The 71617-nt window shown below is 41.5% G+C and overlaps 2 protein-coding genes across 3 annotated transcripts; both read left to right on the top strand.

Moving 5' to 3' along the window:
- Positions 1 to 379: 379 nt before the first annotated feature.
- Positions 380 to 7160, top strand: Mycl (MYCL proto-oncogene, bHLH transcription factor). The gene is made up of 3 exons (XM_074080470.1): positions 380 to 743; positions 1124 to 1619; positions 4516 to 7160. Exons 1-3 carry the CDS (start codon positions 636 to 638, stop codon positions 5112 to 5114), a joined length of 1203 nt encoding a protein of 400 aa, XP_073936571.1. The 5' UTR covers positions 380 to 635; the 3' UTR covers positions 5115 to 7160.
- Positions 7161 to 17907: 10747 nt separating this feature from the next.
- Trit1 (tRNA isopentenyltransferase 1) lies at positions 17908 to 60386 on the top strand. 2 transcript variants are annotated; one of them, XM_020171665.2, is made up of 11 exons: positions 17908 to 18095; positions 43477 to 43617; positions 46826 to 46924; positions 47644 to 47789; positions 49744 to 49886; positions 51679 to 51790; positions 52165 to 52277; positions 52519 to 52596; positions 55490 to 55599; positions 55912 to 56029; positions 59057 to 60386. In XM_020171665.2, exons 1-11 carry the CDS (start codon positions 17922 to 17924, stop codon positions 59203 to 59205), a joined length of 1383 nt encoding a protein of 460 aa, XP_020027254.2. In that variant the 5' UTR covers positions 17908 to 17921; the 3' UTR covers positions 59206 to 60386. The 2 variants fall into 2 exon arrangements, with proteins under 2 accessions (XP_020027254.2, XP_020027255.2); XM_020171666.2 differs by lacking the exon at positions 52519 to 52596.
- The last annotated feature ends 11231 nt before the right edge of the window (positions 60387 to 71617 follow it).

Genomic DNA, 71617 nt, shown 5'->3' on the forward strand with positions numbered 1-71617 from the left:
CTTTATCCCTTTGCTTCACTGCTTTTCGGGTTTGGGCCACTGAGCTCAAGAAATGGCCAACGGTTGATGAAGTGAAGCCGGGGCGGGCTCCAGTTCAGGGTTGAGGGCCGCCAGGTGGCGCGGTGGAGGTGCAGTTCCCTAAGTCCCAGCCCCGGGGCAGATGCACCTGAACCCAACGGGACACGCTGGGGGAGGTAGGCTCGCAGAGTGGGTGGGGAGTAGCCCCGCGCCAGGAGCGCGGCTTCAGTTGGGCCAGCTGAGGATCTCTGGCGCCTCTCTAAAGAGTCACGCCTCTGCCAGGCGACCGCGGGTTTACATGAGCTCCCCTCCTGTTCTGCGCTCCCCAGCGGGCAATTTATTTGGGGGGGTGCTACAAGGGATAGACTAGAGGCGAAGAGCACAGCCAGGAGGTGTGACCCGCCCCACCTGTCGACTGCTGAGAGGGGGCGGAACGAGGGTGGGGCTTGTCCCATAGGGCCCACCCCCGGGTCCCCAAGCCCAGGGCGCGCGACGAGATATAAGGCAGCCGGGAAACAATGCGCCTGCAGCTCGCGCTCCCGCGCCGATCCTGGGAGCGACCGGACCGACGTGCGCGAGCAAGACAGGGGCCGCGCGCGCGGAGGGCGCGTTCGTGAATGCGGGCCGCGCGCTCGGTGGCGCGCATGTGTGTGTGTGCGGGCTGCCGGGCTGCCCCGAGCCGGCGGGGAGCCGGTCCGCTCCAGGTGGTGGGCGGCGGGAGCGAGGTGAGGCTGCGGGTGGCCCGCGCACGGGCTTGGGTCCCGGGGCGGGGGGAGTGTGGGGATGGGGGGCGAGCAGGCTGTAGGCTGCCGTATGAGCACACTGCGCCCCCGCCAGGCCCAGCCGGGCCCCGGGAGCTGCGCTCCGGGCGGTGCTGGCAAAGTTTGCTTTGAACTCGCTCCCTGCAGCTTGGTCCGCGCACTGTGAGCGGCTTCCCTAGGCGCTCTGACCCTGGGCCAGGCTTCCTGGGACCGGAGGGCAGGGCGCGGGCTGCAAGCTGGTAGGATTGGGGAGGGACAAGAGCCCGACGGCGCCGAGGGATTCGGAGTCGCCTCTTCCCTCGGCTGGCCACCCCAGTCATCACGTCCCCGCTTCCGTCCCGCAGGGAGCGGACATGGACTTCGATTCGTACCAGCACTATTTCTACGACTATGACTGCGGGGAGGATTTCTACCGCTCCACGGCGCCCAGCGAGGACATCTGGAAGAAATTTGAGCTGGTGCCGTCGCCCCCCACGTCGCCGCCCTGGGGCTCAGGTCCTGGCGCCGGAGACCCAGCCCCTGGGGTTGGTCCCCCAGAGCCGTGGCCCGGAGGAGATGAGGCGGAACCTCGGGGCCACTCGAAAGTTTGGGGCAGGAACTACGCTTCCATCATCCGCCGTGACTGCATGTGGAGCGGCTTCTCCGCTCGGGAACGGCTCGAGAGAGCGGTGAGCGACCGGCTCGCTCCTGGCGCGCCCCGGGGGAATCCGCCCAAAGCGCCCGCCACCCCAGACTGCACTCCCAGCCTGGAAGTCGGCAATTCGGTGCCTCCCACCCCCTGTCAGCTGGGTGAACCCAAGACCCAGGCCTGCTCGGGGTCCGAGAGCCCAAGCGACTCGGGTAAGGACCGCCCCGGACCACCTAAGAGGGGGGCACCCTCACGGGTGGCCAAAGCTGTAACGCAGTCTAAGGTCAGGCACTGGGTCTTCTCAAGCCTTTCCGTCATCTCCCCGTTTTCTGGCGGAAGCTGCCAGTGTCGCCCCTAGCCGTGTCTGTCTGGCACGTGGGCGTGTTGGTAAACAGTTTGGAGAAGTGGGGAGGGAGCCAGCGTCCCTCTGATGATGATTGGAGCCCCAGGGGACAAGGGAGACTTGGTGAGGGTTGGCGCTTAGAGAGGACAATACTCCAGTTGGACTGTAGGGGATTTCTGTCCTTGGGAGGTTGGAAGGGGTCTCTTAACAGTCACTCCAAGCTTGAAGCTTTTTTGTTGCTGCCTTTTTCACCGGGAAACTCACACTCCCCTGGGGAGAAGAGAAGCTTAGGAGCCTTTTGTGCAAAGCCAAAGCCTTCATCCTGTAAAAAACCTAGGTCTCCTGCCTACTTTACTTTAAAATGCCAATAATTCTCTCCCCTTGCAAACCCTGCCTACTCCTTACCACTTGGACATTCTCATCATCACCTGTGAGACAGGTAGGGGAGGAATAAATGCTTCCTTTTAACAAATATAAAAACTGAGGCTTACAGATAGGAAATCACTAGGCATGAGCCCCAGCTTCCTGCCATCTAGCCAGTTTCTTTTTCCAGCCCTTCACCCAAATCAGACACCTCTTTCTTGATGTTTACAGAATCTTCCTGGTAGCCTATCTGAGAAGGGCAACACCTCAAGTGCTGCTTTAGACGTAGGTAGAAGGTGTCTTAGCTCCCTTCTAATACATCTGTGGGCTTCAGCTGCTCCCATGCATTCAACAAATGTCCAGTGGCCCCTACTTTGTGCCAACCTCTGGGCAAGGTATTGGGGTCATAGTCACAGAGCTCCAGGTTTCCTCCCCCATCCTTGACCCAAGTGCAGACCTCACCAAGGACAGACCGGAGCATCAAGTGCTACCAGACTGTGTTGTTCTTACCTCAACCTCTTAGACCTCTACACCCATGAAAAGTTCTGGAGACAATGCTCTTGTAGGTTGCAGACTTGAGGCTATCAGCATATAAATCAGGACAGAGAAAACTCACTGTAGTTTTAAAGAATAACTTACATGAGCATTTGAGAGGGAACTAGGGAATGGGGCTTGGAAGTTGTCATATAATGGGGAAAATTAGGATAACAAAAATTAAAAGTCACTTTTTTCGATTATCTGTGTTAAGGTTGTTTTTAACTTACTTTCTCTGTACAAGAGTTTGTGTTTGTTCAATGGCTGGGAAAGGAATCTTGAGATCAAGAAACCAATAAAGATGTGTCTACAAAGGCTGGTCAAATTGTAGAGTAGAAAGAACATTGTTTTGGAAGTTTGTAAGTTTAGTTTTAGATCCAGAACATTACAGAGGTGATTTGGGGATGCAGCTGATCTGGTCCTCAGTTTCTCTCTCTGCAAATGAGGGAACTAAATTTGATTGTCTTGCTGAGACATTTCTTTATCTGGGCAGAGGCAGACAGTATTCTCTGAAGAGAATGGTGTCTTAAATGATTTCTTCCTTAGATAGAGCCTTACTGGCTATGAAATTGAATGCTGAAAATTAAAGGCTTGGGATATAAGGAAGGCTCCTGAATTATTTTTTGACCTGCCCTTTAACCTGAACCTGTTTTTGGTCTCCTGGTTTACTCTCTGGCCACATGGCCTAGAACAAAATGCAACAGATTGCAAACAATGGTGTGGGGGGGTGGAGAGTGTGACTGACAGCCGAGCTCAGCCAGTAGGGGCTAGGGACTGGGTAAAACAGCATTCCAAATACAGCTTTAGCCAGCCAATCACAGGCTTTGGGGCCAGGAGGGTTTGAATGGTCAGGTTTTATTAATGGAGAAATAATGCGATTGTCCACACAATGGAAACCTTCCTGACAAAGGGGCTTAAGCTTCCTGATATGCAAAAGAGGCTGAGAACCAGCTCCTCTGTTGTCAGGCCAGAATGCATGAAGGTGGCCTTCTCTATGGGGGCTGCAAAATTATGGAGTCAGAAGGGTTTTTCTCTAATTGCTTCTTCCCTGATTGGGTTATTCTAATACATTCAAGCCAGGGAATGGTAGAGATACAAGCAGGTCTCTCCTGGTCCCTGATGTTTTGGCTCTTGTGTCAGGGTTATTCTCGTGCTCCTCAGTCTCTGTCTGTGTTGCAGGTAACTTGGGAATGGTCGCTTATACCTTTGTGAAGTTCCCGCAGCTTGCAGCTGTAAGATTCAGCTGTGATTTCAAATCCAACCCTCTTCTGGTCCAGGGAAGGGGGTGGAGCAGGCGAACTATAAATGATGGATGACTTTAGAAACCCATTGAACCCAGGAGCAAAAATGCTCCTAAGGGAAACCCTTCGGCCTCCCCTCTGTGGGTGAGGAAGGCTGGTTGTTGCCCTCCCTTCTCTGCATCTTCAGCTGAAAGGATGGCAGAATAGAGAGGTGGGGGAATAATAGGATTTATAACTTGTGAAAAGTAACAATTCCCAAGTGCAGGCTGTGCTGGGCAGGAACAAAGGGCAGTTCCGCCCACACACCCCTCATTTACAATTCTGATGGGGCATGAAAGAGCCCGACTGGGGAAGATCTTTATAGCTAAACTTTGTCCCAGACCGATAGCTCTTTCTCTCCATCCTCTCAGTGGGGGAGGGGAGAGCCTGTGCAAACTGGGGGCCGTTGGCTTGGGTCTGCCTTTTGTTCTTATCTAGGCCTTGCTGTGCAAAAGGAAGTCGGAGAATATCTTCCTTCTGGGTTGTATCTCCTCTTCACTCTGCCATTACTCTAGTGCAAATGAATCAGCTGTAGGGTTTATGGATGTGTTTCTCTCATGGATATGTTTCTTCATCTCTCTTGGACAGAGGGTGAAGAAATAGATGTTGTGACGGTGGAGAAGAGACAGTCTCTGGGTATACGGAAGCCAGTCACCATCACCGTGCGAGCAGATCCTCTGGACCCCTGCATGAAACACTTCCACATCTCCATTCATCAGCAACAGCACAACTATGCGGCCCGTTTTCCTCCAGAAAGTTGTTCCCAAGAGGAGGCTCCAGAGACAGGTCCCCAGGAAGAGACTCTGGATAGAGACACTCCCCAGGGGAAGGAGGACAAGGAGGGTGAAGAGCTCGTGAGTGCCCCACCAGTAGAAAGTGAGGCTTCCCAGTCCTGCCACCCCAAACCTGTCAGTTCTGATTCTGAGGATGTGACCAAGAGGAAGAACCATAACTTCTTAGAGCGCAAAAGGCGGAACGACCTCCGGTCACGGTTCTTGGCCCTGCGGGACCAGGTACCCACCCTGGCCAGCTGCTCTAAGGCCCCCAAAGTAGTGATCCTAAGCAAGGCTTTGGAATACTTGCAAGCCCTGGTGGGGGCTGAGAAGAGGATGGCTACGGAGAAAAGGCAGCTGCGGTGCCGGCAGCAACAATTGCAGAAAAGAATTGCGTACCTCAGTGGCTACTAACTGACCAAAAAGCAAGACACAAGTTTATTTTTTAACCTCCCTTTCCCCTTTAGTAATTTGCACATTTTGGTTATAGCAGGATGGTCGGAACTGTAGATCCCAGAATGCATGGCAGCCAGTGCACACACAATAAGGCCTTGCATTCTTGGAAATCTTGAAACCCAGCTTTCTTTCCTCCCTGACTCATGGGAGTGTTGTGTCCTCTGTGGCGCCTCTGGCTTCTCAGCAGGCAGCTGACTGAGGAGCCTTGGGGTCTGCCTAGCTCACTAGCTGTGAAGAAAAGGCTGACAGATGCTATGCAACAGGTGGTGGACGTTGTCAGGGGCTCCAGCCTGCATGAAATCTCACACTCTGCAGGAGCTTTAGGCTAGGAAAGGATGCTCCCACTGGTATCTCTGGGGGTGATGCGAGGACAGCTGATCCTGGACGCTCTCCCTGAAGCTCCTTTTTCCTGGAGACACACAAGCTGTCCTGGGTTGAAGACAAGCTCACAGACTTGATCAACATGGACCATTTCCTTACTGTCAGACACTTTACAGTAGATGAGGAGTGGAAAACGTATATATATATATATATATGTGTGTGTATATATATATGTGTGTGTATATATATATATATGTGTGTATGTATATATATGTACATACACACATATATATTATGATGTTAGGTAGCCCCCCTACCTGCTCCTCAATGCTGCGACCTTGAGAACATTTAAAGACCTTGGCCTCTAGATTCTTTGTCTCAGAGCCCTGAACTCTCTCCTCTGAGGGAGAGACCTTTCTGTTCTCACAAGGGACTTTCTGTTTCTTTGTTTCATTCTGCTTTTGTTATGCAATTGGCTCTACAGCCCCCTTTCCCACAGGTCAGAAATATTTCCATATGACACAGGGAAATGGGTTCTAGCCTGGGGCCTGGGGAAGGCTCGGAGTCCTGACTCTTGAACTTGTTCCCTGCCCAGGTATTTTCCAATGGCCATTTGAGGCCCGTTTCGGATTTTTTTCCTCAAGGCAGGTGTAAGACACCTCAGAAGGAAGCCCTGTACCACTTCCTCTTTCCCACCTGCCTGTTATCTCAGTCCTTGAATGTTTGAAGTTCTACTGGAACCATGCAAACTTGTCCTTCTCCTGTGACTCCCAGGGAGCTTGCCAGCTTTGCAGCCACCAGCATGACTCTCTGCCCTCCTGACATGAGTCAGCACTCTTTTTCAGAACCTGGGCCTTAGTAAGGTTCTGGGGAGAGCTGTTGGGACTCAGTCAATGCTCCAGGAAGGTGGACTTGCTTCCTGGTGGGTTGTAAAGGCACCTCCAGGAACTCTGCTTAGCCGTCCATGATAGATTTCACCCCAGCTGGACTCTGCAGCTTCAAGGGGAATCCAGGTGCAGTCTCCAATCTGGGAAAGCCACCCAATCTAGCAAGTTTCATGTGGGCAACCTCAGGAACCCCTAACGCTGGCCTGGAAGAAGTACAGCCCTTCCAGAACTGTGCCCAGGACAGCAGGTCCTGCTGGTTCTGAGTTGGGAAGTAGGGGAGGGTCTGGGCAGTAAGCACTATTTGTGGCTCTGAAAAACCAGCTGCTACTTCCTAACCTACTGTCCATAGTGGTCTCTTTCTGAGGTTGCTTCCTAGCCTCAGAGAATTAGGCAGTGGTAATTTCAAAAATAGCTGCTTTTCTGGAGCAGGGTTTTCAGGAGCCAGCTGACTTTTGGAACTGTCTTAGGAGGATGAGTGAGAAACAGGTTACTGATTGATGCCTCACCTGAATAGTTTGTGTTTTATAAGCTGCTGCTGGGTATTATGCTGGGGGAGTCTTTTTTTTTTTTTTCTTTTTTTTTTATACCGTATTTTTGTATGCCTTTTGCAAAGTGGTGTTAACTGTTTTTGTACGAGGAAAAAAAGAAAAAAACCTCTTGGGCAATTCTGTTGCAAGGGTCTGATTTATTTTGAAAGGCAATATACCTGAAATTTTGTATTTAGTTGTGATTATTGCCTGCCTGATTTTAAACTGTTGCCTTCTGGGACATCTTCTAATAAAAAATTTCTCAACTATGTCAGAGTGGGGGTGTATGCCATCCCAGTCCTCTGGAACCAAGGAAAACTATTTTAGGGTAGCCACAAGTGATCCGATGGCTGCCTTTCTCTAATATTGTTGTTAACCTGGTCATTCCACTCTGGGTTCCTGAAATGCCATTTCAGACATGTCTAAACAATGTTGGCTCAGTGCTCGGAGAAAAATTCTCCTGTGAATTTCGAAGAGTGCTGAATGTGTGCTTTAGAAGGCTTGAAAGCCCAGTTCCACTTCTGTGACCTTTTCTGAGCCTTAGTTTCCTTAGCTGTAAAATGGGGATAAATGTTATTTCCCTAGGTTTTTTGCAGGGATTAAATGAAGCAGTGGAGTTTGAACTGCTTTCTAAACTTTATTATAAAGACCTTTATTCTTTATGATGACTGATTTTAGTGGTATGATGATCTTTTGCAAGGTGTCTTATTAAAAATTCTCTCAGAAGCAGGGTGCCTGTGGCTTATGCCTGTAATCCTAACTACTAAGAAGCAGAAATCAGGAAGACTGCAGTTCAAAGCAAGCCCAGGCCAATAGTTCGTGAGACCCTATCTTGAAAATATCCAACATAAAAAAGGGCTGGCAGAGTGGTTCAAGTGGTAGAGCGCTTACTTAGTAAGGGCAAAGCCCTGAGTTCTAAAGGTCTAACCCCAGTACTGCAAAAAAAAAAAAAAAAGGAAAAAATAATTCTTCCAGAATTTTTTGCTATAATGTTCCATTTTCTTTCTTTCTTAATGAAAGTAAAATTAAAGCTTTCTTTCCTGGCCATAATTTTCCCATGTACTTGCTGTAAACGAAAGGTGGGAGAGTTTCCTAAACACTCTGCTCATTCTTTCACATTATGCTATTCCAACTGTATGCCGGGGCTCCAGATGAGGAAACTGTGGCTGCATAGGTAAACAGAACTACCCGTGGTCACACAACTAGTAAGTGAGTGAGTGATTTGAAACCAGTTCTGCCTATCTTCAGAGCTGGAGGTCTTAACCACTATGTCATAATGATCAGTTTGCTTGATTAGCATGGGGTGTGTGGAAAAAGTAAACATGGGATTCCACCACTTAAGCTGTTTATAAGAACTGTCTGTCTTTGGGGCCATTGGGTCTGCCACTAATTGGGATGAGGTAGACCAAATGTTCCATGACAATCCAGCCCGCCACTCTGCAGCATTTAGGTACTGGGTTAGCTAATCTTGCTCCTGAGAGGCCCCCACTGAGACTGAAAAGTTGCCGTTCAGAAAGGCCAGGAGCATCACGGTGAAGAAAGGCTGCTTGGCCCCTCCACTAATTCTTACAGCTGGGGTCCGGGTTGGTATTGCCTTCCTGAACTAATGGAGCCTTAGTAGGGGCCAAAAAGCTACTCTTAATTTGTCACCTCAACCAGGTGACCCTCTTGTGCCCTCACCACAACCTGGCAAGCAAGCAGTATCTGCCATATGGTACTTGTACCCACAGAATTTTCTTGCTCAAAGTCACATAGTAAAATCAGAATACCAAGTTCAATCTCTTGTCAGGTAAATGTTCCACTTGACTCCCCCACTGCTCCTAGATCACAAACCCAGAACCTAAGTAGATGTTTGATAAAAAACAGACGTGGTTTACTATAATACTTTTCTTAAAACTCCCAATTTCTATCTTTTTTTGGGGAAGAGGGTATGTCAGAAACTGAACTCAGGGCCTCATGCATGCTAAGCAAGTGCTCTACTACTGAACTATATACCCTGTCCTACTTTTTTGAGGACATTTGTCAAGAGACTAATGTAGGATTTTTCTCCCTTTCCTGGACCTTGAAAGGATTCAAGAGCATTCTATAAAATGATAGGGACCTATAGGTCCAGGCACTAAAGCTAGCAGTTTTGCCTATCTTATACTTATAATAACCTGGACAGCAGGGGGTGGTGTCAGCCCCATTTTACAGATAAGCACACTAGAGCCCAGACATTGAAGCCATTTGTCTAAGCCCACATGGTTGGTACCAGCTGCTGGCCTCCAAGCTGCAGCGTCTTTGAGTCAACTCTGTTGAGAAATGAATGGGAATAAAGCCATCCCCTGTGGGGGGAGGGAGGGTGTTTCTGGAATGTGAAGTATTTTAAGCTCTTTCTCAGCTCATTTCTACAGACTCCTACCTCTGTCTTTGTCTGAAAATAGCCAGTTTATTCCTGGATTTCAGAGAACAATTACTACAAATGAGGTTTGCCTCTGTACAGTACACCTAAGGGGACTACACACCCAACTCGGCATGCAGACAATAAGGGGCAGCAGAGAAGCCATACTTGATATAAGAAACCAAGGTCATCTTCTGTTAGACTATAAAAGGTTAAGGCATGTACTTAATTCCTGCCTCTAATAGCAGTTATTTTGGAGCAACTGAGACAAGTGTGCTTGAATTGGTCTAAAGTGCTCCTTAAGTCTTCACTTTAGAAGGAAGAGAAGGGAGGATGAGAATGTCTTTATTGATCTGGAAAGCAATAGGAGTAAGTTACAGAGATGTTCCTTTCTAAGGATAGATAACCAGTTGGAAGATGATTAGTGATTGGGTGACTGGGGAAGGGAAAAGAAAGGTGTCAAAATGTGTTACCTAAAGTTCCTTATTGTGTGGCCATTTCTACTGTAAACTCAGTAGGCAGCTTTTGCTAATGTCTGTTTATTTAGAACTGCTGTCCCGCCAGAGGGATCAACTCTATTAATGTTACCTTTCTCTTGGCAAGGAAATGTAAATATGTTTATAAAGTCTCTAATCAGATGTGTTATTAAACGATTAGGCTCAGTGCCAGGGGCCAGTAGGTGCCCCATAAATATTAGATTGCCTTTAAACTTGTGGGAAACAGTATGGCTAAGAGGTCACCCACACCCAGCAGATCTCAGTTCCAAATCTTGGTTCTGCATTTTTCTAGCTCTGTGACTTTGGGCAAGTGATTAACCTCATTCGACTCCCACTTTCCTAATCTCTAGAACATGTATGAATAATAGTACCTGCTTCATTGGGTTGTCGTGAGCAGTAGTACCTGCTCAGTAAATGATCAGTATTATTTCAACCTGTAACAAGCCACACCTGGAATACAGAGAGTTGAAAGGTGATGAACAGAAGGAATAGGTAAAATAAGAAATCTTCCCAGAAGGAGTACAAAAAAACTGGGGTGCATACATGAACACCTCAAGGGGCTGTGAATTATCAGGGAAAGAGAATCAGGGTTTGAAGAGACCAAGATAGGCACAGGAGGAAGGGAAAGGGAAGGCAAAGACTCGAGCCTCTGATTGGTCCCCAAATCCATGGCCTATGGTGGGCAGAGACTGTGAGTCTATAAATCTGTTGCATATACACACCCTGCATTGCTCCTCATTAGGCACTATGGTGCCTTTGTGTGTGTGTGTGTGTGTGTGTGTGTGTGTGTTACTGGGGTTTGAACTCAGGGCCTCATGCTTGCTAGGCAGGTGCTCTACCACTTGAGACACTCTACCAGCCCTTTTTTTTGTGTTGTGTATTTTTGAGATAGGGCCTTGCTTTTTGCCAGGGCTGGCCTCAAACTGCAATCCTCCTGATCTCTGCCTCCTGAGTAACTAGGATTGCAGGTATGAGATTTCTAAGGGGATCCTTGAAAAGCAAATATCCTCTTATGTCTTCAAAATAGGGAAGTCAGAACTGGGAATGTAGCTCAACAATAGAGCATTTGACTGTTGTGTGCAAAGCCCCAGCCCCCTCTCCCCCACATAGAGAGAGAGGAAAAAAAAAAAAAATAGGGAAGAGGGAAGTTAGGAGAAGGAACTGATTGTGGTTTGGAGCACAATGAGATCGAAATTGAGGTGATGGGGCCATCCAAAAATGAAGCACCCAACAGAGAGTTCGAAATGTGACATCAAAGCTTTAAAAAGTAATTTGAATGGAAGACACAAGTTTGAGGCTCATCAAGATATAAAGATGAGACAGGTGTGATGGCTTGTGCTGGGGAGGCGGAGGTAGAAGGACATTTGTTTGAGGCTGACCCTGGCAAAAGTGCGAGACCCTACCTTAAAAACAAACTAAAAGCCAGACACTGGTGATCCACACCTGTAATCCCATCTACTTGAGAGACTGAGATTAGGAGAATCACAGTTTGAGGTTCGCCTGGGCAGATAGTTCACAAGACTGCATCTCCAAAATAACCAGAGCAAAATGGGCTGGAGGTATGGCTCAAGTGGTAGAGCACCTGCTTTGCAAGCATAAAGCCCTGAGTTCAAACCCCCTCCCCCAACAAAACAAAACAAAAACCCCTAAGAAAGTTAAAAGACTGGCTGGAGGTGTGGCTCCAAGATTAGAGCATTTGCCTAGCAAACTACAAGCCCTGATTTCAATTAACAGTACCTCAAAGGACAAAAAAAAAAAAAAAAAAAAAAAAAAGAAGGAGGAGGAGGAGGGAGAAGGGAGGGGGGACCGGGAGGATAAAGATGAGTAAGGCCCAGAATGCCAAGCCAAGAGAAAGACAGCTGTCAGAGAAGTGGAGGAGAGGTGAGAAAGACCTATGAGATTATAACTGGATAGTCCCTCTGATACCTCAGCCTCTTTTTCCCTTTTGAATCTCTGCCACCCTGATTTTGCAGCCTTTGAGGATCCCCTGTTGATAAACCTCTCTTATGGGGCTGATCAGGCTGGAAGTGAACTCCCTCTGAAAACATTCAGTGTGTTCTGGAGCAAACACTGTGACTCAACTTTAGTGTGAGGCCCTGAGTTCAAACCCCAGTACCACCACAAATTCAATAATAAAGGGAGTTCTCTCTTTTTCCTCTCACTTAGTTTGAGCAATTATTATTATTTGAATTGGCCAATCACCAATGGAAACAATAGTGGAAGCACTGTGATTTCTCATAGGTATTGTACTGGGGAAAATACTGCCCAAATCTGCCCTGACCAAAATTCCTGTGCTTCCAGAACCTGTGAATATGACCTTGTTTGGAAATAGGGTCTTTGCAGATGTAATCAAGTTGAAATGAAGATATACTGGATTAAGGTGTTCCCTAAACCAATGACTAATGCTCCACTGAGAGGGTCCTCCAGACAGACATACAAAAAGGGAAAATGTGACAAAGGCAGAGTTTGGGGTTATGTTGTCACAAACCAAAGAATATCAATTGCTGGCAATTATCAAAAGCAATAAGACACAAAGGAGGATTCTTCCCTATAAGGAACATGGGGTCATGGCCCTGCCATCAGTTTGATTTCAGACACCTGGCCTGTAGAACTACAAGAAAATTAATTTCTGTTGTTTTAAACCATCTAGTTTATGGCAGTTTGTGATAGAAGCCCTGGGAATCAAATATAGGCACCAAGCTCATTATGAAACATCCCCTTCAGGGAATTTTATTTTTTCCTTTGGGGTACCTAATTAAAATAAGGATTGAGCTACAAGGGTATCTTGGGTTGTAGCAAAAGACCGGTGTTTATTTTTGACCCAATTTGCTTCTTTTACCTTGGAAATAGATGCTTCAGACCTCCACTGGCTCTCTTTTCTGCCCTGAATACCACCGCATCCTCTAGAATTCCCTCTGCAATGTTCAAGCCTGATGGATGATCTGCTCTCAATGGTCCTTGCATTCCAAGGGCCTCACCTTTTGCCTTCTTCTGTGCTTCTTTCTTTTTCCAAAAATTGAAAAAAGTTTTATGCAGAAAATGGGAACTATAGTAAGCCTGCCTTATTTGTGGATTTGTTACAGGCGGTTTTGACCAAGTGCAGTCTAAATAGATAAATTAAAAGAAAAATTAAAAACAAACATTTTAAATTCCCACGTGCACATCACACAGCTCAGTTGATGTGAAGAAGCTTTCAGTCAGTCCTACGTCAACCTCAGTTATGTTTAAATCGTTGTGTGATCTGCTGAGTGTTTCCCTGCCTTTCATTTTGTGAAAATATGCCCTCCCAAAAGCAAATGGTGCCCAAAAAGCCAGGTAAAAGTGGATGTACTGAAGTGATTTAAAATGAAACTTTTAGATTTGTTGGAAGGCAGCATGTCTTTAGTGGAAGTTGGGCAGTGTTATGTAGAAAATGACTTAAGCATCCATAGTACAGCTCTGAACTCTATGCATTCTGAGCGCCTGCTGGTTTTCCTCAACAAGGGTCTCCTTGGAAGCATATATCACAGATACCAAGGGTCTACTGTAACATAACAAACACTCATGGAGTTGTCACCCAGATTTTCCTCTGCCTTCCTACACCCCACTTTATCTCTTTTTCTGCTGGCTTCCTATGCCCATTCTACCCCATGTACTGCTTTCAGTTTCCTAAAGGTGAGGTATAGGTGCAGAGGAACCCAGTCTGATCTCCACCTGCCTCTAATGTTGCAACGCACACTGAAAGTGAAAATTAGGTGGATGACTGAAATTTCAGGGCAAGCAAGGAATTATTACTCTCCAAGCAATTTGAGTATTCCTAGTACCTCACTCCTGCATTTTGGTAGTTCTGAGGTTTGAACTCAGGGCCTCATGCTTGCTAGGCAGGCACTCTATCCCTTGAGCCACTCCACCAGCCACTCATTCCTGCATTTTGGATAAGCTCTTCCATACTGAACCTCTCTTGGCATTTTTGCCTTAAAAACCAGGATTTCTGGACATGGTGGTATACATCTGTAATCCCAGTACATGGAAGGCTGAGGCAGGAAAATCAAAAGTTTAATTCCAACCTGAGTTACATAGCTAGACCCTGTCTCAAAGGCAAGCAAGCAAACAAACAAAAAAGGATTCTGGACTGGGAATTAAGCTCAGAGGAAAAGTGTTTCCCTGGTATGTGTAAAGCCTTGGGTTTGAACCTCAGCTCCTCAAAACAACAGCAACAACAAAACTCCAACAAAGCCCAAGGATTTCTTTGCCTTTAATAATCTAGTCTGTAGTGCACAGTATGTAGGAGGTGGGCTTCTGCAGTTTTCTCCTGAATATATACAGACAATTTAAGTGAGAGACTCTACCCTCCCTTTCAGAATGGAGTGAGCTACTTCCTATCTGGTCTCATAGAAGACAGAGACAGGTCAATGCCAATACCTGGACATGAGTACAAAAGCTTTCCTGATTCCCTCATACCTTCTTTTGTCTCCTTATTACCCTGTAAAGCTCCCCAGTAGGGGGGTTTATGTTGTTGTTTTTGTTTTAGAAATACTTATTAACTCCTGGTTGTAGACTTAAATTTCCTACTTTTCCTTTGAATTTAATATCTCTGATTAGAATTTCAAGTTACAGAGTATCTTTTTTTTTTCCCCCCCAGAATATCTTTCAGGGACTATTTTCAGTTTAAATTAGAGTTCAGAAGATCATTAGGGAGACAAGTGAAACTACAAAGAAAATAACATAAGGTATACAAAAAATATGTTCTCATTTTCTCTTGGTAGGACTAATAGAAATGCAATGAATGGGTATAGTACTATGTTTTTCTCACTTCTCATTTGTTTTGGACCATAGGCTCCATTCTGATTTAGGAATCCTTCCTGCTCAGCATTTCAGTGATAATTCTCCCCATGGTCTACAGGATCCCTGTTCTTGTTTCTATAGCAACAGTCCTGTGTTGCTTGGCTAGAAGCAATTTTCTGCTACTGTGGTGAAGCCCTATTTTTTTCATTCCTTTCTTTGCAGTTGCCTTGGTAACCAGCCTCTTCCTTTCCTGGTCTCTTAGTGGTAAATTACATACACACACACACACACACACACACACACCTTTTTTCTCTCTCTAGTAACAGTCACCTGGTCATGACTTGGACAATGCTATTCCATCTGTGAGTGAACATACTCTTTTCATCGTCAGACTGTCATCCCTTTTGCTTTATTTGCATCATTTCTCTGGCCTGCCAGCTTTCTCGTGGTTGTCATGGTAACCATACCCTCTGAAAGTCTCCAGGCAAAGGCTCTACAGTTAACAACCATCATGTGAGAGTGTCTGCCAATATATGGCCACACGTCTCCATTTTAAACCCAGCCCCAGGCGGGTACCAGGAATTAGAGAGAACAGGGCTTTTCATCAAAGCAACTGGGTTGAGGAAAGGAGGTACCAGGGACCAAGAACTGGGAACTGGTGTTTTCCAAGCAATATATGTGGCTACAAGGTTCAGGCTGAGTCTTCAAGAGTGGCCATTATGCCTAAGGAAATTGAGCTGATTGAGAAATGGATTGGCAGTCATTATTGGCAGGCCTATAATATGCTGTAAACTTCTAGAGGTAGAGGTCATTCCTTTGGTATAAGGAATCCTAATCTTTTTTTCTTTTTTTTTAAATATGGCTAAGGATCAAACTCAGGGTCTCATGGATACCAGTCAAACATTCTACCACTGAGCTATCTTCCCAGAACTCTTAAGTTGTCTAGAATGGGTATTTAGGCATTTTTACATATTACTGAAAATTTCTCTGCCCTTAGGCTGCTGCTTTTGCCTCTTGAGGGAGGCAGATGGGATGTTATGATTATAGTAATACAAAGTGCCCTGCAAATGGTGCTTGTTATGCGCCAGGGCATTGTAGCAAGCACTTTCCAGACATGATTTTAGTTTCTCTTTATGGCAATCCTGAGAGTAAGATAAAGATAAGAACACTGAGGTTAAGAGGTGAATTTAGGATGGGGATGTAGCTCAATGGTAGAGTACTTGTCTTGCATTCACAAAGCCCTGAGTTCAATCCCCAGCAACATACACAAAAAGGTGAATTTAGGGACTTGGGGTATAGCTTAGTGATAGAGTCCATGCTTAGTATTCAAGAGGTCCTGGGTTCAGTCCCCAGTATATCCTCCCACCCCCCTAAAAGGGAAGTTAGAAGTCACACAGTTGATAAGTCAGAGAGCTGGGAACTGAACCCAAGTTCATCTGATTCTAAAGCCTTTTTTTTTTTTGAAACAGGGTCACACTATATCGCACAGGTTGGCCTGGAACTCATGTAGCCCAGGTCAACTCATGAAAACTGCCTCAGCCTCTGGAGTGTGTGCCACCACACCTGATTTGCGGTTTTTTTTTTTTTTTTGCAGTGGGTGCTGAGGCTTGAACTCAGGGCCTATACCTTGAGTCACTCCACCAGTCCTTTTTTTGTGATGGGTTTTTTCGAGATAGGATCTCATGAACTATTTGTCCGGGGTTGGCTTTGAACCTTGATCCTCCTGATCTCTGCCTCCTGAGTAGCTAGGATTACAGGTGTGAGTCACAGGTCCCTGGCTCTGATTTGCCTCTTTTTTTTTGTTTTGGTGTTGGGGATTGAACCCAGGGCCTTGTGCATACTAGGCAAAGGCTCTACCACTGAGCTACAACCCCAGGCCACAAAGCCATTTCTGAAAGGGATGTGTGGAATTCTAAGAGGTCCTTAAACCACTTTTGCTGAAAAGCACTGACTCCTTACTTAGGTCCATGAATTAACTAAAAACGGGAGAAAAGCTTGGCATCTCCGTCTCCATTTTGTCCCTGTTGTCCTTTGCTCTGAGCTATTCTCTTCTGCAGCCACCTGGAATCAAGGAAGAACAAGAATGATCGATAACATCTTTATGACAAGGGACTGAAACTACTACCCCTAAGGATCAGAGAGTCTTGCAGGACACACCACCCCTCCAAATGAGGGCAATTACCCATAATGACAAGGCTGCACCCTGGAGCAGGAGTAATCATGTCTTGGGAACTAGATTGCTCCCCTCAAGTGATGACAACAATAACAGCTTCTCCAGAACCTGAAGAATAAGGACTGAGAGAATGGCCCCACTCCATCACTGGAACACATTTGTGTCTAGGACTGTTTTGACTATGCATACCTTTTGTCCCCTGCCCCTAATTATTTGTCTTTTTAAAACTAAAGCTCATGTCTGTAGCCTGAAGATGGCTGAAGATGGGCTAAATGCTTTCTTTGGCTTTTCCCATGGCATATTCTGGGGCATGGAATAAATCTCCTTTCTCTGCCCTTCACCGTGTCTCTATTTGGCATAAGAGGCAAGTGGCCAGATCTGACATGTGGAAGCCCAGGAGTTTGAGCCTAGAGTCCAAAACTCTGGTTTTAGCTTCTCCTAAATTTTGGTCCTCTCTGGTCTTAATTTTTCCTATTTTCACTTAAATCTAAGAGTTGTTACTACTTTATCCTTTCTGGCTTCCTTCCATTTTCTCTTCTAATTGTTGTTTACTGGCTTATTTTTCTGTTTTCATCGTATCTCTTGGATCCTTTGGTCAAGGGGATGGAAAGTTTTGTCCTGCCTTCTGATTGCATCTGAGGTTGCACTGTGGAATGAAAACATCAGAGCAGCAGCCCTTGCCTGAGCACTGGGCAGGTCTGAGTCTGGAGAATGAAACTCCTTGGAGCTCACTACCTCCAGCGCTAAATAGGACGGTCATTCTTCTTTTCATTTAATAATTATTGGGATGGGGGTTGTCTGTTTGCTGCCAGGTATTGTGCTAGGCACTGGAGATACAACAATGACCTAGTCCAAATTTGTCCTTTGTTTTTTGTAGAACTAATAGCTTGGAGCAGAAGTCAGACAATAAACAAGAAGTCGGTATGCAAGTTTATATTGTAATTAGTGCCATCAAGGAAAATAACTGGGGACCTTGAAAGAAAGGATAATGACAGATCTAGTTTAGATAGGTCTGGCCCCTTTTAAAAGAGCAGGTAGTTGAAGTTCTGATACCAGCTAATTCAAGGCACCACGTCCCGAGCCTCCTAAGCTTGGAACCTTTGTCCCGCAGCACGCTCCTTCTGAGCACCCTCCCCTCAGAGTCAGAGATCTGCGCCAGCGCAATGACTGTTGCCATGGGGACAGCTGCCTTGGCGCATGCGCAGATGCCATCAAGATGGCGGCGGCTGCGGCTGCACGAGCGGTGTCTGTCGGCCCTGGGCTCAAGGGTCTGCAAAGGACACTGCCTCTTGTAGTGATTCTCGGGGCCACGGGCACTGGCAAGTCCACCCTGGCGTTGCAGCTGGGCCAGCGGCTCGGTGGCGAGATCGTCAGCGCTGACTCCATGCAGGTATGGCAGTGCTTCTGGTCCGTGTTTGCGAATCCCGGAAGGTCGTGCAGGCCTCTGGGGGAATGGACACGCTGTCGCGTGGTGGTCGTAGTGAGTGAACCCTGGGACTTTTGGGGGCGGACGGGACAGGTGAAGGGAACCCATACTCACTAGGCTCCCATCATATGCCAGACACAGTGCCGAATCTTTTCCTCTGGTCATCTGATTAACTTCTCACGACCTTACTCTTTCCTAGACACTATTATCCCCATTTACGGAGAAGGATATTGGGGTCTAGGGATATGAAAAGACTTTCTTCCTGTCACATAGCGAATAAGTGGAGGAGATGGTATTTGAGCCTGTAAGGTTGACTTACCATAAATGTCTTTTGAAATAAAAATTATTTCAGAATTTCTGCTGTAATTCTATTCCTAACCCACTGAGACCAAGATAAGTCGAACGCCACCTTTGAGTGTCTGCCAGGGCAGTGGAATTGGGCGGACAGTTATAAGACCTGGATTCTAGGCAGAATCTGCCAAGGGCCATGCGATTTCAGTCTTTAACGCGGGGGGGAAGGGGGGGGAAATGACCCAAACATTGTATGCACATATGAATAAAATAAAAATTAAAAAAAAAATAACGTGGAGGAAATGTCACCTTACCTTACAAGACGAAAGTGATTAATAAATAAGATTATGAGTGTTACAATGAAGAGCAGGGTGGCCAGCCTTGAAGAAGGTCAGGCATATGAGAAACGTTTGTTTAACCCTACTGGGTGATGAGTTGGGGGTGAGGGGATGGGTTGTTCTCTTTGAGCTGAGAAACTCCTCTCGTGTGGGGGCACTTGTTTGATTGAGAGTGGGAGACATTTTGGGTGACTCTGATGGAAGAATTTCAACAGTTATTTGTTGAAGACAATTTAGTTTTGATGCTATACCTGTAATTTTTTTTAGTGATACTGGGGTTTAAACTCAGGGCCTCATGCTTTCTAGGAAGGCACTCTTATTACTTGAGCCACTCCACCAGCCTGAGAATTTAGTTTTGAGTGTAGCTTGATTTCTACCCTCATTAGGTCATTTGGGGTGGCAAGAACATCAGCACACATGGAATAACAGGATAGTTCAACAAATATTTGTTTGCAACGTATTTTATACCAACTTTGGGAGACAGAATTTAGCTCAAGTCCCAGCCCCATCTATTCCAAGATATGCAACTTTAACCTAACCTCCTTAGTGTCTTTGTTTCTTCTTTTGTAAAAAAGGAAGAATCATATCAATAACACATTGTGATGATTAAATGAGATTCAAGTATGAGAAACACTCAATATAATGTATGGCACATAGTAAAGTAAGAACTAAAAATATGGTAGTTGCTATTTTCTATGGTCTTATCCTGTTGCAGAGATAAGACCATAATCCCTGTTCTTAAGGGATTTTAGTCTGGCTAAACATGAAACACCACAGGACTAATAAGTGTTTGAACACACACTTATGGTGCTTTGCAAGGTGACAAGATGGAGACAAGAGAGAGACTTCAAGTGCTAGATTTTGTGATAAACTATTAAGTATTAGAGAATTCCCGAGAAGGGAGAAACCAGTGAAGGCTGGCACGATCATGGAACGCTCTCTAAAAAAAGGCTTGAAAAATAGATCGTTTGGATGGATAAGAAAGAAGAAAGATACCAAAGGAAGGGACATGGATGAAGACTTAGAAGGTAAATGGTCATAGTGTGTTTGCAGGAGTGTGCAAAGAGACCGCTCAGTAGGGAGCTGTCACAAATATTATGGAATGGGGGTGAGTAATGTTATACAGGCAGTATGTAGGAGCATTTATTTGTAAGCATGGTGAATTGGACTTGATGGATGGGAGGGACATTTAAAAATCCATGTGCGGTATAATTGTACGTTTTTGGCCTGATACCTCAGAGACTTGGTTAATAAAGGTTTCAGTAAGATGGAATTATACTAATGATATCAAAGGACTATTTCAGTCCTATGTTCTGTAATTTCTATTTGGTGTGGTAGTGGAGATTGAGGGGAAGAAAAGGATATGACATTTTGAAGGTTGTATCATGTTACTACTTTACTACTATCTGGAGAAAGAAGAGAATAATATGCACAATGTGACTCAGGACTCAGGCTTGGGTACCTGGGAAAGTGGTGAATCTGGAAGTCAGGAAGATCTTTCAGGGAAGTCTTGTTAGTGGATGTTTGGAGAATGCTACAGACACAAACCCACTTTCGAACTCTTGTACCTGTTCCCTCTGCCTGGTGGAACCCCTGTTCTTATATAAACCTATCTGGCTTGCTCCCTGTCTTTGTTCAGGTCTTTTCTCAGATTTTATCCCTCAGATGCCACAAATAATCCTTTGTCAAAAAAGTGTTCTCATTAAATCATCTTAAATTGACATCCATTTTTAAGTAATTTGGTGGATTCTGGCAATGAGGGTTGGGTATTGCTCAGAATAGCTATTGGGTTCTCAGAAATGTTTTGCTCATAGCTGAGTACCATGAGGGTAAAGTTACTAGAGATCTTGCACACTGTGGAATAGCAAAGTCACTGGGGTACTTGATATTTGTGTAGCAGCTCCTTAATATTTGGAAAAATTCTTTATTAAAATATGCATCCTTTTTTTCTTTTCTCTTTTTTGGTGCTGAGAATTGAACCCAAGTCCTCTACCACTGAGCTACATCCTCAGTCTCCAATTTTTTTTGTTTTTTTTTTGTGGTAACTGGGGATTGTACTCAGGGCCTCATGCTTGCTAGGCAGGCACTCCATTACTTGAGCCATGCTTCCAGCTGTCAAATGACATACTATAATACATTCAGATTCTTTCTATGGTTGTAAGTAACTGAAATATGAGAGAGTTCTTTCATTCTTGGGATGTCATGAGGATTTATTAATATATAAAAAATACTGAAGATTAGTGAGCTTTTTGAACTGGTTATAAGTTTACTTTTGATTGTATCTTGGATATTCATTAACATTTCCTTTTTTTTTGCGGTACTGGAGCTTGGACTTGGGCCTACATCTTAAGCCACTCCACCAACCCTTTTTTGTGAAGGGTTTTTTAAGACAGGGCCTCTCGAACTATTTGCCGGGGCTGGCTTCACTGCAGTCCTGATCTCTGCCTCCTGCGTAGCTAGGATTACAGGCATGAGCCACTGGCACCCAACTGTCATCGAACTCTTGAGCTCTTTGTCCTTCTGCCTCAGCTTCCAAAGTGGAGATGCTGCTTTTCAGTGACTTGAGACTGATTAGAATATATTTGGTAAATATGTGAATAATGAGTCTTTTTTTTTTGGAGGATGGGTTTCACTTTGTAGTGACTGGCCTTGAACTCTATGTGGCCCCAGCTGTCTCCACCTCCCAATGGGATTACAAATATCGGCCAAATGTTGTTCATCACCTCCTCGAAAGAACATGAATTTCAAATAAATCCATTGGCAAAATAATAACTCAGATTTTTTTTTTTTTTGGCTGTACTGGGGTTTTAGCCCAGGGCCTCCCACTTGCAAGCCAGGAACTCTACCACTTGAACCAAGCCCAAGTTCTTAAATCTTCATGATGTCCTCAGAAAGTAGATATCATTATCATTTCACAGTTAATAGGCCCAAAGTCTCAGAGTAAGTAGCAAACCTGGAGTTGAACAGGGGGTCTCTACTTTCCATGCCCAGTACTTATCCACTGTACAGATGTATCTCCTTTAGATGAGGCAGGAGCTGAGGGGTGCAGTCATATCGTGGTTCTTACCTTGTATCCATTTATCCTTCACAGGAAAGTTCTACATTTTGATCACTACATAAAATATACTTTAGGACTCATATGGTGAATCATACTGTGAATTCATAGTGATATCTGTCAAGTGGAGTGTTGAGCTGACTGGTAGTCACTTGGTGCATTGTTCAGGGGGATAAAACTTGCTACGACTAAGAGATATAATTCTTTGTTTTTATTTTATGTGGTACTGGGATTTGAACTTGGGGTCTTGGGCTTGCTAGATAGGTGCTCTTCCACTTGAGCCACGCCTCCAACCCTAGTAGATATAATTTTAATGTCAAGTTGGTACCAAAACCAAAAAATATTTATTGGAATGAAAGGGAAGATTGTCCTTGTGGAGAGCTTAGACAGCACAGTAAACTTCTGTTGTTGACAGCTGTACAGAAAGTTTTTTCAAGTTTCCAAATTGAGTTATTTTTATTTATTGTTTGTTTGTTTATTTTTGAGGTAGGGTCTTGTCACATAGCCCAGGCTGAATTGGAACTTGGGATCTTTAGCCTTTTGAGTGCTGGGATGGCATCTGGCTGTATTGTACTGGCTGTGGTTTTGAACTCATGGTTTTGAACTCTGCCTCCCAACTAGCTGGGACTATAGCTCCTGTCCTCCCAAGGTGGCCAATATTTGCATTTTAATAATCCTTTTAGATATGCTGCCCAGAGGTTTATATTCAGAAGTGTGCCAGTAAACTTAAAAAAAATTATATAAATATACATATACATATATATATATACACATATACACATATATGTATATGTGTATGTGTATATGCATACACACACATATATATATACACACATATATGTATATATAGTAAATCACTGTCTTAAATCTTAAATAGTCTTGAATCTCATACTTTTTTTTTTTTCTTGGTGGGACTGAGGTTTGAACTCTGGGCTTTGCATTCGCAAAGCAGATGCTCTACCACTTGAGCCACACCTCTGCTCCTCATACTTCTTTTGTTAGCCCTTGGTTCTAACTTAACTATAGGGTTGATTCAAGGCAACCCCTACAGGGCATTTCCTTTCCAGCAAAAGTACTTGTTTTGGTAGACATTGAATAAGTAAGTACTTAGAGTATTGAGGTAGCTGTAGGAGGTCAAACTACACTGGAGTTTTAAGGGTAGTAGGTCTGCAGTGGTGATTTGTCTTTGATCCTGATACTTTATAGCCACCTAGCATCTGAAGGTCCTGCCTGGCGTTTGGCTTTCCATTATTCTTATGCATGTGATTTGTGGAGTGGGGTGTCAGAACTACTTTCTGAGAGTTTATTTCTTAGGGATTCCTGTTGGGTTCTACTGTGGATTTCTACATGGTTTATCTGACAAAAGTGAGAAATATTTGTGGTTAATTTTCTGATTTTTTTTCCAAACCCTGTTTGTTTAAAAAACTATAGGAACATATATATTCTCATTCAGTAGTGAGAGTCTGAATTCAAGGAGGGACCAGTAATACAATCCCTGTTTTCCAAGATGGAAAAACTGCATACAGAAATATTAAAGACCTAACTAGAGATCATACTGCAAGATATACGCACACCTAGAAATTGGATCTGGGTCTTCTAACTCACTTGCAGAGTCTGATATATTGCAGGAAGGTGATACTAAGATCTTCCTTTCAGGGAGTCCTCTTCTTGGCATGTAACTTCAAGGTTCAGTGCATTGCCTTCAGTGACTGGATGAAACATTGTATTGAGAAACTTGAATGCACTTGCCAAGCATGTACAATGACTGCCTGGACATACAGACTACCAATATGTGCTAAGAGAAAACAAAGTGATCTGTTTGGGTTCATAGAGCAGAAGTATATCTGATGCCCTAATTCTCAAGCCCCGTGGAGAAGCAGTAATCACACGTGGGAGCATAGTCCCCTGTGCCTTCCTAACTACAAGGAAGCAAATGATTTTTGGCAGCCTTAACTAGTAAGCATGGTATGTGTCATCTAATAGATGTGGAACTCTGTGTTCTTTTCGTCTGCTTCGGGACATAATTTAGGATATGTTTTATACTAAAGGATTGTTTAATAGTGCTCAGAGGAGATTCGGAATGCATGGGGGAGATATATGAAAGAGATGGGATGGTGGGTCACAGTTGCTCAATAGGACATGAAATAAAAAGCACAAAGATCTGTTAACTAGGAGATGGGGCCTGGCCAGAGGCTTTTTGCCATAACTGGCAGAGGCAATTTTTTAAACTATGACAAAAGGTTAAGAAGAAAATCTCAAAATTATTAACTCATCTAGATAGATAATTTAGATAGATGGATAGATAGATAGAAAGAAAGGATAAAAAGGATGAGTTTCTAGGTCCCTTGGTTCATCTCCACTATATGTAAATTTAGTTTTCCTTTGATTACTTGTTAAACTGGGTGGATTGTGCATACATATGTGGTCACTTTTTTGCAGCTATATGGAGAACTTTGAAGTAAAACCTTCCACATTATAAGGAAGGAGAAGTGACTACTGGCTGAACAGGAAACCACAGGAAAGCACATATGAGGCTTGCAGATTCAGATTCGTGAGATGAGGTGCTGCCCTGATGCTTCAGTGCCTGGGGCTGGGTCTTAAAGCAGCTCTGCATCAAACAAAAATACATGTTTGAAAGGAACTTACTTGAGGCGTATAGGAATTCACAGATGTGCTCTAGTGTGATTTAACTGACTTGGATTCTTGTGCATTTCATTGGATTCTTTTTATGTATTTGAATTAGATCCTGTTTGCCTCTTTGCTAACCTTTGAGACTTTGCTTCTGAGCATGAGCCACGCTGCTCCATCTTTGTTGTGGCAACCAGAATTCAAGTTCTTACTACTGAACCATAAATAATGAAAATAACAACATAGAAACAACACAGAAAGTAGTAACAAGTGTATATGCACACTAGACACTATTTAAAGTTTGGCATATGTTATCACATGTATTATCCTCACCATACCTTTTGAGGTAAGCACTATTATTATTTCACCCTACCAAAAATTACTTTCTTCAAGCCTTATCTCCATGCTGTTCTGTATTTTCCCTCTAGCTCCTCTTATTTATCTATTCCTCCTCCATCCCTTTCTTTTCCTCTGTTATACCGTGTACATTTTATCAGACACAGAAGAGAGAAGAATATTACTGACAGCAAGAACAAAGTGAAGGAAGAGTTAAATGTGCATGTTTTCAAGGAATTGCCAGCTACTGTCTGGCACAGAGGATACTTGAGGGACAGTTGTAGGAGGTGAAACTAAAAATGCACACCCTGGGAACAAATTGTTGAGGCCTGTAAAAGCCAGACCATGAGGTTTGGTGTTTGAAACAGGGAAGTGATAGGAAATCTATTTCATGAAGTAACTCTGGTGGCTGGGTGGAGAGTAGGTTAGAGAGAAAACAGTTTAGGATTCTGTTATATTATCCTGGATGAGAGAGGCTAGAGGTGGGCTGCCGCTGGCAAGAAGGGGTACCCATTTTTGAAACAGAACCAATAGTTACTGAATTGGAAGCATTATGAGGGAAAAAAATGATGAGAACAAGGCCTTTTTTGTGTTTGGAAAAAGAGGCATGCTTATTGAAAAATTAGCACTGAAAAGTGCAAAGAAAATATAGTCATGGTAGCCAGGAGTAACCATTTTTAACATCTTGGTGGGTATCCTTCTAGACAGTTGTCTATATTTATGCACATGTGCATATGTTTTATGTAAGTTGACTCATATATTACAAGCTGTTCTGTATTCTGCTTCCCCCCTCTTCCTTTTAATAGGATGTTATGGATATCTTCAGGTGTTAAGGTATATGACTCCACATTAGTGCTCTCAACCTGGGGCAGTTTTGCTCATCAAGGGAACATTTAGCAATCTCTGAAAACATTTTGGTTGTAATAACCGAGGAGGTGAGTTCCTGGCATCTAGTAGATATAGGCAAGAGATGTTATTAAATATTCTATTTGGTATAAGATACCCTCCCACAACAAAGAATTATGTGACCCAAAATAGTAACAGGACTGAAATTGAGAAACCCTGTTCTTACAATATAATTAGTTTTAAAATTTTTGAAATAACTTGATTTACACAGGAGAGTTCTTGTATACATTTCACTTAGTTTAGTCTGATGCTAACATCTTATATTATCCTGGTACTTTTATTAAAACTAGGATATTGACATAGGTATGATATTGTTAAAAATTATAGACTTGGATTTTACCAGTTTTTCCATTCACATCCTTTTTCTGTTTTGGATCCAGTTTAGGATTCCATATTGTATTTAGTCATCATGTATCCTTAGTTTCCTCTAATCTGGGACACTTTTTCAGTTTTTTTTTTTTTTATCATTCATTGATACTTTTGAAGGGTACTTGTCCGCTTTTTTTTTTTTTTAGAATGTACTACAATGGGTTTTGGTTTCTCAGGATTATACTGACCTTACAAATTATGGGAAAATAACAGAAGTGAAGCACCTTTCTCATTGCATTAAATCTGGGGTGATATCAACATAGTTTATTATTGGTGATGCTAACCTTGAACATTTAGTTAAGGCTGTTTCTGACTGCCAGATTCTCTACTGTAAAGCCATGATTTTTCCATTTCCAGACTACTTTGCCTTTCAGTTTCCATAATATGACAGTATCCAGCCATATTTGTTAGAAATGAGTTGCTAAGTCTATCCCCTGCTAAGAGGAGGGAGAATTAAGTCTTACCTCTTATAAGGAGAACTATGAAAGAATTTATGGACATGTGTTAGAAACACCACAGTAATTAATACGCATTTTAGAGGAAATACTTAGAGGTTATGTAGATACCCCATTTCTCCTAAAGATTCATGCATGAATTTTATTTATTCTTATTTATTTATTATTTTCTTTTTTGGTGGTACTAGGGATTTGAACTAAGGGCTTTGTACTTGCTAGGCAGGCACTCTATGGCTTAAGCCATGACCCCAGCACACTAGTTTTAGCATTTATCAGTGAGTCTTTCCTGCTGCAATTGCTGTTGTAATTTCTTTCATTCCTTCTACATTATTGGTTGAAATTCTGTAAAAAAGACTGTCCCGTGACCCCTATTTACTTATGCCATTTATTTATATCATTATGGATATTTTATCCTTTGGGTTATAATCTAGTGATACACACACATATACATTCATACACACATATGCAAACACACACACACACACATATAAAGTTTATTTATTTTTTGCAGTGCAGGGGATAAAACCTAGGACCTCAAGCATGCTAGGCAAGCTTTCTATCACTGAGCTGTACCCCTAGCCCTCATTATATATTTTGCTGTCAAATTGTTCTAACTTTGGTTATGGGGTAGTCTTTTATGCAGCCTTCTGTGCCCTTTGGCATGTCTCCATTTTTGTGCAGTGTGTGTGTGTGCCATTTTTGGCACTATTTAAGATGCTTCTGGTCTCACTGGGAAGGATTAGGAAATACATGTACGTACATTAATGCATGTATACACACATCTATATTTCTGTATTTTTCTGTGTATAAAAATAAGCATGAATTTATATTGGTATCACTAAATCTAATTTAGCATGACAGGGTTTATTTTAGGCTTTTCCTCTTGCTTATTTGTGGTTTCTTTCTTTAAGAGTAAGAAATCTGGCAGCCTGAAAAGTAGTTTCTATTGTTAACTCCTGTGAGAAAAAGATTTACCTGCTACTGTACAGTGTTTGTGTACAGTTTTTTTAGCCTTACAGTATCCCATGATAACATCAGTTTATAAAATTATTTAGGTCAGCTATTTCCCTCCAACACCCATCCCCCTTCTGTGAAGTTATGTCAGACATTTGTGATACAGTTAGATTCATTTGTTACAGTTTATAGTCTATTCCTGGTTCCTCACTTTGTTTTGGTTTGTTTTTGAGACAAGGTCTCCTGTGTAACCCAGGCTGGCCTGAAACTCACAATCTTCCTGCCTCTACTTTGTCAGTGTTGGAATTACAGGCAAGCTCCATATTACCAGCTTTGGTTATTTTTAAATTCACATACCATAAGTGCACTCTTTGTTGTGTGCAGTTCTGTGGGGCGTTGTGTCCCCCCTCCCCTTTTTTTGGTAGTACTAGGGTTTGAATTTAGGGCCTTGCTAGGCAGGCACTCTATCACTAGAGCCATGCCACCCATCTTTTGCTTTAGGTATTTTTCAAATAGGGTCTTCCCTTTTTTTTTTTTGGTGGGATTGAAGTCTGAATTTAGAGCTTTGTGCTTGCAAAGTAGATGCTGTACCACTTGAGCCGTACCTTTAGTACATTTTGCTCTGATTAGTTTGGAGATGGGGGTGTGGCAAATTTATTTGCTCCAGCCAGCCTTGAATTGCTATCCTCCTAATCTCACCCTCCCAAGTAGCTAGGATTGCAGGTGGAGCCATTGGTAACCAGCCTTTTTTTTTTTCAGTGCTAGGGATTGAACCCAGGGCCTCATGCATGCCAGGCAAGTGCTCTATTACTGAATCATGTTCCTAACCCCATAGGATATATTTAGATTATTTTACTTACTGAGGATAAATTCCACATAACATGAATTCTTTTAAAATGAAACAATTCAGGGGCGTAACCACAATGTTTTATAATCACCATTTCTGTCTGGTTGCAAAACTTTTTTTTTTTTTTTTCTAGTACAGGGGCTTGGATTCAGGGCCTTCACCTTGTGCCATTCCACCAGCCCTTTCTTTGTGAAGGTGTTTTTCCAGATAGGGTCTCGCGAACTGTTTGCCCAGGCTGGCTTCGAACAGCGATCCTCCTGATCTCTGCCTCCTAAGTAGCTAGGATTGCAGGTGTGAGCCACCAGCGCCCAGCATGCAAAACATTCTTATCCCAAGAAGAAAATCTCATATTCATTGTGATTATTCCTTTTCCCTTCCCCACCCCATCAACTAGAAGCCATCAGTCTGTTTTCTCTCTCCCTGTTTATATGAAATAACCAGAATAGGTAAATCTAATGACTTACAAATATTTAACCTTTTGTATCTAGCTTCTTTTACTTTCATTAGATGTATGTAGCATGTATCCCTTATGTCATTCATTTTTTATGGCTGAATAATATTCTGTTGTATGTATATACTACAATTTGTCCATCTGTCCAGCTTGCTCTCTCTCTCTTTTTTTTTTTTGATGGGTTGGGGTTTGAACTCAGGGCCTTACACTTAGACAGGTGCTCTACCACTTGAGCCACTCACTGCACCAGCCCAATTTGTCTATTCCTTGATGGACATTAATGACTTTCTTCTATTGTAAATAGTACTGCCATGAGTATATGTGTACATGAATTTGTATAAGTACCTGCTGTCAATTCTTTTTCCATAATTTTGGATACACATGTAGGAGTGGAATTGCTAGATCATATAATCTTGTGTTTAAATTTGAGGAACTGCCTAACTTTTCCACAATGGCTTTACCATTTTGCTTTTCCATCAATAGTGGATGAGGATACCAATTTCTCCACATCTTCTCCGACACTTATTATTTTTCTTTTTTTATTATTATGGCCATCCTAGTGGGTATGGAAGTAGTATCTGTGGGGTTTTTGTTTTTGTTTTTTTCCCCCAGTACTGGAGTTTGAACTCAGGGCTTTACACTTGATCTACTACTTGAGCCACTTGGCCCCTCCCCTAACTGTGGCTTTGATTTGATTTTCCCTTATGATTATTTATGATATATTTCTTGGCCATTTGTATTGACTTTGGAAAAATACTATTCAAGTCCTTCACTCATTTTTAACTTGGGTTGTTTGTTTTGTTACTGAGTTGCAAATATTACATTTTGATACATATTTCCATGCTGCTTTCCAGAGTTTGTACCAGCATGTGTTTCTTTTTCTTCTCACCCACACTTTTATGTATATTGCCTATCTTTTTTATTCTTCTCAGTCTGGTAAACAAGTAGATTTTATTTAAATTTGATTTCTTGGTGGGTCAGTTGCTTTTTTAATGGTGTATTGATCTTTTTTGGTATAATTGAATTTTTTGGTTTATTTGAAGTGAGTTGTGCTTACTTCTGTTTACTGGCTTTCATTTTTGTGTTTATTGATTTGTAGGAGCTTTTTTTATACTGTGGACTTTAACTTTTCATATAATCTTATGTGCTGAATTAGTTTTTCAGTTAGTCTTTTGACTAATTGTCTTTTTTCTCCTCCCCACCTCTTTCCCTCCCTCTCTTCACTCCTTTTCTTCCCTCTCCTCACCTCTCTCCTTCCCTTCCCTTCTTTCTTTTTTTGTTTTCTTTTTTTTTTGGTGGGATTGGGGTTTGAACTCAGGGCTTTGAGACTGCAAAGCAGGTGCTCTACCACTTGAGCTACACCGCTAGCCCCCCTCCCTTCTTCATATCTCATGCCTAGGACAATACTTGTAACAGTGGTTCTCAACCCTTGCTTGTTTGTTTTTGTGGTGCTGGTGGTTGAGTCCATCTAGGGAAGCACTACCACTGAGCCCCATATGCCAAGCCCAATTCTTAGCCCATGCTGCACATTAGAATCACCCTGATTCTAAAGTGTGGAAAAAAAATACTGATACATAGCCTTATAGCTGCCAGTTAATATCTGTTGATTAGCATTAGATGATTTTGTAACTTTTCAGATGCCAGTATTCCCTCGTAATTTATTCTGTCTTTACTCTAAGGTCTTCATTTAGCCTGGTAGACACTTTTATTCACCAGAAAAACTGGGTTTTAGTCTCAGCTCTGCTATTAGCTCCCATATAACTTGCACAAGTTACTTAACCCTCTCAGAGCCTTAGTTTTCTCTTTGTATATGTTAGGATGGGGGAAATTTATTGGATTAGATCAGGGACTGGCAAACTTTTTTTGTTAAGAGCCAATGGTAAATATTTTAGGCTTTGTGGGTCATATATTGTTTGTCTCAGTGCCTAAAGTTGCTTTTAAGGTGACAAACTGACATTCCACAAAAATGAGGTTTAAGTTGGGATATCTCTGTTTTGTGCAGGTGCCTGAAAACAGACACCCCGTACTTCTCAGGTTCTTTGGTGCTGTGGAAGGGAATCTTAGGAGAGGTTGTATAGTCAAACCTCTCAGTTGCAGAGAGAATACCCAGCATTTTTTATATCTCCAAACCCCGAAGACCTCTCCCTCTCCACTGGCTAAGCAAGTGGCCCCTCAAGAGTCAGCGTGGACCCACAAGACTAGTTGTGATTTGGACACAGACTCATGGATGCAGATCTGCTTGGGTAGGAAGTACAAGTTGTGCAGAACAGGGAAGCTGAGGACAAACACATCAACCAAGTTGCAGCCCTAACTGATGTGCAAATTGCAGTGTAGAAACACTGGAAATATGAAAAAGCAAGGTAGTGTGACTCCTCTAAAAGCTGAAACCAAAGATGCTGCAGTGGTTGAAATGATAGACAAAGAATTCAAAAGTATAGGAGTGAGGGTGTGGGTCAAGTGGCAGATAGAGTGCCTCCCTAACAAGAATGAAGTCCTGAGTTCAAACCTCAGTATTGAAAAAAGAAAGAAAGAAAGAAAAAAACACCAAAGAGACCAATCTAAGAATCCATGGGGTAGAAGAAGGAGCTGAGATACAAACCAAAGGCTCTACAGAGAACCTATTCAATGAAATCATAGTAGAAAATTTCCCAAATACAGGGAAAGATATGAACATCCAAGTATAGGAGTCATTTAGAACCTCAAATAGACATGACCAGAAAAGAAACTCTCCCATGTCTCATTATAGTTAAAGTGCCAAGACTACAGAACAAAGAATTTTGAGTCAAAGCACCATGGCTCACACCTATAATCCTAGTTACTTGGGAGGCAGAAATTGGGAGGATCATGGTTCAAGGCCATCCTGGGCAAAAAGTGAGTGAGACCCCCCATCTTGATCAATAACATGCTGAACATGGTGGTGTGTGCCTGTCATCCCAACTATGTAGTAAGTATAAATAGGAGGATTGTGGCCCAGGCTTACCAGAGCATAAATGAGAGACTGTTTCTCAAAAATAACCAAAGCAAAAAGGACTGGAGGCATGGCTTAAGAGGTAGAGCACCTAAATAGGTAGCAAGCACAAGAAGGTCCTGAGTTCAAACTCCAATACTGCTACAAAAGAAAGGAGAGAGTGAGAGAGAAAGGAAGGAAGGAAAAAAGGAAGGAAGGGGGAGGGAGGAAGGAAGGAAGGAAGGAAGGGTATTGAAAGCTACAGGAGAAAAAATATCAACTTACATACAAAGGCAAACTCGTCAGAATTACATCAGACTTCTTAGCAAAAACCCTAAAAGCCAGGAAAGCATGAAATGATATATTTCAAGTCCTGAGAGTAAATAACTGCCAACCAAGATTACTATATCCAGCAGTTACCCTTTAAATCAGTGGAGAAATAAAGGCCTTCCAAGATGAACATTAACTAAAGCAATTCATGACCACTAGGCCAATATTGCAACAGATACTTAAAGGAATCCTATACAGAGATGAGGAAGAAAGTCATATACATAAGACCTCAGGAAAGAATAAATTTCATGAGAGGATTAGATGAACAAATGAGGACTGGGAAAGAACCAAACATCTTGAATTCAGTAAACCAGCAAACTCCTAAGATGAATAAGGAGAAAGAAAAGAAGAAGCAATATTCAAAATGACTAGAAAAAATTGCATGAATCAGCAAATACCTCTCAATAATAACCCTAAATGTAAATAGCCTTAACTCTCCAATTAAAAGACACAGACTGGGCTGGTGGAATAGCTCAAGTGGTAAGAGCACCTGCCTAGTAAGTGTGAGGCCCTGAGTTCAAACCCCAGTGCTGCCAAAAAAAGAAAGAAGACTGATTGGATTATAAAACAAAAATCTAACTGTTATCTGTAAGAAACATACCACAATGGCAAGACACATAGAGACTGAAAGTGAAAGGATAGAAAACAATACACTAAACAAATGGAAGCCAAAAGCATGCAGCAGTAGTTATACTCATATCTGACAAAGTAGATTTCACACCAATATTCGTCACTACATATTAATTAAAAGAACACTCCATCAAGAAGATATGATCATAAATGCATATGAGCTAACATTGGTGCACCCAATAACAAACACTACTAGATATAAAGGGACAGATAAGTCCAGATGCAATAACAGTGAGTGACTTCAATACTCTACTCTTCATCAATAGATAGCTCATCCAATTCAAAGAAATCAGCAAAGACACTTGGGGTTAAAGTGCATCATAAAAAAAATTGTACTTAACACACATATACAGGATATTCTATCCAACAACTGTGGAATACATGTTATCTCAGTAGCCCATGAAACTTTCTCCAGAATAGATCACATTTTAGTCCATAAGGCAAATACAAGAAAGTCAAAAAAGTTCCTACATCTTATCAAATCATAATGGAATCAAATTAGACATCAATAACAAGAAACTATAGAAATTAAACAAAACACTTGGAAATTGAACAATATACTTTTGAATGATCAGTGGATCATTGAAGAAATAAGGGAGAAAATAAAAAAATTACTAGAAACAAATGAAAAATATCTTACCAGAACCTTTGGGATACAGTAAGGGCAGTTCTAAAAGGGAAGTTTATAGCTAGGAGTGCCTACATTAACAAATCAGAGAGATCTCAAATAAGTAACCTAATGATATACTTCAAGTTTTTAGAAAAACAAGAACAATCCAAACCTCATTTCACAGATGGAGTGAAGTCATAAAGATCAGGGTGTAAATTAATGAAATGGAGACTAAAAGAATAATACAAAGAGTTAATGAAACAAAGAGTTAGTTCTTTGAAAAGATAAACAAGATTGACCAGTTCTTAACCAAACTAACCACAAGAGAGAGAAGACCCAAATGAATAAAATTAGAGATGAAAAAAATAAGTGTATAGGTGATAAAAGAGGATATTACAGTAGATACCAAAGAAAACCAAAAGATTATTAGGGAATATTTTAAAAAATTGTATCCCATGAATTGGAAAAATCCAGAAAAGATGGTTAAATACACATGTGACTGACCAAAAATTGAACCAAGAGGACATAAACAACCTAAGCAGATGTATAGTGAGCAAAGAATTGAAGTAGTAATGAGAGTCTCTCAACAAAGCAAGCCCAGGACCAGGCATATTCAGCTGAATTCTATCAGACCATTAACAAAGAACTAACACCCATGCTCTTTACTTCATATTGTTTTGTAAAAAGATAAGAAACAGTACCACTGTTCACAGCTATGAAGCCACTATTGCCCCCATAACAAAACTGAATAAGGACATTAAAAAAAAGAAAACTATAGGCCAATTTCCTTTATGAACATAGATGCAAAAATCTTGAGTAAAATACTTGCAAAGTGAATTCCAAAACACATTAAAAAGATTATATGCCATGACCAAGTTGTTTTCATTCCAGAGATGTAAGGTAAGGATGGAGCAACATAGGGCAGTTAATAAATAGAGTACATAAATAGTCTCAAGGACAAAAATCACATTAACATTTCAATAAGTACAGAAAAAACCTTTGACTAAAGAAAATTTTTTTTGACAAAACACCTCTTCATGATAAAATCCCTAGGAAGAAACTAGGAATAGAAGGAATGTATTTCAACACAATAAAGTCTATAATGCAACAAATATGTAGCCATACGGGGAAAAATTGAAAGCATTTTCTCTAAAATCAAGAATAAGCCAAGGTGTTTACTGTTTACATTCTTATTTGTTATAGTGCTTGAATTCTTAGCCAGAGCAGTAAGACAAGAGAAAGAAATAAAAAGGATACTAATAGCAAAGGAAGAAGTGAAATTATCCCTATTTGCAGACTATATAATCCTATACTTAAAAGACCCAAAGACTTGACCAGAAAACACTTAGATCTGATAAACACTTTGGCAAAGTAGCAGGATACAAAATCAACACACAAAAAGCAATCACTTGTCTATATACCAATAACAAAGAAGCTGAGAAAGAAATCAGGAAAACAGTCCCATTCAGAATAGCTTCAAAATTTTTTTAGATATCTAAGAATAAACTTAACCAGGGAGGTGAAAAATCTCTACAATGTAAACTATAAAACACTGAAGAAAGAAATTGAAGAAGATACTAGAAGATGGAAAGACCTCCCATGTTCATGGATTGTTAGAATTAATGTTGTGAAAATGGCTATACTATTGAGAGCAATTTATAGAATCAGTGTAATCCCCATCAAAATTCTGATGACATTCTTCACAGAAATAGACTAGTCAAGCCTAAAACTCACTTGGAAACATAAAAAGAACCCAAATAGCCGAAGCAATCCTGAGCAAAAAGAGCAATGCTAGAGTTATCACAGTACCTGATTTTAAGTTATTCTGCAGAGCCATAATAACCAAAACCACATGGTACTGGCACAAAGACACATAGACCAATGGTATAGAATGGAAGATCCAGAAATAAACCCAGGCAGCTATAGCCATCTGATTCCTGACAAAGGGGGACAATAGAGGGTAATGGAGGGGTGAATATTATCAAAGTACATTATATACATGTATGAAAGTGTCGTAATGAAACCCATTTATACAATTAATATACATTAATTTAAAAAAAGTAAAGCCCCTTTTAGCTCTGGTATTTTGTTGTTTTCTTTCAAACCCTTGTCAAGGGTCTCACCTCAGAGTAAAAGCAAATGTTATTTAATCACCACTAATTAACTATAATGTCAAGCAATTAATGGAGTACTTATCATCTGCCTTGCACTGTTCTAAACTTTTACATATATAAGTTCTGATCCTCAGAATCACCTATGAGGATTATAAGTGCACTTACACCTTTATTTTACAGATGAGGAAACCTGAGACAAAGAAAAATTAGATACTTAATCTGCTAAATGAAAGGTACAGCTGGGTGATACAACCAAAATTTGAACTTGGTCTGCCTTCTCTAGATACACACTTCCAAGTGTTGAAGCACTTCAACCCTCATATTTTTACTATTGGTATATTAAGATAAAATATGGAAACCACCAAAAATTGGCCAATCTTGAGACTAATGAAGGCCACAGAATGGCAACTTCACTATGAACTTTATTTTCTAAAGCTGAGCCCTTTGTTTCTGTGTGAGCATTGGAGCCACATGGCATTGTCTGTGTGTGTGTTTCTAGCTTTCTCTCAGGCTTTCCTTTTGAAGGTGTTCATTTTATGGCAGTTGTCTTCAGTTTCTGGAATTTAGTTTCACCTCAGTAGGAATTCATACTGCAAATCAGGTGTGGGAGTGCTTGCTCTAACACTTGGGAGGCTAAGGCAGGAGCATTGTGAGTTTGAGGCCAGCCTGGGCTATATAATGAGACCAATGGGAATAAAACTTCTACTGGGAAAAGGCAGCAGAAACAGCTTGGGTCATAGGCAGAGCATCCAGGCTTTCATCCTTTCTTTATTACCAGACTTTCTTTATATGGCCAGGAACTCTCTGAGTCTCAAAATTCTCGAGTACAAAACTTGGGGTGACTGAAGTGAATAGCTTATCTTAAATCCTTAAATCCATACTTCTCCAGTGTGTGTAGGCAGACTTCCAAGCAGCCACTGCAGCTGCTCTGCATTGTGAAGTTTCTCATGTTTTAACTTAAAAGTATGTGCCGGTGTTATATTCTCTGCTCCAATCTATCTATATTCAGATGTAAGAAGGGTTCAATTTTGTTTAAAGTGGTTTGAAAGAATACATCACATACATATTATGCACTTCTTGGATTGAAAAGTATGGCCTTGAGTGATTCTAATGCTTTTTCCTTAAAGAGAGTCAGCCATAGGAAGAATAAGAGTCATGATCTACACTGTGAGTACCAAGCCACTCCTCCCACCACACTGACTCAACAGGCCAGGTACAGGTTCTTCTGCCTTCTGTGCGTCTTAACTGTCCAATTTACTCAGTGTGTCCAGTGGAGTTTTGCTGAGCAAAGCTAAAAGACATAGTTGCCGTGATGTTCCTGCAGTGAATTCATTCTTTCTAACCAAATAGGTGCAAGGTTTTTTTTTGGTTTTTTTTTAAAGTTATCCTTTTAAGAAAGTAAAGTTAGTCAAGAGATCAACTGTTTCCCTATTCTTCAACATCTCTTCAGTTAAATTTGATAGAACTTTGTGGTTAGTGTCAACATTCTTTGAAAGTTTTTGTTTTCCTTTCCCTTACTTACCTGTGCCAAAACTTTTTTTTTTTTTTCTGAAGCCTTTTAGAACTTGAAGTAATGTTAGATATGAGAAACTTGGGGTTCCATAAGAGATAGTGACTTCTCCAAACCTCAAAGCTGATTTGTGTAGAACAGGTATTAGCAACATGGGGTCAGATGACCCCTGAAGGAGTACCTGTGTGACTCTGGGCAGGTTCCCCAATGATCCGAGTTTCTGTTTCCTCGTTGGTTAAAATGAGAATATGAAAGCATGGAGTCTAGCATTCATTCATGGATTGCTCATTGAATATTTTCCTTAGATTCAGATCTGCGCTGGATGTCAGTTAGAGGTACATACTTAATTTCCTCCCTCAGAACTTTTAGTCTAGTAGGGGAGATGGAACTATTTTAAAGTCAAGTGAGTTAAGTTCTGTGATAGAGGGAAATGTAATGTACTCTGAGAGCACTGAGGACAAGTGCAGGGAAAGAGCTTGGGGACAGCTTTTATAGGGGTGTGATGCTAAGGAGTTTGAGGTTGGATGGGTTCAGATTTTCATTTTAAAAGATGTAGTGTGAACCTCAGTTGGAGAGGTTCAGTTATACCCTAAAGGTAGGAAGATCAGTGAGGAAGCTGATCTGCAGTTGGTGTAATGGCAATAGGAAATTTGGTGAAGGGGTGAACTTTTAAGTAACTTTAGAAACTAGTATAGACAAAAGTTCAGATAGATGGGAAATGTAGGGAGAGAGAAACAGACAAAAAGAGGTACTAGGAGTACTTCAAGGCTTTTTGGCTTGATTACCAAGGTGGTTCACCCAATGCTGTTAGTGAAGGTAAATTCATTTTGGACATGTCATGTTTCAGGTCCTGTTTGGTGATGGTGATGAAGATGTGATGGTGGTGAAGATGATAGCTAACATTTATTGACCGCTCCTACTGGAAGGCTTTGCACATATTAATCATCACAATGACCCTTTGAGGCTAGATTTAAGATTTCCGTTACTTTATAAATGAGGAATCTAAGGCACAGAGGGTTAAATAATTTGCCCAAGGTTACATAGTAAGTGGCAGAGCCAGGACTTAAGGCCAGGCAGTTGGCTCCAAGTCCTTACTGTTGACCTCTTCATTGCACTAGATACTTTTTATTGATAGTGGAAATGTCCAGTTGGATATACAGGTCTGGCATCACAAGATAGAACCAGATTGCAGATACAAATTTCAGGAGTTATCAGGACAAAAATGGTTGTAGATGCCTTGAGTATCAACCCAGAGAATTCATGTATAGACATGGCAGGTAGATACCATAAAGACTGACATTTCTCAGTATTCTTTGCATAACAGACATTGCTAATAGGTCAGTGGAAGGACTAGTGAGAGAAGAAGTTTGTGACATCTTTAAGGTTCATCTGCACTGTAGCATGGATGCATGCCCTTTTTAAGGCTTAATAATACTCCTTTGTTTGGATATACTGTTTTGTTTATCCAATCATCTGTTGATGGACACTTGGGATTATTTGGCTTCAGTGAATAATGCAGTTAATGAGCATGGATATGTAAATAACTGTTCAATGCCTTGTTTTCAGTTCTTTTGGATTTGAAAGCAGAGTAGATTTGCTGTGTCTTAAGATAAATTTTTTTATTTTTTTGAGGAACTGCCATATTATTTTCCATAGCAGCTCCACCATTTTATTTTTTCGTGGTATATCAGTTTTTCTTTGTAGAGTCTGGTGAACTTGAACTAGAGAAAGCTGAAAAAAGAAATTGGTTTGAAATACTAATAGGACCAGGGTCCTTTTGCCAGACTCCAAGGGAGGCCTTTATTTAGGTGGAAGACAAGACATCTGAGGCAGGAGATGGCTGGGGGCAAGTCCAGGTGGGCAACTGCAGGACTGCCACTAGGGAAGCTGAGATTTCCTTAGGGTAGGGCTTGCCTTAACCTAGTCTCCTGCAGGTCTCAGACCCTGGGGTCATATATCTACCCCATGAAAACAGGGAACTTGTTCTGCTGGACCCCAGAGCAGGAAGAGGAAGGACTGCTGCTACACCTCCTAGATCACCTAACTGCAGGCCACAGTGGTGGTGGAAGCCACGGCTGCCTGAAATGAGCCATGTTACTCTTTTTTGTTGTTGTTTTTTTGAGACAGGGTCTTCCAGGCTGGCCTGGAAATTGCTTTGTAGCCCAGGCTACTCTCAAATTTGTGATCCTTCTGCTTTTACCTGTCTAGTGCTAGGATTAAAGTTGTGAACAACCACATGCAGCCCAGGATACTTCTTGATACTCACCAAGGGTACTTTTATCACAGTTTTTAAAGTAAAAGGACTTCTTTTTATGATCAAATGTTTTCTTCCACTTGGCACACTGGTAGTAGACAGCATTGAGAAGGACAAGGCAGGTGCTGAGGACAGGCTCTCTAGCAGCTGTCTGACGTTGTTGTTGATGAGCTCCCAATTGACATCACTGTCACTGATCTGGAATCTGGAGCTGATCTTGTACAGGCTCTGAGAGGTGTTCACAAAAGAATCCCTTCTGGCCAAGTCTGGATCATGGAGAAACTGAGAGACTGCATACCTTTCAATGTGAAGGCCTCCATGGCCTGATAGACACAAACATAGTCCTTGGGGTTGGTTTGGATTCTTCTTTTTTTTGACAGTTCTGGGAGTTGAACTCAGGGCCTTATGCTTGCCAGGCAGGTACTCCACTACTTTAGCCACTCCAGTCCTTGGGGTTGGAAAGGGTGCTTTCCAGGTTTCTTTCTTTCTTTCTTTCTTTTTTTGTGCAGTATTGGGATTTGAACTCAGGGCTTCACACTTGCTAGGCAGGTGCTCTACCACTTCAACCACTCCACCAGCTCTCCAGGTTTCTTTCGGTGCTATCTATAGCCCTAAGGAAGACCTGGGTTAGGAGGCTGGAGATGTTGAATGGAATAAAAGCCATATTAGTCTCAGCCTTCATCACCTCTGAGAAAGTATCAAAGCTTTCCTCAATATGGCCTCTGCCGAATGGCTCTAAATCAGAACAAAGAGTGTGACAGGCCCTGGACAGAAGGGCTCAGTAGTGAACTGGATAGGAGAATCTGTTGGTTCAGTGTGCAGGACAAAACTTGGGTATTAGATTCATCAGTGGTACAAACTGTTATTTTGGTGGTTGAATTAGTTGTTAAATTGGTTGTCGGCCAGGTGAAGATTATGATTTATTGAATGGGTAGACGCTTGGGAATCTCTCCCTCTGAGATAGACATCCTTTCTTTCTTCTTGCACACTCTCTGGATCCTGGAGCTGTAACTGGTAGCATTTGGATTTGAAGAGGCTTTATTTCCAACCAGCAGCAGCCAGCAGCAGGAGGGTCAGCAGGTTCAGCCTGGAGATCATCTAGGAAGCAACGTCCACTGTGACCTTCAGAGCCAGCCAGAATTGGAGCCAGCCTGGGAGCCTCCCCACAACCCTGCACACCCATTATAAGGATTTCCACCTTCTCAACATCCTTGTCAACATTTGTTATTTCTGATTTTTTTTTTTTTTTCAGTGCTGGTGATCAAACCCATGTTCTCTCCAGGCCAGCTCTCTACCACTGAGCTACACTCCTACCCCTATCCAAGACTTTTTAAAGAAATTTTTATTATGCTAATTCCCCAACATATTAAAAAAATAGAGCAAAAAGCAGGTCAAACTCCCATATAGCCATCACCTAGCTTCAGTGGTTAGGATCACTTGGCCAATCTTGTTTCCCTGTTCTTGCAATCCACATACCAATTATATACAGTCATGCACCACCTACTGATGTTAAGGTCAACGAGGGCTGTGTATACAACAGTGGTCTCATAAGATGAGTTCACCTAGTGACATTGCAGCCATCTTAGTTAGTGCAAATATGTTCTGTGATGTTCACATAGTGAAGAAGTCACCTGACGACAGTGCAGTTCTCAGAGTTTCTGAGGTTTGACTGTACTTTCATTTCATGCTTTTTGTTTTGTTTCCTGTTTTAGTGTTTTGAGACAGGGTCTCACTATGTAGCCCAGGCTGGTCTCTGACTCTCCTGTTTCAGCCTCCCCAGTGCTGGGATTATAGGCGTCTACCACTGTGCTTGGCTCATCCATATCTTTATGTTCTGTCCCCTTGAATCTGATGGCGTAGGAGACAAAGCAGTAACAGGCCACTTAAAGATAACAATTTATGCTGGTAATCAAGATTTTGTACTTATTTATATGAGTTACAGCTTTTAGTTTGTTAACTATGATTAAGAGCTCTCTCTCTCTTTTTTCTTTTCTTTTTTTTTTTTGGCAGTACTGTGGTTTAAACTCAGGGCCTCATGCTTGCTAGGCAGGAACTCTGCTGCTACTTGAGCCACTCTGCCAGTCCTGTTTTGTGTTGGGTTTTTTTGAGATAGGGTCTCGCGAACTATTTGCCGGGGATGACTTCAAACCACAATCTTCTTGATCTTTGCCTCCTAAGTAGTTAGGAGGCATTTAAAAAAAAGACATAAATACTGTTTTTTTTTTTTCCTGGTATTTCTGGTGTTTGTATATGCTATAAACAGTATAGTAGTTCACTTTCACTAGTAATAAAGTGACCCTAGTTCTGGGGTTGTCTTCTCTTGAAATTACATTTATATGTTTGTTTGTTTTCCATCTGAAAACAAACAAACTTATTTACAAATACATTTAGGTGTATTTTCTAGAAAATACACCTAAAGGCAGCTCACAGGATGAAAGTTTACCCAGTCCTATTGGGTCTCTCATACAATGTGCTAGCAGGTATTTACAGTTTGGTTACTTTTTGGAATGGCAAGAAATTCAACAATTGCAGCTCTGCATTTCCTTAGCATTAGTCTCAGTGTAAAAAAGTGAGAATCCTTTTTACAGTAATACACTTACCAGATTTAGATATCTTTTATTGGCAAAATCTAGTTGTTGCTACATAAGCTCCCTAATGTTGGGTCATTTAAAATTCTGAGCTATGGTAGAGCTAACTAAAAGCAGTTGGAAAATGGAGAGAGGAACACACACTTATAAACTCCTTACTCTATAAAGTTTTCTTAATTTGCACAGTGGGAGACACTAGTGAGTAATATACCCTACAACACTTTGTAACAGCAGAAGGAAGGCCTTTCTTGTTCAAGATAGGTGAAATAGAATACCCTATGATTTATGAGTCCCTCAATATTCAGGTATGAGAATGAAGTTCTACTGTTAGGCACAGATTAACTGAGATAAGAAAGCAGAGTTGGTACTTTCCCTATGGCTCTATTTATATATTTTTTTCTGTGTACCATTTTACTATTTAACAATTTTATTTATTTGAAGATAGCGTATACCTTTCCTGGTAAATAACCTCAGTGGCTAAGTGTACAGAGGCTTCAGAAAGTTACAGTGACCCTAAATTATTTCTCTTTCTCCCGGTGTTGTGATAGTAAATGGCAGGTAGTGATAATAATACAGGTGTAATGTAAAGATCCTAGCATAGAGTGGCAGGCAAAAACTAGGTGCATTTTACATGTATTAACTCATTTCATCCTCACAACAACCCTATGAGATAGAGATAGGTATTATCTTCATTTTACTGATGAGGGAGTGAAGTGTAGAGAGGTTAGTAAGTGAATACTCAAAGAACAAAAATCTAGTAAGTGACAGAGCTAGGAATTGATCAGAGGCAGCACGGCGCCAGTGTTCTTCCTTCTAACCATAACACTGTGCTGTACTTATTTGACACCCATATAAGTAAAGGGAAATGTGAGATAAAAAATGCTTTTAACATCTTTGTGGGCTCTGTGGAACCTTATTATTTGTTCGTTTGGTGCTCCATGTAGAATCAGTGATTACAGAGAGAACATTTAATCCCAAAACATTCATTCCTATTTTCAAATTAGTATTTTCAGATCTGTTCTCCATCTAAGACCTTGCATTTAGACAAAGCACACTTGAACTTTTTAGTTAAATTGGCAGATCAAGAGCTTACAGACAGGATATTGCCTTTGAGTATTTAGACTGTATGTGCTGACCCTCTAAAGCAGTAATTTGGTGAGATCAAATGTTTCTACTAGAGTACAGCAGTGTTAGGGGGTCTGACTTCAAAGTACGTATGTGTGTATTTTATATGTATCTTTGTAGATAGACCACTTTTCTATAAAATGGAACCAATCTTACATGACTTCTAAAAACTTTTTAGAGCCATTTAAATCCAAGAAATATTTAAGCATTTTGAAGTAAAATTGTGACCAATGCAAAATTTTACCTTTCTGGAGATTTGTGTTAAGTAGAATAAGCGAAACAACCTGCTCATTTTTAAATGCGGAATATTCAGGCCTAGAGAACCTTCTTTTAATCTTGCAGAATTAATTCTTACTTGGGCATGGATTTACATACCCTTATTTTGAAGTCTGAGCTAATAGCTACTATTTGATAAGCAAGCCAGTGCTCTGTTTTCTCCTTTCTGTGACTTAGTTTTGCGGATCTGGCTGTGCTCTCAGACAACAGGGTAGACCTGGTGCTTTGAGTAACTCAGCTGTTGGAGGGAGGAATAGATAACCTTCCTATCCATCAAGTGTGCATTTTATGGAGACAGGTGACTTTCTCATGTTAATTTTCTTTCCCCTAGGTCTATGAAGGGCTAGATATTATCACCAACAAGGTTTCTCCCCAAGAGCAGAAGATCTGCCAGCACCACATGATAAGCTTCGTGGATCCTCTTGTGACCAGTTACACGGTGGTGGACTTCAGGAACAAAGCAACTGCTGTGATATCCTTAGGGAAAGCCAGCAACTAGGCTTGGTGGGTGGGTGGGTGCAAAGCAGCCTAAACCAAGAAAGGAGTTTTCTTCCTAGTGGCAATTTCTTCTAATTAAGGGCACCCAACACATCAGATCTATAGGGATTGAAAGATATAGTGCCTTTGCTACTCACAGTCTTGTCTTCAGACTTCAGCATCAGTGTCCTATTGGAACTGGCTAGAAATGGTGAATCTTAGGTCCTACTCCAGACCTACTTATAAAGAATCTGCATTATGACTTGAGGTCCAGGTGATTCCTATGCACAGGAAAATTTGTTGAAAACGGTTTCAGTGACAAGAACACTGATTTAGGAAGCAGAAAATCTATGTTCTGGTTTGAAAAATGCTGCTTTTGACCATGTGAATTTCATTGGGTAAGCATTCACTTAATAAATTGTAGTTACATGCATTAATTAACATGGAAGAATCTCAGAAACAGTATAAATGTGGGAAATTACAGAAGGTTACACGTCTGTTTGTGCATTATATGTTACTATAAGGTTAAAAAGCAAGCACAACTAACTAGTATGTACCTAACAGGGATGCCTACATATCAGTAACAAAGAAAAGGAAGCCAGGTGCCGGTGGCTCACGCCTGCAATCCTAGCTACTTCGGAGGCAGAGATAGGAGGATGGCAGGTGGAACTCCCCTCCCACTCCACAAATACTTCGGGACCCATCACAAAAAAGGGCTGGTGGAGTGGCTAAGCACCTGCCTAGCAAGAATGAGACCGAGTTCAAGCCCCAATACTGCACTCATGCGTGCACACACCCACCCCAAGAGTGAGGAAATAATAAAAACAAAGTAGAAAACCAAAGCATTTCAAAATGGTGATTCCTTTTCAGAGGGGAGGCAGGGGCTAGAGTGGAATGAACGTACAGGAGGCTTCAAAGGAATTGGTAACGCTCCATTTCTTACATTGAGTTTGTAAGTGTTTTATTATTAGGCATCATAATTTACACACCTTTTTGTATGGGATATTTTATAATTTTTTAAAAAGAAGGAAAACAGCCCACTATAAACACAATTTAAAAGCAGACTATAAACCTGAGGGAAAATATTTGTAACATAAGAAAGGCAAATGACTACTACTGTTAATATATGAAGAACTCTTATGAGTCAATATAAAAAATACTTAAATGGCACAAACGATAATTCACAAAGGAAGAAATACAAATGATGATAAACATGAAAAAGGTCTGCCCTTGCTGCTAATCATGGGTATGCAAATAAAAATGATGAGATAATATTTTTTTTAGCCTATCAAGTGGACAGAGATTAAATTGCAGATAATAGTTCCTGCTCCTTACTTTATAAGGGTGTTGTATCAGATGAGATAGTGTATATGGAGGCCCTTTGCAAATTAATACATATCACCATATGTAAGTTGTTGCCATAAGACTGTTCAGTTGTTCAGAAAAAAATGATAAAAATGGAGAGCAACAACAGAGGAAGACATCATTTATAGGCTAGGAGATTTGTGAGTTTTGGTAAGAACCTAAAATCAGAATGTCAGACTGAAAATACCTAAGAAGCATCCATGATCCCAGCACTCAGAGGCCGAGGCAGGAGAATCACAAGTTCCAAGCCAGACTGGGCTACATAGTAAGAACCTGGCAGTAGATAGATAGATAGATAGATAGATAGATAGATAGATAGATAGATCCAGTCAGCCTTTTTTGTTTTATTTGTTTTGATGTGAGGTGATCCTCTAAACCTACTACTACTAGGTAGATAGATAGATAGATAGATAGATAAGTGAACAAATCCAGTCAGCCTTTTTGTTTATTTGTTTTGATATGTGGTGATCCTCTAGTCTTACCCTCCCAAGTAGCTGGGGGCTGTCTCTGTGGTGCCAGGGATCCAATCGGCTTGTGCATGCTAAGCAAGTGCTGTACTACTGAGTTATTCCCCCACATTCTCAGTCAGCTTTCCTGATTCCACAGGTAAAGGTACTAGATACTGCAGTACTAGATATATAAAAGAGAAGAATTTTGTCCAAGAACACAGTAGTTTTATGACTTGGGCAATATATTCAGCCTTTCCCATCAAACACCTTCTTTTACATCTTCCTGTCTCTTTTCCACTCTCTCCCTTGGTATCTCACCATTTTTCCCTGATCTCTTTGCCTTTGCTAATAATATTATATAATTGAAGTTTTATTTTATTCTGTAATTACATGTTCCCTATACGTAAAGGGAGAGTAGAAAATTTGTTTCTCTTTTTAAAATAAATAGTGCTTTTTCTTTATGATCATTCATTGGTAACACATTTCTTCCCACCCCAACCCAACTTCTTACAGGTTGATGGGCTCCTAATAGAAAGGTCATCTGTTTCTGTGTCAGTACATTGGCTGGTAAGGGGAAGGAGAATATAAAGATGCTTTATCTAGATATTGAAAGTCATTTAAAAAACAATCATTTTCAGAAACAACAGAGCTTCTAAAGAGAACTCAAAGTAGCAGGAATATAAAAACCATTTACTCTAAAGTAAGTTGAGTGCTTTCTATTTTTCAGGCATTGTAGTAGGGGCTTTGTAGGCATTGTTACATTTTATGTTCCTAAGAACTCATAGGGATTTTATATGTTAGAAAACCGAAGCTCAGATAGGATGAGTAATTTGCCCTGGAGCTGAGTCCTGGAAGTTGAAGTCTGTTTGTTTGAGACAAACTTCTCAATTTATCTGATGAAGTCTCAAGTGGCTAAAATGTACACTGCTACCATACAATAGTAGAGACAAGAGTCTAAGAACTATGGCTGAGAGAAACCAGCTTGCGTTTTGTCTTAAAAAGCAAAGTTACACACTGGATGTCACCTTGGTGGCTTCCTAAGCAACTGATACTTGGTTCTATGGGAGTTCTTAGACTTGTGTTTGTTAAACTAATTTGGAATAAAACTTTATGAATTTTAGCAGCAAGACCTAGGGAAAGTTATAGAACTGGAAGGAGTTGCCATCATAAATTTGTGCCTGGCTTATGTAAATTCCCCCAGAATTAATTGGAAATGATTCTGTGAATTTATAGAAAATATTCAAGGCTGGTCAATTCATTTTGGTTTCTACCCTTTCTCCTCTGCTCTGCAGACAAATGAATGTGATATATTGCTAATACTCTCCTTTCCAAGTGAGTCAGGATTTTCTTCTTGATACTAAGTATCATGATGTCTTTCTTAATGTTTACATTGAAGATATATTTGCTCGAGGCAAGATTCCTATTATTGTGGGAGGAACCAATTATTACATTGAGTCTCTGCTCTGGAAAGTTCTTGTCAATACCAAGGTATGTTTAGTTCACTTGACTCACTGAATAAATCGGTTTCACTTTCATGTCAGCTAATTTTAGTGGGAGGAAGGTTGATTCTTGCTTGTTTCTTACACTCAACAACTGTAATTTTTCTACTTCATATTCTGAAGCAAATGCCACCTCCATATGTGAAGTGTTCTCCTCCAGGCTGGCCTAAGGGCAGGGACTGTGTGTGGGAAAAAGGCTCTTCTGTGGATTAATTAGCATCTCCATGTAAGTTAACAGTACATTAGTCTGATTCAGCATTTCCTGGCTGACAGCACAATGCATATGTTAGAGAGATGTCTAACACTGACCTCTCTTAGCAGAGATGATACTGTGTAGGGTGAGATTTTGCAAATGATAATGTGGTTATAATTCTTGTCCACTCTTTGGTCACCCTTGCTGGAAAGACTAGATTCCTAGATATATTAAAGTAAATGTAGTAGCCCTGATAACCTGCTTGCAGTTATGAAAAGGAAGCAAGGTAGCAGAGTTCTTTCCTACACAATAAGCCCTCCTTGCTTGCGTGGCCTCACAGCACTTACCATAGCATATTGGAATTTTTGGTTTATGATCGGTCTCACTATATGGCAAAATTTTCTGATTCATCTCTATTTTGTATTCATAACACTAAGCAAAGTGCCAGGCCCATACACAGTCTCAGTGTTTATTGAATTGTTGGATTAAATTTACTCCAAATTGTCACTTAATAGCCCCAGGAGATGGGCGCTGGGAAAGTTGTTGACCGGAAAGCAGAGCTTGAAAAGGAGGATGGCCACGCACTTCACAAAATCCTAAGCCAGGTGGACCCAGAAATGGCTGCCAAGCTGCACCCACATGACAAACGCAAAGTGGCCAGGTAAGAAAGTGCGGGCCCACTGCCCACATTCCTTTAGAGTTGAGAGGCAGAGAAATGTTCAGTTGGCCTGGGTGAAAGATAGTCTAGCTAATGTGGAGACTGATGTGTTGTTCTAGCTCAGCAGGTTGGGAGGGCCTGAATTACTGCCTCAGTCCAACTCCCTCAATAAATAGTTACACCCTACTTTGTTGTTACATTTTTAAATGCATAATACAGTATTGGTTTTCCTTAGGGTCTATATAATCTTACTTCATTTTCTATTTGATCTGTGCTTGTATAACAGTTTTCATATAAATTTTTTCTGGCATGCAGTACATTTACATTGTGATTTGGATTTCATAATGATTGTGCAATGCTAAGTTCTGCCCCAGCAGCTTTCCCAGAGGGAGGTGGATTTTATAAACTGTCTCATAGATCAGCTTACCTTTGCACATGGAGACTTTCTGGTAGGGAAGAGAGGTGGTAAATGAATTCAGAGGGTCATGTTTTGGAATTACAGCCTCCTGTATTATCTTTATTTTTTTGCCGTGTTGGGAATGATTACTGCATCTGGCACAGTAGACCATCTAATGAAGGCCTTACTATGGCAGATGGCTATATAGATTAATATAGTAGTATCTGGTACTGATAAGGGTTTTGAAGTATTTCCCTCAAATGTTTTTTCAAGATCAGTGTTTCGTAATCCTTTCTTCATTATTCTGCCCCCAGGAGCCTTTGTAGAATTTTTTTTTCCTAATTGTACCCCTTCTCCCAATGAAAGTTCATACTAAAGAGTAAGATCTTTTTAGGTAGAGTTGTCCATTGGAGGGCTATCTTCCATTCTAAGTTTTTTTGCCCTTTTGAAGGTAATCTTACCCTGGTAAGAATGCATATTCTAGATTAATGAAGATTATACTTTCTAGTATTCAGACATTTTATTTTAAGCATTTTAATAGAAATATTTCAATTTTTTTTAAACTCAGGAACATTATGATTTTTATATTCTTTTATGACATAGTTTTAGAGCCAGGTCTTTGTTAGTCTCTCCTTTGGCTAATCCTTTTTTTTTTTTTTTTTTTAAATCACCTCTCCTTTTTTTGCTTCTAAATTAGTAATGAGCTTGAGGATTACACCTTAGTAAGCGTCACTAGTTTCTAAGTAAGCGCTCTAGAGTCTCTCCTTTAGAGAGGATGGGAGAACTTTTTCATCTTTCTTTTGGATTGAGTGTGTATTCTAAACTCCAGATAACTAAGATATCTGTTACATTTCTTCTCATAGATCCTCTTTGAGTGACCATTGATACTGGAGTCTCTACTTGTTAGGGTTTCAGGAAGTGAAAGTGAGTCCGGAAGCAAAAGATAGCTTTCAAGCTGATACATTGTAATCTCCCAGAGTGGTAGAGTATAGATTTGAGAGTTCAGTTACCTAGCGTTGCATAATACAACAGACATACAGAGAAGTAGATAATGACTTAAGAATAAGTATGAGTTCTTTCTTCAGTGATCTTTGTGCCAGTAGAGTACCAGATTAGCCAGAAGCATTCTTGATTAATTTTAGACATATTTAAAAAGAAAGTTGATGAGCTAGATATACAACATACTTTTAAATTGTGGGAAAGGCACTCCAGCGAGACCAGACTTGTTGGATTGTACAAAGTGTCCCAAACAAGCTCTTTTACTGCTCACTTGAAAGTGAGTCTCATTCTATTTGTGTAGAAGAAACCTGTTATTTCTGAACCTATTTGACTAATGTTAGAATGTATGCTTAAAAGAATAGTATTATTTCTCACTTTACCCAGAGTTTTCTGTAGAACTTTTCTGAGAAGGGAAAGGATTGGAGTAACCCTGGACCTTCCTGTTTTTGCTGTGAAAGTGAAAATGAGGCTTTCTGTGATATGTAGCCTGTTTGTTTCACTTGAGAATGAATATTTCCCAGTGGTTTTCATGGGTTCCCCACCCTCTTTTAAACAATTCAGGAGCTTGCAAGTGTTTGAAGAGACAGGAATCTCTCATAGTGAATTTCTTCATCGTCAACATGCAGAGGAAGGAGGTGGTCCCCTTGGAGGCCCTCTGAAGTTCCCTAACTCTTGTATCCTCTGGCTTTATGCTGAACAGAGAGGTAAAAGCCCTTTGATGACCTAGAGTCCTTCTAAAGTAACACTTAGAATAATAAATTACTATACATAAAATGTTTAGAATCATGAGTGGCTTATAATAAGCATTGGTGTTAGCTGTTACGTTTATTATCGCTATTATTTTTGGTTGACTTAGGTGCAGTGTCATTACCTTAGGTATTTGTCTAGAAAGGAAGAAAGGGTAGTGCTCGTACTAAGATAAGCTATCAGGGTGGGATGCAGTGGTTGGAATGGAAATGGGATTGCTATCTAATAAAGATCCAAAGAAGAAAGAAAAGAGAGGTTTCTGTGGCAGGAGTTCTCACCTTAGGGTTCGATGGATTACTAATATTTCTAGTAGCAGTAGGCTTGAGAAATGGGTATGATGATTAATTAGCCAGCCTGATGGTATTTGTTGCTAAAGTATAATATAGCACATAGCACTGTGATCGTGGTAACTTACTCATTCAACAAAGATTCAGTGAGCATTCAATGACATGCCAAGTATTCTGTGTAGTATTTGGGTTTCAGAGATGAATAAAAGACAATGTCTGCTATTAAGGACATCCCAGTCTGGTGGGGTGATTGACAAGGAGATGGATACTACAGTGTGATAAACACTGGGTTAGAGATATATTCAGAGTTGTGGAGCTACAGGAAAGGGATGATGAGCATCTCTGGGAGGAGTTAGGAACTAATTTGTAAAGCTAGCCTTTGGGTTGGGACTGAGAAGATGAGATGATTATGTGGACAGGCAGTGTAGTGTAGTCAGGAATAGTACAGACTCTGAAGCAGACTGTCTAACTTCATATTCTTTCTCTACTATCTTCTAGCTATGTAAGTTTTTAAGATTAGTTAATTTATCTTTTTGTGCCCCAATAATAATAATAGTATATATCCCATAGCATCGTTGAGGATTAGATTAATTAATACATACAAAGTTGTGGGGCTGGGGGTATAGCTCAGTGGTATGTACTTGTCTGGTATATGCAAGAACCCAGGTTTGATCCCCAGCATTGCAAAATAACTGAGTAAATAAATATATACAGCGTGATATGTTGAATCCTTAATAGGTACAAACTTTTTAGAAAGACAAGAAAAAAGGTTACTATCATTACAGGATGAGAATTAGCAATGATAGAGATGTAGATGAGCATAATTGAAATTACAAAAATGTGTTAAATTATTCTCAGTTTATAGAAAAGGATAATTTTTCAATAATGAAATTCTTATAAATAAAAACTTAAACTACAAATCAACATAAAATAATGGTATTTGATTCACAATAAACCCATGTTTGGCAACCACATCTGAATGAATATGGACTTCTTACTCTTTGCTCCTTTATTGGGCTCAGTTGTTCAAGAGGTACATAGGATGGCTTTGGATTAAACTTTTGTCATTCCTATTCAGGATGTCATTTGGGGGTTCTTAAAAGGAAAAGAAATAACTATATAATGACAAAAGTTAAGAAAGGTAAACCAGGGGACTCTCAGTTGCCTCTGAAAATTAATAAGTATGCAGTCCACACAAGAAAAAAAGCATTTGTCCTTCATGATAGTACAATTGTATATAGCTTTATATAATGAGAAGGCACGTGCTTCATTCTGGCTGTTTTCATTTGGAGTTGCAATCTAAAGTGTGAGTAAATATAATATGAATTATTATATAATCTTTGAAATATAAGTCTTCTGTTTGAACAAATTATCTTCTTTATGGCAGCCTGTTCACTTACCATGTAAGTATGTAGTAAGCACCTGCAACATGTTGCTAGTTCACGGGCTAATTTGATTCAAGTTTTAGATGAGCGCTTGGATAAGAGAGTGGATGATATGCTTGCTGCTGGGCTCTTGGAGGAGCTAAGAGATTTTCACAGACGCTATAACCAGAAGAATATTTCAGAAAACAGGTGAGGATGTGGCTATTACTCTGACTTACTCTCTATCCTTGTCTATGGTTGAAAGACTGTAGGCATAAATAATGACTTTGGATCTACTTGTTTATTAGTCTGTCATTGGCATTGGTAACACTTGTTGGAAGAAGGTTTAGTGTACTTGTTACAGTTATAATTTTCTAATCTTTCAGATGTTCCCAAGTGTCACTTTTCAAGGAAGTAACCTGGGAGCTGGTGGGTAGGGGAGCAGAGAGATTTTCAGAATCAGTAACTGCTCAGGATCTCAGTTTTCTCATCTGTGAAATGAAATAGCTCAAGTAGTTCATGTCCAAGGCCCCTCCTAGCTTTCAGAGGCAATGGCTCATCTGTTGATGCTCTCCTGTTCCCAGCCAGGACTATCAACATGGTATCTTCCAGTCAATTGGCTTCAAGGAATTTCACGAGTACCTGATCACGGAGGGAAAATGCACACCAGAGACTAGTAACCAGCTTCTAAAGAAAGGTGTGAATTCCTCCATCTAACCTGGTCTTTTGGATTTCCTTGGGTGACAGAGCACCCTCTTGGTTTGGTCTGAGCAAGAGCTGAGACTAGATGAGTACCAAATGGCCTTCAGCTCAGAATTGAGATTATCCTTCAAGTCTAAAATTGAACTGATTTTCTCTTCTGTTGGGCTGGGAGGGCCTGCCTCTTGGCAGGGCAAGAAGTGCATACCTAGATGTTCCTGTATCACTATATCTTTCAGGTATTCAGGCTCTGAAACAAGTAACTAAGAAATATGCCCGGAAGCAAAACCGATGGGTTAAAAACCGTTTTTTGAGCAGTAAGTTTCATGTTGATCCTTATCCCCTGGATCCATTGAAAGAATATAGATGTCCTCTGTTCACCTAGAAAATGAACTTCCATTTCTGGACCTGTTCTAAGAATTTGGACCTGTCTTGGAGGAGGTCCTGTTGCATAAATGATTGTTAAATGATTGTTATGCTGTCTCAGAAAAAAACAATTAAATTTCCATTGAAGAGTCTTCTTTATACCTTGAACAGATGGTATTGACTATAAATAGGTAAGATCAAAACAGCAATCTCTTAGCAGAATTGGTGTTCAGGATTGATTTTAGCTTTACTTTTGTACCAGAAGTGCACTTAGAAATCTTAATTAAAATGGTTCTTGGGGGCCAGGTATGGTGATTCATGCCTGTCATTTCATTTACTTGGGAGGTGGAGATCAGGAAGATCATAGTTCAAGGCCAGCCTGAGCAAAAAGTTAGTGAGACCCTATCTCAAAAACCAAGCTATGTGGTGGTTCATGCCTGTGGTCCCAACTATTCAGGAGGCAGAAGTAGGATTGTGGTCTAATGCTAGCCCAGGCAAAAAAAGCATAAGACCCTATCTGAAAAACAAACTAAAGCAAAAACTGGGGATACACCTCAAGTGGTAGAGTGCTTGCCTAGCAAGTGCAAGGTCCAGAGTTCAAACCCCAGTACTGCCAAAAAAATAAAAAAGGTTCTTGGTCCAGATGTTCAGTATAAAAGGACAAAACCTTCACAACTTCTCCCTGCATCTTCTTCGTGGTCAGATACAGGATGCTTCAATTGAAACTTTAGTTGAACAGAACTTTTAAGAGAAAGGGAAGATAATTCTTATTCATCAGCCTTGTACTGTGTCTCTGGCCCTAAATTTGGTGCTATATGTATATTATTGAGCCTTCAAAGTGTAGGAGTTATTCTTCTCTTTTTAAAGATAAGAAAATGAAGGGCTAGAGAAGTTGAAATAACCTGCCCCCAATCCTCCAGCTAGTAGGCAGTAGAGATCGATTTCAGGCCTGACTCCAAGGTCTACACGTTTTTTGTTTCTTTTAGCTAGACAGCAGTAGTATTCGCCTCTGTGCTTATTAGTAAGAAATTGTGTGCTTATGACCTAAAAAGAGATTAATTTAAGCATAAGTGAAACTCCAGTTTTATCTTGTGGATAGTTTTAAAATACACTTCTGAATCTTCCCCTATTAACCTTATGCCAGTGGACTTCTGCTTTCACCTACAAGTAGGCTGGCTGAAGCCTTTACTCTTGCCCTTTGGTGCCTCTGAACATATGCGTCTTGATCCATGGTGTGACCACTGGATTGCCTTTTTCTACTTACCCTTCTTTCCTGGCACTTCTTGATAGATAGAGGGAAAGTATTAGTTTCAGCTGGAGTCAACAAATTTTGAATGCAGCTTCTCTTCCCAGGTCTGACAGCAAGTCTGAAACAAAAGGCCTTTTTTTTTTTGTAATCATTTAGAACTTCCTCCTGTGGTAAAGCCACAACTCCCCAATCTTTGCGGCAGAAGGGGTTGGGCACAGTGTGTCATGCCTGTTCCTCATTCGTGTGTATGCCCACACAGTCTTCGTGCTAGAGTAAAAGGCACAGCTGCCCTGTAAGTCAGGAGCCACATTTGATTGGCCAGGGCTGGTCTGCTGGGATATAGTTCTGGCAAGGAGCCAGAGGAACTTCCCCATCCCAGCTTGGCCTTGGACCAAAGCCAGAAATAGCAGCTGGGAGCCGAGAACTTGTTGAAAGGTGCTTAGACAGGGCACAGAAGCCCAACAAAGGACTTAGAGGAGAAAGGAAAATGTAGAGTGGCCTGGAAACAGGTGCAGAGCTTAAGTCAAGACCAGGTGTGCTGTGGGTGCTGCCTGCACCCTCCTAGTCTCACCTTTCCATGTGGTGGCAGGTGTAGCCCAGTCCAGTTTATGAAGAATCTTATTTGTGGTTGTCACAATCAAAAGGCCAGCACCTGCCAGCCGTTGGCATCCAGTGCCTTTGATGTTTTTTGTCCGTGGGGCGATGCTCTTTGCCTTTAGGCAGCTGACTTCACTTAGTTGTGGAAAGCAGTTTAGTGTGTCTATAAACTGGGGAAGCTACCAACAGAGACTAAATAAACTCTTGCAACATGGATTGTTCAGATGAGTGAATGCTTGTAGCTGTACTCTTTGCTACCTCCAGGCTCATCTCTGCTCAGAAGTATTTACCAGGGGATGTTGCTTGAATACCATTCTAGATGTGGCTCTTAAAAGAAGGACTTCAGCTAGATCAATCCAAGGCTTTTTGTCTAGTCCTCAGGTTCAACAACTCATTGGCTGATTTTATTGTTCCCAACTCACGGTTATCAGCATGCTATCGAGGAGTTTCATGAATGCTGGGCTAAAGGGATATATGCCAACCTGAGGCCAGTGTCTTCTCCTAAAGAAAGCTGTGAATGCCCTTTCCATAGAGCACTGTTAAGTGTAAGATGACATGGAACTTAGAACAGGCATTTATTTAAAGCTGTTAGTTTATTTGCTCCTATAATGTGCCATCTTTATTTTTTGTTTTTGGCAGTTATGGGATTTGAACTTGGGGCCTTATGCTTGCAAGCATGCTACCACTTGAGCCACACCCCCAGCCGATGTGCTATCTTTATGTTGTAGCCCACACAGTGGTCATAGAGCTGTTGCTCCATTTAGTCTGCTGACTGGTCTGGAAGATTCTGCACGTAAGCCTCTGGTTTTGTGATCAGGCTATTGGCTACAGATAAGTCAGCCTTCTAGGTCTTTCTAGTATTGTGGTTCATGTTTATAGTAGAATGAGTAGCATGGTCAGAATGTTTACTCCTTTGTCCTATGTGTGTTTCCCTTTGGGGTTTTAGAGTCTTGGGAGCGGAATAGATTGACCCCTCAACTTTTCTTTGTCATCATTAGGACCTGGTCCCAGTGTTCCCCCAGTATATGGCTTAGAGGTGTCTGATGTTTCAAAGTGGAAGGAGTCTGTTCTTGAACCTGCTCTTGATGTCGTACAAAGTTTCATCCAGGTGATTATTAATCATAGTACAATCTATTGTCTGGTTTTCAGAGCACTTTCCTTTGCTGACACTGTTGTTGCTGTATTAGGGAACTAAGCCTTCTATCCCATGGAATGAAGCAGAAGGGTTGGCTGCTTTTAGATCCCTAGGGGCTGTGTTTCTACAGTCACATGTAGAAAGGTTGCTGCTAAGATCTGTTCACAGCCCACCTGTTCCCTGGGGTATGAAAACAGAATCTTGGGAAAAACCTACTCCCCTTAATATCAGAATTATACCCAAATCTCCTTAAATCTAATGCTCTCCCTACACTTGTTTTCTTAGGGCCACAAGCCTGCAGCTACTCCAATAAAGATGCCATATAATGAAACTGAGAACAAGAGAAGTTACCATATGTGTGACCTCTGTGATCGAATCATCATTGGGGACCGTGAATGGGCAGGTACTATGGGGAAGGGTATGGAAAAATGTGTGAGGGGAGTCATACTGATTTCCTGAGATTTAGGGTCTTCAGCAATTTGTAAAGGGACAGCCTCATTCCTTTAAGAACTTGTGCCCAAATTCCTTGGAGGCTTTCCCAAACTAGGGAGTTATTTCCATATTCTGAAATGCAAAGGAAGATCATACCTATGCTACAGCTGGCATAGGTATTTTATACTGCGATGTCTGCAGCTAACTTTGTAGTGCTCCTTTGACTTAGTGGTTCTGCCTGAGAGGAGTTTCTTGCCCTTAAATGTTTAGAACTTAGTGGGGGTAAGATATCATTATAAGGGAATCACAGGGGTGGGGGCAGGGGGGAGAAATGACCCAAGCATTGTATGCACATATGAACAATAAAACAATTAAAAAAAAATAAGGGAATCCCAGCAGCTCATGCAAGAGACTGAAGAAGCTGAAGCATAGCTGGGAGGGAGCAGGAAGTACAGTCCTCTGGAGTGCATTCTTCAGAGGCTGTGTCTTTTCAGTACTTCTCAAGGTAGTTTATTGACTGGTTGTAGTGGCTCAGACTGTGATGAAAGATGTTATGGGAAGTTGTAAGAGCTAGCCTGTTAGGGCCACTGCCCAAAGGTTCTGTGTCTCTGCTTTAGGGCCTAACTTTGCCCTGTGACAGTCACCTTGCATTCCTGTTGCACTCCCCTGAAGAATTCCTATAATCAGTCAAAACCAGAAGGCTTGTCTCCAGTTCGAATTTAGAAACAGTCCCAGGGCTTACTTCTCTTAGGCACAGTGGGGCATGTAGTTTACCCAGTGGCTTGGAATCCTGCTCAGAAGACTGCTTTGCTTAAATTCTCAGAAAAGTAGATTTTTTTTCTCCCCATATCAACCAATAGAATGATTAGGTCTATTAACTGGTAACTCTGGCAAAATGAACTCCTTTGTCAAAGACTGGAGACGGCTGTGGTTGCCCAACGAGCAGAAGAAGCCTCGATTGTCCTTGGTTTATAATGATGAAAGGAGAAGAGAAAGAGAGTTCTGATTGTTTTGTAAAGGAAACTTAGTGGTTCGATTTGTCGAATGTCCTTCAGAGAGAGCCTTAGAGAAGCAACATTTGTAAGCCTTTGTGAGCTTGGCTGTGTAAGCCCTTCTATAGTGCCATCTGTCAAGTACTTGCTCCCATCTCCTGCTGCCATGGAGAGCCAGTCCAGAGCCCAGTTTTTGCCTTAGGCTCTAGCTGAAGAACAAAGCTGACTTTTCTCACAAAGTAAATTTTTCTTTGACTTCTAACCTCTTTCTTACTTATGTTTGCTTCTAAACCCTTAAAAATGATGTCTTAAATATGTATAAAAGAATTTAATCTAGTCACCCCTTTCTTTAGGTGTTCTCAAGATAAGATTTCCTTGAAAAACCAAATAGTAAAAATGAGCCAGTATGAGTTAGTCAGAAAATGAGAACTGTCTTAAGGGTGAGAGATCAGCAATTGGTATTACACAATGGTGGCCACTTAGCCTACTACTGGACCCTCTGAAGAGATCATTAGCCGAGTGGTGGCATGGGCCTGTAATCCCAGCACTTGAGAGGCAGAGGCAGAAGAATGGAGATTTGAGGACAGCCTGAGCTGCACATACCAAATCCCTGTCTCAGAAAAACAAAACAAACCAGCCAGGTGCCAGTGGCTCATGCCTGTAATCCTAGCTAATTAAGAAGTAGAGATCAGAAGGATTGCAGTTATAGGCCAGCCTTAGCAAATAATTTGAGAGACTTTTTCTCAAAATTACCCAATACAAGCTGGGTGCTGGTGGCTCACAGTTGTAATCCTAGCTACTCAGGAGGCAGAGAGATCAGGAGGATTGCAGTTTGAGGCCAGCCCAGACAAATAGTTCATGAGACCCTATCTCGAAAAAACCCATCACAAAAAAGGGCTGGTGGAGTGGCTCAAGGTGTAGGCCCTGAGTTCAAATCCCTGTACTGCAAAACAAACAAAAAATACCCAACACAAAAAAGGGCTGGAATGGCTTAAGCAGGAGAGTCCCTGTGTATAGAAAGCATGAGGCCGTGTGTTCAAACCATAGTACCACCGAAACAACAACAACAAAAGCCAAGAAAGAAAAAAAGATGAAACAAGAAATCATCAGAGACAATACCCCTTATGGTCTCTCTGGAGCATTGTATACTCGTAGAAATGGGAGCCTTGTGGCTTAGTCTTTCAAATGACTTAACTGACCCAATCTAGGGATGACAGATCAGGAGGGGTTATTGATGACAGCAGGGTAGGAGTAGGAGAGGCAGCGCTGGTCTTCACATCTGTAGGGCTGCTGCAGCATGAGGCACAAACAAGGGTTTGAATTTGTAAGTTGAAATGCATCTGTAACAAGAAGCTTCATGCCATAGAGACTGATTCTGAAAAGTGAGGTCTATTTTTGGATCTATAGGTCTGCATAGGTCTAAGCAGAAAAGTGTACTTCCTGTTTGGCCATGGACAAAATCTAAACCCCCTCTGAACTTCAGTTTGTCTCAGCGTAAAATGAACAGAATAGACCATTCTACAAGATTGTTGTGAGAATTAGTGATATAATGTACCTAGCAGGGAGCACTTGATACATGGTAGCTCTCTCTAGCTTGCTAACTAGCTTGCTATATAATTTATTCTTCCCTTAAAAGTGATAAGCAGCTGTGTGTGGTGGTACATGACTATAATCCCAGTACTCAGATTGTTGAGGCAGGAGAATCACAAGTTTGAGGCCAGTCTGGGATACATAATGAGACACTGTCTCAAAAAACCAAGGGCTGGGGATGTATCATAGTGGTTTAGTGTTTGCCTAATATGCACAAGGCCCTGGGTTCCATCCCCAGTACCACCAAAAAAAAAAAAAAAAGAAAGAAAGCTAAACAGCTATACCAATATGTATCAGTCCTGTTACTTACTATTAAAGAAAAGGATTGTGTAATTAAATTTAATTGCTTTTTTAGGATTAATTCTAGAAAACCCTAATGAGTTTTTTTGTTTGATTGTTTGGTTTTGTCCTTTCAGCACACATAAAATCTAAATCCCACTTGCACCAACTGAAGAAAAGGAGAAGACTGGACTCAGATGCTGTCAATACCACAGAAAGACAGAATATTTCCCCAGACTGTGACATGGAATTTAAGAGAAGGGATCCTCAGAGCAGCATGATCTAAATTCTGCTCTAAAATCCAGAATTTGAGAGATATGTCCTAGTTGGGTACTGGTGGCTCATGTCTGTAATTCTAGCTACTTGGGAGGCTGAGACTGGGAAGATTGTAGTTCGAGGCAAGCTTGGGCAAATACTTTGTGAGACTCCATCTCCAAAGTAACCAGAGCAAAATTGACTGGAGGTATGCCTCAAGTGATAGAGCACCTGCTTTGTAAGCACGAAGCCCTGAGTTCAAAACTCTAGTCCAATCAAAGAAAAAAAAAAGAGAGAGAAACAGATGTCCTTTGCAAAGGAGATTGAGATCAAGTTTAGGAGGGAGGGAGTATGTTTGTCTTCCACACCTGAGCTGAGGAATGCTGGGCAGAAAACCCCACCATCTTTCATTCCCTGGTATGTTTTTTAGGTCTCATGTTCTCTGCAGTGGAAATAGCAGGTCTTTCAGCAACTTATGTGGTTGTTGTGTTTGGTTATGACATAGTTCAGAGTGGGAGTTTTTTCTTTGAACCTTAGAGGTTCTATTTTAGAAAGAGGCACAGATTGCACACTTTATACTTGAAGATCTTTTTAGTGGTGAATATCAGGACTCACTACATCCCTTAGAAGAATGTTTTTGTCTCCAATGCTGGCTAAAAATATCTGATTTCCAGATGCTTTTGTAGATGACTGAAGTATTGTTAGCCATAAGTCAGGAGTTCTGGATTTGAGGGAATAGCAGGAAAAGACCAGCTCCAGTGAGATAAATGAGCAAGCCAAATAGTTATTGGAATTCCACAGAGAATGAGGGAATCAGGTCAAAGGGGTGGTTATAACCTAGAACTTAAAGACTAGAGACTTTGAGATCTGTTGTGTTGTTCCTGTGAAACAATTGCTATCGCAGCTATCTTTCTAGAGGTAGAAATCTGTATTTTTATTGAAAGTTAAAGAAAAATTTATAAGAGCCTCCCTGATCTTTGCAAATATATGTATGTCCATGGGTAGTCTATACAGCTTATGTTGTGTTATCAACTTGATAGCTTTTTCCTCAAATTTGACATTCTTCATTGATCATGCTGACTATTGATTTATGTAGCAGATGTATATTCCTGGAAGACATCTGGAGAGGGTCTTTTATTGGATATTTGTTATTTCCAGTTGAAGCCCTCTTTCTGGAGCAATATTAAATAAATATTTGTATGAAACATAAAATTAAGATTTTTAGATGTTTAATTCAGCTAGCTTATATATTTACAATATTGTACAGTCATTACAACTGTCTAGCTCAAAACTTTTTCATCATTCCAAACAGGAACTCTGTACCCATTACTCCCCACCCAAATATTCTTGTTCAGAACCTATTATATAAGAGGCTGTAGACTGGGCTAGAGAGAATACAGGGAACTCCTAAGTGTCACATGTGTGCAAAAATAACCAGTCCAGATAAGATGGTATCAGAAACCATAAAAACTGTTCAGAATTTTGGTTTAGAGGGGCAAGGAAGGGATCACAAACAAAGAATTTCTGCTGGACCTTAAAAAGCAATTTTTGGAGACTAGGTGTGGTGGCACCTACCTGGAACCCCATCACTGGGGAGGCTGAGGCAGGAGGGTTGCAAGTTCAAGGCTACACAGTGAGCCCCTGCCTTAAAAAAAAAAAAAATTTTGTCAATTGTCTATGAACAGATGACTACATAGAAGAGAAGATAAAGTAAAAGAACTATTTGACTAGATTGACCTTTTACCAAAAGTGCTGAATTTCAGAGCCTCATCACTTTTTGCTGATTTGATGTTCTCATTCAGTTTACTCTGTTCTGAGAAGAAACCATCCTTGTATCGACTCCATTTTTTTTCTTTATGCGGTCTGATTTTCCCACGTGGTTTATGAACAACTTCAAGAGCTAACATTTTCTCCTGGGCATGGAAATGAGTACTTACTGTGAGCCAAGTGGTGCCAAGCACTTCAGATACATTATCTTCTCCCAGCCTTGGGAGGGGAGGCCATTTTTACCACTGCACACCAGCAAAGGTAGGCAGCTAGCAAGTGGCAGAGCTGGACTTGAGGTGAGGCTTCCTCGATTAGTCTCTGAAATGCTCTTCACTCAAGTTGCCAAAAACGTTTACAGTTTAGAAAAGTCTCAATGGACAAACAGGAAAAACGAGTCTTAATAATCCTACCTCAAAAAGCTTTTAATCCTTCTATCTGAACTACCTGGAGCAGTAACTTCTTAGTGAACTCACTACTATTTCTGACAATTGGAAGCCTGTTACCCCAGTCAAAGTGCCTAATATTTTTTATAAATGCCTGCTAAATTTGAGGCACTGTGGTTGAACCCACTGCTTACATTCTTAGAAACTGTAAGATCAGCAAGATGGCATTCCTGCACTGAAACAACCTGAGAAAGTCAGCTCAGTGCTCAAATCTGAAGCATTTCTTCTCTACCTGCTGCCCTCTGAATAACTGCTGATGAAGGTGGAGAAGGAAAATAGTTCCTTTTGCCTTGTAATTGTCATCAATGTAGAAATGAAAGAATCCTTAGCCCTTCTGGACAGTTGAGAAACTGAGACCAAGGCACAGATGTACCACAGTCACAGAGCAAGTTGTGGGAAAGAGAGGACAAACCTCAGGTCGCCTCTTTGCTCAGCTACTAAATCTCATACCACCTCTCCTTTGATAGCTGAGAAAAGCCATCGAGACCAGTTTTAGCTATTTGCTCAGCCTGGAGTAAGGGTGAAGAATGCCATTTTTCACCATCTGGCCTCAGCTAATGCCCAGACAAGCAATTCTGGTCTCCACCAAAGGCTGGGGATATAGTTCAGCTATAAAGCACTTGCTTATTCTTAAGACTCTAGACTTGATCCTTAGCACTGCACAACAAAACAAAACCATACAGCACATTAAAGGCCACAAACAAAAACACCCGCACACACACATCCACAAAAGCAAGACTTTATGAATGCAGTGACTGTGTGCCCAACATCAAGAAACAGTCAAATGTTTGTTGAATTAATTGCATAAAAGCTAAATGGGTCTCTATGTAAGTGATCTGCTTCAACCCTTAAATACCCTTTAACCAGGCTGAAGGAGGCTTGGTGTAGTAGCCACAGGCAGGAATTTCATTATTTGATTATCACCTACTTGGGTGGTTAGGGCTGTTTTCTAAAATGTTGGCTAACTGGTAATTTGTAAAGCTGTTCTGCATATGTACAAAGGAAGGTGAATGGTTGTATTAGGGTAAAAGGCTAAGCTGCTGTAACAAAGAGACACAACAATATGGTGGCGACAGAACAGAGTGGTTGATTCTCATATAACAGCTCTGAGCTAGCCTTTCTCAAGAGAGCAGTCTAGGTCAGTGGGGCAGTTCTGCTCCAGATGGTCATCCAGGGACACAGGTTCCTTGTATCATGTTGCTTCGTCATCCTCTAGAGCATTATTCTCATCTGTGCTTGAAGCTGGGTCATCACTAGGCCCAGCCAGTGGGAAGGGAAAGAAAGGAGGCAGGGAGCTGGAGGCATGCCTACATCTGCTCACTTTCCATTGGCAAGAACTTAGTCATATGGCCACACCTACCTGCCAGGGAGGCTGAGAGAGGGAATCAAGCCATGTGCCAAGAAAGAATGGGAGAACAGATTTTGGTGGACAACTTGCAGTCTCCACTAAATTGGTATCATAGAAAGAACACTGAATTCCAACCTTGTTTAACTAATTAAGCTCTGTTAATTTGCTAGGGGCAAATCTCCCTGTTTTCCCATCTGTGAAATTAGTGAGTCCTATGAGTTAGCCTCTGAAATATTTCAAAAAGTAAAGCTTGACAAAATCCTGGCTGGTGGAACTTTGAAAGGAGAATTTAAAAAGCATTACAGGGAATGTAAGACTTGTATAAGTCTATGGGTCAATGGCTAACACACTAAAGATGGTAGGGAGGAAAGATGGTGGCATTTTAGAATATCTGAACAAATGGCTAACCGCTTATGTCTTGACTTTTTTTTTTCTTTGCAGTAGTGTGGTTTGAACTCAGGGCCTCAGAATTGCTAGGCAGGTACTCTACCACTTGGGCCACTCCAACAGCCCTCCAGACAGACTTTTTATGGGGAGAAAACCCCAGTATTTGTAATTGCAGCTGAACATTTTCCTATTTAATCTACTATACACATTATATAACTTTTGGGAAATTGTTTAAGCAGCCTCAGTTTCTTTATGTATAAAATGGAGTAATTATCTATTTCAGGGGACATCCTAAGAATTAAGTGAGGTCTTTTTATAAATAGTTCATTGGTTTGGCACTGCAGTGCCCAGTAAACAGTAGGTATAAATTGAATTTATTTGCTTCATTGGAGAAAATTTGTTGATGCTAAAGTCTTGGTTTATGACATGGTGTCAGTTAATGAAAGTTACCTTACTAGGGAAAGCTCTGACTTAAACTGATTAGTTTGCTAATGGTCAAAAATGGTGCCTCAGGCTTGATTTCCCGCCCAGCTGGGCTTCAGCTGTTAGGCTTGGTTGGTTGGTTTGCTTAAATTCATTTTTTCCCCATGGGTCAGCTTACTTGTTTGAAATGTTGCCTTCACCTGATACACCCTTTACCTTCTCTTCTCCTAGTAAAACTCCTGCACATCCTTCAAGACCCAGATCTGATGTCCTCTACTTAGAAAAAGTTTCCTTGGCTCCTCTAGGGAGGCTTAATTTTTCCTTCCTATGTGATCCCTAGCAGTTGTTCCACCATAGTATTGATATTAGTGAGTGCTTTATAGCACTTGGTGACAGGAACCATTCTGAAGGACTGTTACACATTTGATCCTCACAGTAGGCTTACATGATAGCATTGTCATTGTTATTATTAGCCCTATCTTACAGCTAAGGAATAAGTAAAGCAGCTAAGGTAGGGTGGGATTTGCAACTAGATGGGTGGCTCCAAAGTCTATGTTCTACCTCATTTCTGCTGTAGCAAATACCCCCTGGAACTATCTCTTGCTCCCATTGGACAGTAAGTTCTGCCAAGATGTAAATCCTGGTTTAAGACAAAAGTGGCTGAGCATGGTGACTTGCACCTATAATCTCAGCTACTCCAGAGGTGGAGATTAGGAGGCTCGAGGTTTGAGGCCAACCCAGGCAAAGAGTCCACTAGACCCCATCTCAACTAATAAGTGTTGGGTGTGACGATGTGCACCTGTCAGCCCAGTTGTCCAGGACGTGCAAATTTTGGGATGTGGTTCAGGCTGTCCCAGTTTGAGAAATAAAGAAAGAAGGGGGTATGGTTCAAGTGGTGGAGCACCTGCTAGTGCAAGGCCTTGAGTGCAAACCCCAAAGAAACAAAAAAACAAGCTATTGTGGAGCTAGATATTGAGGCTAGACCCTGCAAGCATGCCTCCCTGAACATGGCTGCTTGTCATTGAGTGCTGGTTGTCAGGCTTTGTACAGTAAGCACATGCATACTTTATGTTCCCTTAAACCAAAACAGTCCTGGCAATTTACCACCGTTTTATAAAGGAGAAAATCTATTCAGAGAGCTTAATAGGGACAGATATTTGCTGGGTGCTGGAAAGGAAGCTCTGGGAGGGCAGAGACTTTTGTCCATCATTCCCTGCTTTGTCCTTGACACCTGTAAGTGCCTGCTGCTTAAGGCCCTCGGTAAACATTTGTATTTTTAATTTTTCACTTTAACCCAGTCTTTACATCATTCCAGCTTTATTGAAGTGCCATTGGTAAAACTGTATATATCTAAGGTATACAACACTATGACTTAAGATGATTATGAAATGATTACTATAATCAAGATAGTTAACACATCCAGTAACATTTGTTGAACTAGGATTTGAAGCTAATTTGGGCTGACTCCAAACCCATGCTGTAATCACTACATTCTACTTTTCCATGCACATTCCTGGTGGGTTTTTTAAAGGTACAAATTATTTACATCCATCTATTTCTAAGAAGTGATGAAGGGAGGAAAAAGAAAAAAAAAAATCCTAAGGAGCTAACTTATATTAAGACATTTATGTTAAAAACCTATGATTACAAGTGAAATAAGCCAAACTCAAACTAAGTAAAATGGTCAGTTTATAACCAAGGAACTGGAGTGTCTAGTCCCCAGACACAATTTGAATGACCTAGTCCAAGGCTGTGGAGACTCCCCTTCCTTCTCTGCACATCAGCCCATTCTTCCCTCTCTGCACACTGGCTTTCTCCACACAGTGAAGGCAGGACTTCCAGTAGCACCAAAGCCTCACTCTACAGCATCGGCAACCGGAGAGCTTGGACTGATGCTGACTCTGCTTCTGTGCTCAGAAGTCCTGGGATGCCTCCCTTCATTAGAGTGTGGCTACTATCAAAAAAGGGACAATGACAAGTACTGAAGAGGATGTGGAGAAACAGAACCCTATGCACCGCTGGTGGGAATATGAAATGGGGGAGCTGCTGTGGCAGATAGTATGACAGTTACTGAAAAAGTTAAAAATAAGATTGCTGTATGATGTAGCAATCCCACTTCTGGGTATATATCTCACAGAACTGAAAGCAGGATTTCAGAGATATTTGTACACCTGTTTTCGTAGCAGCATTCATTGTAGCCAAGGAGTGGAAGCAACCTAAGCATCCCTCAAGAGATGGATGGATAAACAAAATGTGGTGTACGTGTACCATGGAATGTTCAGCCTTGTGAAAGAAGGTAATTCTGACACATGCTACAACATCAGTCAACTTTGAGGACATTCTGCTAGATGAAATAAGCCAGTCACAAAAAGATAAATACTGTATGATTCCACTTAGTAGAGTATCTAGAGTATCAAGTTTATAGAAACAAAGACTTGTGATGGCTGCCAGTTCTGAGAGTGAGAAGGGGCAAAGGGGAATTGTTTAATGGGATAGTGTTTTGGTTTTGCAAGATGAAAAAGTTCTGGAAATTGGTTGTACAATGATGTAAATATGCTTAACACTACTGTACTGCACACTTAAAAATGGCTGAGGTGGTAAATTTTGTGTTATATTTATCACAATTAAAAAAAAAAAATCCCAGGAAAAGGATCTGTTAGCCCAGTGTGAGTCTAGTGCTTACCCTGAGGCCCATCAATCAGACTGGGATAAATTCCTGAAAGGATAGGCGATTCTCATGGAAACCAAGTGGATGGAGTGGAGGTGGAGTGAGTCCCGGAAGAGGACATTTGGGTTGATGGGAGGGAGGGCACTGGACAAACGTGCTGTGGGTATCCACTATGGAGTTGCTGCCTGCTAGGCAACAGGTCACTTCTTTTCTAGCAGCTGGCCTGAGCCTAAGCCAATTCAAAGTTCATCTAGATGTACTTGACATCATCTTCATCTCCAGGTGTCTTAAGTAATCACTCCTTACATATTCATAGCTCAGCAGGGTTTTTACAAAGCTACATATCTCATAAGTCTTTGCCAAAAACCTTTGAAGTAGTTGGTGCAAATGAGGAAACAAACTCATAATATTTAAGTGATTTAACATAGGGTTGGTGTTATTTCAGTTGTAAAGGACTAAAAGCCAGTTTGAGCTGATTTAGGTATAAAGGAAGATTTATGACGGGGTGTGGTGGCGTCGCCTTTAATCCTAGCTACTTGGGAGATGGAGATCAGGAGGATAGCAGTTTGAGGCCAGCCCAGGCAAGAAGTCATCAAGATCCCATCTCATACAATAGCTGGGTGTAGTGGTGCACACCTATCATCCCAGCTACATAGCCACATGGCAAGAAGCCTAAGTAGGAGGATCATGGTCCAGACTGGCCTTGGCAAAAAATGTAAGACCCTATTCCAAAAATAAAAGCAAAAGGGCTGGGGACATGATTCAAATGGTAGAATGCCTGCCTAACAAGCACAAGACCCTAAACTCCAGTACCACCCAAAAAAGAAAAAGAAAAAATTTATTCCTGAGTTCAAACCCCAGTCCCACCAAAAAGAAAAAATATTCATTGGTTTATGGAATCCAAGGAAGAATAAAAAAAATCTGAGGCCTCCCACCCCACCCCTGAAGGGTAGACAGTACAGCTGGGCCTCAGGAACAACTGCCACCAAGGACCGGGACACTGCGGGCGCTGTCTCTGCCCATTTTTCTTCACTGTGTGCTGACTTCGCTTTTTTCTTCATACAAACTAAGTTTCCTCAAGCGATTACAGAAGCGTCTATACTGCATCTTTCAGCTTTTTCAACCACAAAGAAGTGGGCCTGAGCCCAGGGTTAAACAATCCTAGGTTAAGAGAGCTGAATTCTGTTGTCCTTGGATTAAGCAGGAAAACCCATCACAAGAACATGGCAGCACCCTGAAGAATGTAGAGCTAGAATGGGATTGGGGGAAAGATGGTTTTCTGAAAGACAGTGGGGATGGGATTGGTGCCACAGAAACCAAACGGTAGGTGTCTCCAGCAGTGACACAGAGTAAGTGGCAAAGCAAGAGGGAAGCCAGGTCTTCTGCCTACAGCCTGTAGCAGCACACACTATTGAATGCTTCCCTGCAAAAAGGAGGTCCCATCTCTACAAGGCCCTGGGACAGTGAGTGAGCAGGTGTGAGGTTGGGATCAGACACTGAGTCACCTGGAGTGGGTGACCTAAAGGAAAACACGTAGGCTCATGTCTTGTGCATGAGCTTCCTTGTCAATTTGTTTGTAGTGCTGGGAATCAAATCCTGGGCTTGTGTGTACTAGTTACTCCCCAGCCCTCCTTGTCATTTTCCAAGGAGGGGTTGAGGGACAGAATATTTCAATATAAATGTTATGAAAATTACATGCTAGATGCATAAAGAGGCTGAGTTGCATAGGAACAGAAATGCCAACCCATCCTCTCCAAGGTTTTGTGATCAGAATCTTCGTTTTTGTTTTTGAGCTGAGGTTTTACTGTGTTGGCCAGGCTGGTGTTAATCTCCTGGGCTCAAGAGACCCTCCTGTCTCTGTCTCCTGAGTAGCTGGGACCACAGGTGTACACCACTGTGTCTGACTTGCAATCAGAATCTCTAAGTGCATTTCAAAAACTACTTTCCTGTTTATTTGTGGGACTGTGATTTGAACTCAGGGCTTCATACTCTCAAAGCAGGAGCTCTACCACTTGAACCACACCTCCAATCCATTTTGTTCTTGTTATTTTGGAGATGGGGGGGGTCTCTCAAACTATTTGCCTGGACTGGCCTCGAACTGTGATCCTCCTGATCTCAGCATTCCAAGTAGCTAGAACTACAGGCATGAGCCACTGGTACCTGGTCAAAAAACTACCTTCTGGTTAGTGACATTCATGGCTTCAGTGTTTCAAATGAAAGGGCATAGAAAAGGGCATAGAAAATTCAGAAATCATCCGGTTCAGTTATTTTCAAACTTGTTTTAGTGGCAAATCTTTTGTTTTTTTCTTCCCCCAAATAAAACCTATTATTCCAATATTTAGTACAGATCCAAGTAGAGGGGTGGTGGAGTGGCTCAAGTGGTAGAGCACCTGTCTAGCAAACATGACTAGGGAAAAAAAAGTTACAGATCTAAGAAGAGCATCTTGGGATCTTGGAGCACACAGTCATTAGGTTTCTGTGATTCAGTCTTCTCCCCTGTGGGACACATTTTGAGAATCACCAGTCTAGATTAGCTACTTCATATAGCAGCAAATGGAGAAACTGAGTCCCAGAGAGGTTAAGGAGTCACCCATAGCAGCACAAAGAGTTAGTAGCAGAGTTGAATCTGGAACCCTGGTCTCCAGGTTTAGCTTTCTTTGTAGTGCATTGTGCTGCTGCTAGCTATTTTGAATAAGCCAACAAAAGTAGTTATATTTTTCTTCAGCTACTTGGTAATTTGAACTGGACTAACATAAAGGCAAATAGGGAATTTGGGGAGCTTAATCTAATAAACAGATAAGAGCTTTATAATTAGGAACATCTGTCTGTTAATGTATCCAACATACTTAATGAGTGCTTTCTTTTCGCCATTCTAGATGTTAGAGAGCAGTGAACAAGACAATTCCTGTCTTCAGAGTTTAAGCCTTTTGTGCTATTTCAATGAAGGTGACAAATACTGTAATCGAAGTGTTCAGAGAACACACATGATTTTACCAGACCCATCCAGAGGAGTCTGGGAAGGTTTTCCAAGGAAATGGCATCTAAGAAATGAAAGAGTAATGAAAGTGAGCCAGGCAGGGGAGTGTTAGGAAAATAGACTGGAGAGGTCTGCAGGAACCAGGTCATTGAGTGCCCTATAAACCATTCATCCTTAGATAACATCAGATGTGTTCACTGATGAGGTCACTCTGCAGTGCAGAGAATGAATTGACTGGAGACACCCTAGAGGCAGAGGGACAGTTAAGCTACTTAGCTGGTGAAATGAAATGGTGGTGAGAGAGAGGACATGGTCCAGAATGGAGGTCAGGTTTCTGACTTGAGCAATGGAGAAGATGAGAACCCTGGAGGAAGAGCAGTTCTGTGCTGAGGATGAGTTCAGTTTGTGACTTGCTGAGACTGAGATGTCTGCAGAATCTTAATGGAAAGTACAGTAAGGAACTGGATATTCAGGTTGAACCCAGGTTGCCTGCTTGGCTGGAGATAGGATCTCTAAGTCATCAGCATTTATGGTATTTGAAGCTGTGGAAGACAGGTCACTGGAGCAGAGGGTGTAGTGAGAGGAGAAACTGGCCAGAGCAGAACCTTGAGAATGAAGACACAACATCTCAAAGAGCTTTGTGAGTAGAGCAGTCAGCAGGGAAGGAGTTATAAAGAGGCCGTGTATGGTAAGGATTTTAGTGACAAGGACATCAGTGGTAACCTTGGTTAGAGATGGTTCACCTGAGGGTTAGAAAATGAAAGTCACATTGCAGTGACTTGAGAGAAAGTGGTGACAGTGAGTGTCTAGTCCTGGAAGTTATGAGAGGAGAGACAGATGCTGGCTTGCTAGAGGGAGGCTTAGGGTTGAAGAAAGCTTTTTTCTTTATTTATATGATACGTGGAAGGGGGTAATAGTTGTATCTTCTATTGTGAAAGATTTGAAGGATGTATTTCGGTGGGATTGCCCTGCTTTGATGCTGTCTCCAGGTGCAGGTAGGATTATCAATTCATCCTGGTTTGTCTAGGACCCTGCTGGTGGTAGCACTGAAAGCCCATGTCCTGGCAACCCCCTCAGAGGGGTAAAACCAAAATGACTGTTCACCCTAGGTGTAGACTGGGTAAGTAAGAAGTGTACTATAATTGCAGAGAGGGTAACCAATCGCTCAAGATTTGGAGGAGTGGCCACTCTCAGGAAAAGACCTGCTGAAGGAAGAGGAGAAAATGTAGGTGGTATCTGGTCGATGTTCAATAGAGCTCAAAAGATGGTGCATACTTTAGAATCAGCAATCCTGCTAATGAAATAAACTGAGATAAGGAAGGGTTAGGAAGAGATTAGGGTAACACTGCTGAAATAAAACCTGCATGGAAGCAATGAATACCAGGTTGAACACAGCAGATGGATTTAGTAAAGAAAACAAACTTTAGATTTCTCCCAGAAGCCAGGAAACTGACAGATGTAAAAACAAAGTAAGAGGAGGTGTAGGATGGACTTTGAGAAATCGAAAATGAACGGACTCTCAGGTCAAATGTGGTGGCTTGCTCCTGTAATCCCATCTACTTGGTTGGAGTCTAAAATAGGCAAAAAATTAGCAAGACCTCATCTCAAACAATAAGTTAGGTATGGTGGTATGCACCTGTGATCCACCTGATGCTGGTGGCTCACGCCTATAATCCTAAGCTACTCAGGAGGCAGAGATCAGGAGGATCTCGGTTGGAAGCCAGCCCAGGAAAATAGTTCATGAGACCCTATCTCGAGAAAACCCATCACAAAAAACAAAGAGCTAATGGAGTGGCTCAAGGTGAAGGCACTGAGTTCAAACCCCAGTACCGCAAAAAAAAAAAAAATAGTGAAGACATCTGTTGAGCGCTTGCTCCTGTGGCAAGCCCTTTCTAAGCCTTTTATGGGTATGAGCTCATTCAATCACAATAGTAGCACAGGATAGGTACTAATAGCCTCCCAATTTTGCATATGGGGAGAATGAAGCACAGATAAGTTGAGCGACGTGTGCAAGTTTGCACAGGTAGGAGACAGGGAAGCCATGCGGCAAAGTACTATGCTGCATTGCCTTGTGGCCTAACAATGAGGTCAAATTATTCAGGCAGGCATTTGAGTGCTTTGTGCTGCCTCACAAGTGCCAGACTCAGTTATTCTGCTTAGAAATATTAAGGGAATGATAAAACTGGGTTCCATTTAAATAGAGCTTATGTTCTAGAAGGGGAGAGGGAAAATATGCAAGTAAACAAATAAGAGTTTCAGAAAGTCCTAGGAAGCAAAGGACTGTGAGTGGCAGAGGAAGACAAGCAGATGTGTGTGCGTTGCGAGAGTTTCTATTCAGATGGGGAAGAGATGGGCTCTTCCTCAGGGAGGAGCCTCTGAGGAGATGGCATCACTGATCAGGCATGATGAGGATGGAGTCAGCCGCACAAC

Source organism: Castor canadensis, chromosome 7 (assembly GCF_047511655.1).
Source record: "Castor canadensis chromosome 7, mCasCan1.hap1v2, whole genome shotgun sequence".
NCBI classification, from domain to species: domain Eukaryota; kingdom Metazoa; phylum Chordata; class Mammalia; order Rodentia; family Castoridae; genus Castor; species Castor canadensis.

Bases quoted from the DNA above. Each gene is read 5' to 3' on its own strand.
- Mycl (XM_074080470.1), top strand. From the start codon at position 636: ATGCGGGCCGCGCGCTCGGTGGCGCGCATGTGTGTGTGTGCGGGCTGC. The intron at 744-1,123 runs GTGAGGCTGCGG...TCCGTCCCGCAG, and splicing joins TGGTGGGCGGCGGGAGCGAG to GGAGCGGACATGGACTTCGA. The intron at 1,620-4,515 runs GTAAGGACCGCC...TCTCTTGGACAG, and splicing joins CGAGAGCCCAAGCGACTCGG to AGGGTGAAGAAATAGATGTT.
- Trit1 (XM_020171665.2), top strand. From the start codon at position 17,922: ATGGCGGCGGCTGCGGCTGCACGAGCGGTGTCTGTCGGCCCTGGGCTC. The intron at 47,790-49,743 runs GTAAGAAAGTGC...TAAACAATTCAG, and splicing joins GACAAACGCAAAGTGGCCAG to GAGCTTGCAAGTGTTTGAAG. The intron at 49,887-51,678 runs GTAAAAGCCCTT...ATTTGATTCAAG, and splicing joins GCTTTATGCTGAACAGAGAG to TTTTAGATGAGCGCTTGGAT.